This window comes from Peromyscus maniculatus, chromosome 6 (genome assembly GCF_049852395.1).
Source record: "Peromyscus maniculatus bairdii isolate BWxNUB_F1_BW_parent chromosome 6, HU_Pman_BW_mat_3.1, whole genome shotgun sequence".
NCBI classification, from domain to species: domain Eukaryota; kingdom Metazoa; phylum Chordata; class Mammalia; order Rodentia; family Cricetidae; genus Peromyscus; species Peromyscus maniculatus.
In genome coordinates this window covers 110,488,941-110,560,711 of record NC_134857.1, presented here as the reverse complement: position 1 = coordinate 110,560,711, position 71,771 = coordinate 110,488,941, and the positions used below count along the sequence as shown (strand labels likewise).

The 71,771-nt window shown below is 44.4% G+C and overlaps 1 protein-coding gene and 1 long non-coding RNA gene across 4 annotated transcripts; one reads left to right on the top strand and one right to left on the bottom strand.

The window, feature by feature from the left end:
- Window positions 1-40,757: 40,757 nt before the first annotated feature.
- On the bottom strand, window positions 40,758-65,987 carry LOC121830334 (uncharacterized). Of its 2 annotated transcripts, XR_013052364.1 has the most exons (4): window positions 59,560-65,987; window positions 52,263-52,395; window positions 50,962-51,169; window positions 40,758-41,690 (listed from the first exon to the last, which is right to left on the bottom strand). It is a non-coding gene; the product is annotated as an uncharacterized LOC121830334 (long non-coding RNA). The 2 variants fall into 2 exon arrangements; XR_013052365.1 differs by lacking the exon at window positions 50,962-51,169 and having other exon boundaries at window positions 59,560-65,986.
- Window positions 65,988-66,024: 37 nt separating this feature from the next.
- Window positions 66,025-69,878, top strand: Rpl34 (ribosomal protein L34). 2 transcript variants are annotated; one of them, XM_006970374.4, is made up of 5 exons: window positions 66,025-66,089; window positions 67,456-67,529; window positions 67,611-67,710; window positions 67,994-68,097; window positions 69,752-69,878. In XM_006970374.4, the coding sequence occupies exons 2-5, from the start codon at window positions 67,465-67,467 to the stop codon at window positions 69,834-69,836; spliced, it is 354 nt and encodes a 117-aa protein (XP_006970436.1). In that variant the 5' UTR covers window positions 66,025-66,089; window positions 67,456-67,464; the 3' UTR covers window positions 69,837-69,878. The 2 variants fall into 2 exon arrangements, with proteins under 2 accessions (XP_006970436.1, XP_042135869.1); XM_042279935.2 differs by lacking the exon at window positions 66,025-66,089 and adding an exon at window positions 66,260-66,350.
- The last annotated feature ends 1,893 nt before the right edge of the window (window positions 69,879-71,771 follow it).

Here is a 71,771-nt window from a genome sequence, read left to right as displayed (position 1 = left end):
TCCCGAGGCGCTTGAGACGTGGGTGGTTGGCTCTGAGGAGGAAGTGGGGCAAGCGCCGCGGTTCGCCTTGCTAACTCCTAAAGGGCAAAGGGATAAGACATCATTCCCTCACACAGGCCCCTGTGGCTTTCAAAGGAGGATCTTATATGTTTTCTGGCAGTTTTTGAAGGGCAATTAGTTGTGGGGGACCCGGGAGCGAGGTCTGCCCGTTGCCAATGTGTCTGTATACCCACCAGTGAAACGGTCGCCTGGATAGTGGAGACAGTGGTATCCATATGGAAAGGAGAAAGCTTTGAGATTTCGACTGCTTTAAAAATATTAAAGTGTGCAGTTTTCAGGCTGATAGCCAGGCTAATTTACACACACACACGCAAAAGCCCCAACTGAACAATCAGCTTTCCGTTGAAATGGGGGCGTCCTTACTAACTGCATGCGCTGGACTTGGAGCTGGGCACTGGGAGGCATACCCACCTGTGGAAGGCCAGAGTGGGGGTTAACCCCTCTAACTCCGGAAAGGAACCGTAAAGCCTCGAAGGGCACAGAGTGCGGAGCCTCAGTAGAACCGAGGCTATTTCCTCCCCCTCCCCAGCACAGGCGTCCGCCCACGCACAGGGTGAAGGGCCCAGGGACCCCACAAAGTTTAGTGGCTCTGAACACTGTTCTTATTTCTTTAGAAGTCAAAAGGGGAAATGGAGCTTTTGAATGGATAATGTGTGTTAATATGCAATATTAAATGGTCAGCATTCCAAGGTGGACGTGCAGTTTTCATTTTTTAAGGAAGAGGTGCTTAACCCTTGTGAAAGTGGTCACACAGTCCAGCCTGCAGCGCCGGATAAAATGAGATGATATTGCCAATAACCTGCCACTTATACCTACAAAGCAGTTTTAGCCTCGTGCTTATCCTAGGCCAATGATTCTCAACCTCCCTAATGCTACAACCTTTTAACACAGTTCTTCGTGTTGTGGTGACCCCCAACCATAAAATTACCTTGTTGCTACTTTGTTACTGATACACAGCACTTGTGTGGGTCGCAACCCATAAGTTGAGAACCACTGTTTTAGGGGCTGCTTTGCTAACTCACAGATCATCTCAACCCAAGCTAGGGAGAAGTAATACATCTATTTCTCTTCTTAGTTTTCCATCTCCTTCCCCTTACTCTCTCTAATGGACTTGCTGACCAGTGTTCCTCCCCCTCTTCTCCCCCCTTCCTCTTCCTCTCTCTCTCCTCTCCCTGCTCCCCGCTTCCCCTACACTTTCCTAATTCCCAGGACCGTTCTTAAGGAAGCAGAGGAAGGTGAGCCACGCTGCATCCTCCAGGCCTCCAAAGGATCTCAGACTGGCCCTGTGCGGACGAAGTGCCCTTCCCCCTCAGTGCCACCTCTCTTTCTCTGGGATGCAGATGGGTCCCAGAAGGGCTCTGCAAAAGCCAGGGGAACTGTCATCAGAGAGTTCAACCCTGAGAGTCAGGGCAGGAGGCCCCAAAACACCAGCTTCCCGAGCTTCCTGCATCTCCCCCCTTGCCTCAGTTCCTGGGATCTTTCTGTCGTAGTGAGGGTAAGGAAGAACGCAGAAAATGTTTCTATCTTTTTGCTTATGGTTTAATTTTTTCCTGTCTTATACTCAACACAAAAATGTTTATTAGCAAAAGCTAAAATTCTGCGTTTGTTATCCTTTGACACCCTGGAGGTATTCATCCTCTGCTCTGTTTGCCTCAACAGGAAAGTCACCGGCACACAGGTAAATAAGAATCACACGTAGGACACATCTATTGTAAGCACATCTGCTGCCCTTCCGCGATGGTAGCCCATTAGGACCACAACACAGTCAGCTACCATGTGAAGGAGGCTGGTGGGCAGCCCTCCCCTCAAAGTGGACTTTAGTGGAGGATCGTGTCCACAGATGAAAGGGAGGATCATGTTCGCAGATAAAAGGGAGGACCATGTCCACAGATGAAAGGGAGGACCGTGTACACAGATGAAAGGGAGGACCGTGTACACAGATGAAAGGGAGGACCATGTCCACAGATGAAAGGGAGGACCGTGTACACGGATGAAAGGGAGGACCGTGTACACAGATGAAAGGGAGGACCATGTCCACAGATGAAAGGGAGGACCGTGTACACGGATGAAAGGGAGGATCGTGTCCACAGATGAAAGGGAGGACCATGTTCGCAGATAAAAAGGGAGGACCATGTCCACAGATGAAAGGGAGGATCGTGTACACGGATGAAAGGGAGGACCATGTCTGCAGATGAGAGGGAGGACCATATCCACAGATGAAAGGGAGGATCATGAACATGGATGGAAGGGAGGACCATGTATACAGAGGAAAGGAGAAAATGAACAGGAACAAGTAGGAAGTGTTCAGTGAAGGACTGACTGATACAGAAATACCCAGTGTCCATGAAAGGAGGGCCAGGAATAGCGGGTTATCCAGTCAGGTCTGTGGCCAGGCGAGAGGCTGGATGACCTCCGTTAAAACCCAGTCTGGAGATACAAACATTCTGCTTAGAGAAAAGAAGGACAGGAAGGGATGGGATGATGGAACTTCCAGTCACAGGACTGGGGAGGAGGAAGCGGTCTGAGCCATGGATTTCCTTCAGGCCCCTCGTCTCTCTGAAGATGTCAAAGAACTTCTATTGTGTTACTGACTTTGAGAAGATGAGTGAGACAGCCAGTAGCTGCCTTCTACAGAGGGAGTAGCTAGAGCAAAGTGGTTAGCTTCAAAATGTATCACAAGTCACTGGTTGGATGAGACTGGCGGAGGACACAGAGACCTTCTGTGCCAAGGGTTTAGACTTAGCTGGTGAGGCTGGAGAATGAGGTGGAGCTGGGGAGTGGGAACGCATGAAATAAGCACCCATGACTAACTGCTGAGTTCAGCCTGAATGAATTCGCTCTGCAAACAGAGCTGTCATCCAGACGTAGCTGTTGCAAGCCTCCCAAACATGCTGCATGTCACAACAGAGGGCTGCAAATCCCCACTTTGTCTGCAAGGCCATAATCAACGGTGTCAGGGTGCAGCCTTTGGTATGGTTGGGTGGCACGGAATGGTAGCCTCAGGCGGCTTTAGTTTTGATGAAAGTCGAACGGGGTACACATTTTATTTGTTGTGTTGTGGAAGGTGAATTTATGTAGTTAAAAGGGCTTAAACACTGTTGTTGATTTTAGTTCAAAGAACACGCCACAGGTACCTGTTAGGATAGACCCAAATTCCTGTTCTAGTTCCATTATTACTTAAGACAAGGCCCTTTCTAGGTCTGTAATGATGACAGTACTATTTGGTGATCAGAAGAAGCCTGGTGAGCTCTTCCCTCGGAAAAGGCAGGAGAGCTGCCAGGAGAAAAACCTAAGAGATGATTTATGCCACACACCACTGCAGTGGGGAAAGAGAAATGATAAATTAAGTAGGGATTATATTAATTTTCTGTCTACTATTTTTTTTCTTTAATCACTAATCTGACCCTTCTAAAAACATGAAAGAATCAGCTGGGATGCAGCTCAGCTTGTAAAGTACTTGTCTACCATGTACAGAACCCTGAATTCAAACAGCAGATGAAACCCTACATGTAGGTACACACCTATAACCCCAGCAGTTTGGAGGTGTGGGCAGCAGATCAGAAATTCAAAGCCATCCTCTCCTACACTGTCGGTACTGGGATACAAGAGACCCTCTCTTTAAAAAAAATTAATTAAATAAAGGTAAGAATATAAGAGAATATATTAAATATTAAATAACTATAATAAAGAATGTTCCAACCTACTGCTTCTCAGAGGAGCCCAAATGCCCAAGTGGGTATACTATGAAAATTTGAACAAACACGTTATTTCAAAGATGGGTCATGTGTTTAAGAAAGTCCAAGTGTGTACATTAGTCATGTATTAGAGTAATGTTTGGTGCAGACCAGGGTTTCTCAACCTCGGCACCATTGTCAAATTTGCCTGGGGGACACTTGTTTTAGGGGGCTATGCTGTTCCCTGTAGGACATTCAGCAGCATTGTTGGACACTTGGCATTAATGTAGATAACAAACTGCCCCACCCTCTGGGTTTGGATCATCAGACATTGTCAAATGTCCTCATGGAGACAAAGACAAAAACTACATTCCAGACTAAGTAGTTACTTACATGTAAGTATGGACCATTTGTCATGGAACTGACAGTGTGAACAGAACACAGGGGAGGTAGATGATCTCTGAGTCGTAACGTCGAAGGTCTCCAATGACTTGAGCAGCTGGACTGCGGCTGAGCATTTCTCTGTATTTGCCCATCACCTTGCCACATGTATGTCTAGCTTTGGCTTCCTCACAGCCTGGTCAGTCAAACTTTTTATGTGGTTCCACCGCAGGTTACAAGCTGCTGGTCCTCTTGCAGGCTAGAATGAGCACAAGCCCGGTATCACTTCTGTTACTCTGTCAGATGCGGTGCTCACAGGCTAGTCCAAATCACAGGAGGAAAGACACTCTCCCCCTCAATGGAAATAAGTCATTTGTCATCTCACAGCCTGTTTGTGGGGAGCTCCCCAAAAATGCACTTCACTTTATAGTAGCCAACACAGAGGAAGACACAGGAGCCTAGCATAGATAGAAGCAAAGTGAACCCACAAAATGCATCATGAAGGGAGGTGCAGGGAGGCAACAGAGCACCTCTAAAGAGCAAACAACAAGCAATGGAGAGATGTCTACAATGAAAACATGGTATGAACTTGCTGGAATAACTAATGTCTCTGAACATATTGAGAAGAGATTAACACCGTGAGGGAAGGTGTGATAGTAAACCTTGGTTGAGAAATGTTGAGGGATATTTGATCGCACTGTGAAACTCTGAATCTGCGTTAACAAAATTAACCTTGGATCAGGGGCAGAGCCAGTGACCAGTTGACAGGAATTAGCCATAAAGAGGGTGGAGGGGCCTGGAATATGGATAGAGAGACTCACAGGAAGAGTAGAGAGGGACTTAGAGATTCACGGTCTTTTTTGGGATGGGTGAAGACATGCTCTCTTACTGGGTCTCTGGATGAAAGGGAAGGTCAGCTGGCTGCTTCTTGGCTTCTCTGATCTAGCAGGTTTTCACCCCAACATCTGACTCCCAAGTCTTCATTGGTAAATAGAACAACTTAGATACAAACAACAGATAAGCAATTTAAAATGGAAAATGGCAATGTTTTTTAATCAGTCTCTTAAAGAGAAATTACATACCTTGTATTTGCTAAAAAATGGCAGGGAGGATTGCAGTGGTGTACACCTTCAATCCCAGTACTAGAAAGGCAGAGGCAGATGGATTTGAGTTCAAAGCCAGCTTAGTCTACATAGAGAGCTCTAGGGCAGCCAGAATGGGTGAACAATTAAAAACATTTCTGAACATAACAGAGATGGGTTGGTACTGACAGCCCATGACTATAGTGATGGGTAAATAACTGGAAAATTACTAGGAGTTACCTGGTACTAATGGTTGGGGTCTAGGCTTGGTGTTTTTAGTTTCTTGGGATCTTATTCAAGAATGAACTAAAGGTGCCCACAGGTTGCAAAGTATCACAGATTCTTTATTCTAAGCAAAACAATAGATCAAAACTATGCTGCTGAAAGTAGCAACTGGCCACATGAGCGAGGGTGCTCTAGGGCCCCAATTATTGTTTGCGGCTTCCTTTTCTGGAGTTCAAAATGGGAATGAGTTTGGTTACTAGAAGTTGTGGTTTAAATAAGACTCCCCCCCATAGGCTCATGTATGTGAACATTTGGTCCCCAGTTAATGATGCTATTTGAGGAGATTTAGGATGTGTGGCATTGTTGGAGGAAATATGTCACTGGCAGGCTGCCTTAGTCAGTGTTCTATTGCTGTGAAGAGACACCATGACCATGGCAACTCTTTTCAAGGAAAACAATTTTTTTTTGTTTTGTTTTGTTTTGTTTTGTTTTTCGAGACAGGGTTTCTCTGTGTAGCTTTGCACCTTTCCTGGAACTCACTTGGTAGCCCAGGCTGGCCTCGAACTCACAGAGATCCACCTGACTCTGCCTCCTGAGTGCTGGGATTAAAGGCGTGTGCCACCACCGCCTGGCCAAGGAAAACATTTAATTGGGGCTGGCTTCCAGTTCAGAGGCTTAGTCCATCATCAGCATGGCGGGAAGCATGGTGGCACACAGGCAGACATGGTGCTACAGGAGCTGAGAGTTCTACTTCTGGATCCAAAGGCAGCAGGAAGAAAGAGGACTCTGGGCCTGGCTTGGACATCTGAAACCTCAGAGCCCACCCCCTGTGACACACTTCCTCCAACAAGGCCACACCTCCTAATCCCTGTCAAGTAGTGCCATTCCCAAATGACCAAGCATTCAAATAGATGAGCCTATGGGGGCCATTCCTATTCAAACCACCACACAGGCTTTGAGGGTTTAGAGAATCTCACCATTTCCAGTTCCCTCTCTGATTAGTGCTTGTGGTCCAAGACATGAGCTCTCAGCTTGCTGCCCAGCTCCCATGACTGCCGCTACTGCTGTGTTACCCACTCCATACTGGACTCATCCCTCTGGAACCCTAAGCCCAAATGAACTTCCTTCTATAAGTTGCCTTGGTCATGGTCTTTTGTTATAGCAACAAAATGTAACTAATATACCAGGTGCATAGTTTAGGTGGTTCTTTAGTTTGATTGACAAGCTTGGATAACACGGGTCTTTGCTCATTGTGCGTGTCTGTTCCCGTAATACTTCTGACTTTAATCACATGCATGCCTAATTATACATAGGCATAAGATGGTAAACAGGAGATTCTTCCAAAAGTTCACTTAGAGGACATTGCTTGCCTTATTTCACATGCACTCAAAACCAATTCAGGCCCACTGGCCCTCCTACTTCCTACTCGGATGTAATAGGAGAGTGTGTGTGTGTTTGAATGGAAACTATTTGCATCTGGCAATTGTTTAGGGGAAGAGGAACTTACTCCTTTGTTCAGAGAGGGGTGTGCATGTAGCTTATGCTGGTTGGGGTCCTAAGTGTCTAACAGGTTGCTAGATGCATTTTTTTGGATAGGTGTGTTGTGCATAGCACTTACAGGTAAGGGTCTCAGGCTGCCAAGTACACTTGAAAAAGGGTATATGCATGACCCAACCCAAGTGGAGTCCAGAGTTGTTAAACCATTCCCTAGCCTTGCCTGCCTCCACTAAGTATGAAGGGTTTGTGGGAAAGGAATTTGACCCTCCGTCAAGGTGAAGGGGAGAAGTTCAATGTGGTATAGAGGATGCAGAGCGCTTGTAAGAGGCCCAGCAGGGTTCTCTGCTGAAACTGGATTAGAGGCCAAGGATGGGCCAAGGCAAGGACTAGCAAGAATTCAGAGGAAACTGACAAAGTTTGGTCAAGGGAGAAGTCATTGTCAAATAAAATACATCATAATATGTATACCATTTCTTTTTTAAGGTGCTAAGTACTATATGGATTTTTATAAATTATTGCACATATACAAACTAAGATAATGAATTTTTGTGAAGAGAAAAGAACAAAAGAAGCAAACGAAAAAGCAAAACAACAAAAGAAAGCACTGTAAACTTAGCAGAACAAATTCAGGAGAGGCTCTGATCGGAGACCCGTGGTACCCCACAACCCACCCGCAGGACTGGCGCACGGAAGAGCGACTCCGTTTCCATCAGTCTGGCCGTGTCTCAGCCGTGAGGTGCAGGAAGGCTGACTCATGCAATTATCTCCTCCACTCATGGCCAGTGCTCTGTCGGCCCCATTCACTCAACCATGACCCGTTCCTAAAAACACTGAGAGGTATTTGATTGCCAGCCAGGTTGGGGTGCCGGTAAATCATAAAAAGCTAATGATGGCTGCTCTAAAGAATAAAGGGTCTCAGAGAGGGAAGAGGGATTCTGTGAACAAGGGGGGTGTGAGGATCACGACGGGGAAATCTACAGAGACAACTGAACCAAGCTCGTAGGAACTCACGAACTTGAGACAACAGCTGTGGAACCATGGTGGGGCAGGACTAGAACTTCTGCCTACGGGAGACAGTTGTGTAGCTGGGTCTGTTTGAGGGGCCCCTGGCAGTGGGGTCAGGATCTATCCCTGGTGCATGAGCCTGCTTTCTGGAGTCCCTTACCTATGGTGGGGCGCCTTGCTCAGGATAGATGCTGAGGGGCTTGGTCCTGCCTCAACCAGACTTTGCTGACCTCCCATGGGAGGCCTTACCCTTTTGGAGGAGGAGATGGGGGCTGGGTCAGGGGAGGGAGAAAGCTGGGGGTGGGGAGTGGGAGGAGGAATGAGAGCGGGATCTGTGGTTTCTTCATTTAAGAATCTGTGGATTGTTAAAGAAAACAAAGGTTTTAAAAAAGAATAAAAAGCTCTCTCCTTACACTCTATTATATATCTATATCCAGACCTAGACCTAGACCTAGACCGTCTATACCCATGTGCCAATTGATGCGTCTTACGCAGCCAGTGCAGATCAAGCACAGGAATGAATGTGGAGTTTGCAGAGCTGAACTGACAGTACTTTTTAACGATCATGGATTGTTATGCAGAGGGTGGGTTGGGAGAGGCAAATGTGGGAGCAGGGAGACCAGCTAACCAGCTGCTTCAGTTAGGGATCTGGACTAAAGAGTAAACGGGAAAGTTTAAGAAACAGGTTTGAGATGGATTTTGCAGGGTGAGCCTACTGGACACGCTGATGGATAGTGTCACCTGGTTTTCCTGGGGAGGTGTAAGGAAGCATCTATTCACCCCAAGTAGAGGACTGTTTGGAGCTCCTCAGAACATAGGTGACTCGTGGGGAGCGGCACCACTGGGAAGCATCACTCTTCATCAGTTTCCTACCGCTTAATATTTGTATCCTAAGATTACATATGGAAGGGAAGAGTGATATTTAAAATCTCAGAGGGGAGATGGAGGTGTTTTTTGGAGATCTTGTAAAAGTTTTATGACACCCTCTTGTCCCTTCTAGAGGGAATGCTGACAGCCCTGTAAACCATTGCCATGGACTTACGTGTCGCTGTACGGTTCTGTTTAGTTGCTGGGTCCCAGCCCTCCACTCCACTGTGTGGTCATGTCAAGCTTGAGGAAGCAACTACATTCCAGATGGACTTATGGGTAAGAAAGGAAGGCTCTGAGGGTGACTATCGGTTCTAGCTTGAAGAACTAGGCAAATGCTCATATCCTGTACGGAAGTGGAAAAGAGAAGAGAAATCAAGAATTCCGATGTGAATGTTTTTTAATCAGATTGCATGTTAGAAACAGGTTGGATATGTAAACCTTGAGTTTTGTGGCACTCATGAATTAACTGGAAATCATCATTCCAGCTTGCGAAGGGACCATTTGCTCAGAATGAGGGCAAGGACAGAGAACCTCAGAGCAAGCCTGTGGAGTGCTCAAAAATCCAGCAACTGACCACAAAACAACATCCAGAAGGGACACAAAGGCCTTCAATGGTATGGAAGAAAAATCAAAGGGACAGATTATCAGGAACCAAAAATATCTGAAGAATGGAAGAGTGGGTAACTCTCCACTGGTTGCTCCTTAAGACAAGGTCATAAAAAGGCTGGCCACTGCATTTAGCTAGTTGGGGAGAGCTTGAGAAAGTGAAAGCTACGATAGAGAGGTTCTAGAAAGAATGGAAAGTAGGGGATTAGAGAGAACAGGGTGTGAATATGCAAATCAACAGGTCGTGGTACTAGAAAGAACCAGGGATTCTTCAGGAAAACAGGTCTACAGCTCTCTTGGTCTTGAGATTCGTAGGCAGGAACAGCAAGCTACTCTGTGGCTCTGTGGCAATTGGAAAGAGTGAGTAGCCAGGCATGACCCAGAGACAGGTGGGTGTGATGTTGCCTCGAGACATGAGGAGAAAGTACTTAACCTGTCTAGGCCATGACTTAGCCTTCGCAGAGTCAGAGAGAACTACTTGTGTGTGGTGGATCGTTCATAACTGCTCAGGCGGCCAGGCTCCGGACGCCACCAGCCTGTGCGCCCTTAACAACCACAGCCCGTGAGCCTACATTGAGCTTGCCTCGCTCCCTGAGAGAGTTTTAACTCAGGGGCCCGACCACTGGCTTGGGGGCCTGCCTCACTGAACTGAGCTAGAAGAGAGTCTGCCTGTTCTTGGAAGGTCCTGCCACTGAGTGGGCCTTTGGGAGAGGAGAGAAAGCATGCCGGCTTCCGGTCTTCAGGGAGAGCCAACAGCGCTCTACTGTAGTGAGCTCTCCTGCAGCCAGCGGTCCTCCACCACTCACAAGAGCTAGAAATACCCGAGGGACAGTGGAGGGGCTTGTGCTGGCCTTTGAGACTTTGTGACCTCTGACACGTGAGTTGGTTACAGATGTTGAAAGATGGGGTGTGAACTGGCTTTGTTAATTTCTCTCTTTTCCTTACAGCAAAATGTTTCCTTTCGCTCAGATCTATTTTTAGTTCTAATTATGGAAGATGTTTAGTTTTTCAGCAACTCATAAAGGATATGTGTGTGTGTGTGTGTGTGTGTGTGTGTGTGTGTGTGTGTGTGTGTGTGTGTGTATGTGTGTATAATAATATATATATTAGCTGGGCAGTGGTGGCTTTTATCCCAGCACTCAGGAGGCAGAGGCAGGTGGATCTCTGGGACTTTGAGGCCAGCCTGGGCTACAGAGCGAGTTCCAGGACAGCCAAGACTGTTACACAGAGAAACCCTGTCTCGAAACCACCCCACCACCACTACCAAAAAAAATGTATTTGACTATGATTACTGGCACCTAGAGGGGTACAATAAATGTTAAGTTTTTGGTATTCAGTTAAATAGGTGAAATGCCTCATATCACACAAAACAAGAGCTAATGGAGTTAGGAGCCAGGGCCAGTTAATACCACACTGAATATCTTCTATTGGGCTTCCTTGGGACGATGCTCTTAAAGAGCGGTTCTGTGGAGGTATACAGCCTATTGGCCTAAAAGTCACCCATTTAACTGTACAGTTCAATTATTATTTTGAGAAAATTTGAGTTGTGTAACTATTATCATAATCCAGTATTAAAATATTTCTGCCAGGCTGTGGCGGCGCACGCCTTTAATCCCAGCACTCAGGAGGCAGAGCCAGGCGGATCTCTGTGAGTTCAAGACCAGCCTGGGCTACAGAGTGAGTTCCAGGACAGGCTTCAAAGCTACAGAGAAACCCTGTCTCGAAAAACCAAAAAAATAAAATAAAATATTTCCATCTGTATTGGTCAGTGTCCTCTCTCTCATATATATGTACATATATGTACACACATACGTGTGTGTGTGTGTGTGTGTGTATGTGTGTGTGTGTGTGTGTGTGTGTGTGTGTGTGTGTGTGTACAGATATAGTGTCCTGCCAGCAAGATGCACTGGGGCAATGGTGGCATGAAGCTTGTGGAGTCCCCAACCCATATCTGATCTGACTTGAGGCCCACTCCACGAGATGGAACACACACTGGACACTGCTTGGGTGGCCAAGAACACCAACCTATACAGCCCAGAGACCTAGGAAAACCAAATACTACTGTTCTACAAAAGGAACATAGCAATAACATGACTCCTAATGACATTCTTCTACACTCATGGATCCATGCCTTGCTCAGCCATCCTCAGAGAAGCTTCTTCCCACAAGAGAGAGGAACAAATGCGGAGACTCACAGCCAGACATTATGCGGAGAGTGAGAGACCTTGGAAAACTCAGCCCTAAATGGAACGTCTCCATCAAATCCCTTTCCTCAGGGTTCAGGGAGCTCTGAGGAAAAGGAGTCGGAAAGAAGGTAAAGCCAGAGGGGATGGAGGACACCAAGGAAAGAAGTCCTTCCAAACACAGCAGGACCTCCATGTATATGTACTCACAGAGCCTGAGGCAGCATGCTCAGGGCCTGCACAGGTCTGCACCAGATGGGGTCCTAGAGCTGGAAGGAGAAATGGACACACGAGATTATTCTTAACCTCGAGCTATCTCCACTTGCAAATAATTCAGTTTTCTCCAAGGGAGTCTCACTGGGAAAGAAACTACTCTTAAGGGTAGACTGCAGACCCAGCAGTAGACGGCCAACCAAAGATAAATTAATGGTGTCTTTGGAGATTCCATGTCTCATAATGTACCGGGGCTTTTAAAATAAAACAAAACAAACTTTAATTTGTTGCTATTATTATTAATTATTATTATTTTACCCTATAGATTTTGTGTATATATTATGGCTTCTGGTTTTGTGTTTTTATGGAATTCCTGAGTGTGTGAATAAGTGGGTCTCTTCATCTATATGGGTTTTTTTTTTTTTTTCCTGCTTTTTCTTGGGCTCTTTTCCTTCTGGGTTCTATTTTGTTTTGGCTTGTTTTGTTTGGTTGTTTTTTTTTTTATCCTATTCTGATGTTTGTTTTAGTTTTACCTTATTATAATTGTACTTTATTATTATTCCTTAGAAGCCTGTTTGTTTTCTAAGGAGAGACAGAAAGGGTGTAGACCCGGATGTGAGGGGTGGTGGGGAGGAATGGGGAAGCGTAGCAGGAGGGCAAACCGTAAACAGAATAATACATTGGGGGGAGGGGGGGGAGTCCATTTTCAACAAAGTCCAACGTCACATAATGATCTTTCAGGTACTGGTTTCTTCTTCATCTAAACGAGCATTTCTTCAGAGGACTGTCAGCGTTTTAGGAGCCATGCTCAGGACATAGCACTGTCGTTCAGGCTATGGAAAACAAGAGCGCTGCCTCTCTCCCTGTTCCTCCCCTCCCTCCTTCCCTGCTTCTCCCCCTTCCCCCAAAGGAGGTAAATAAGAAAACCAGACTCAGTATGAAAGTCTATGGTGGTTTTCCAGTGTACTAAAGACGTTCTCCCAAGGAAGGAAAACAGTAAAATTCAGGGTTAAAGTCTTAAACAACCAAGGAAGAGATGGTCTCCAGCTGGTGGGAGAGCAACACCGAGGAGAGCGCCACACCGTGGAAGCGTGGTGCTGAGACACCAGCCGCCTTTGTGAGGAGGAAGAAACCACTGTGGCACGATGCAGCCGGGCCTCCAGAACCAACCCACAGGGAAACTGTCCCAAGTTCCTTTCAAAGTAGAGCCAATCCAATTGAGACAGACTACCTCCTGGGGACTTAAAATGCCCTGGCCACTGAAGCAAAATGTCAGGTCAGACCATCCATGGTCTCCGGAGTGGTATTCACTCTGGTTAAGGGGCCGGGTCATCCAGCAGAGCAAGCCTCACTGAAAATAGCGATGCTGAGAGCAATGGCCTAGGCTGGTCCAGAAGGAAGGAGGCTGGTCCAGAAGGAAGGAGGCGGGTCCAGAAGGAAGGAGGCGGGTCGTGAGCATCCCTAGAAGCAGAGCCTCTCAGTGCAAGGCCTCTAGGCTCGGCCAGGTATGCGACAGTAGGACGGGGCCCAGCTGCAGAGGACCAGCAAGGCAGCTTGACAGTGTGGTGTTCTTTGATAAACTTCAGTGGGCTGTTACAGGACACACCGAGGCAATGCTATCCAACTTGTGAAGTACAGATGAGACACTTCAAACACGTCAAGTGCTCTCCTGCTGCTTTGTCCTAAGGCTATTTCAGCTGTCTAGAGTGTTCTTTTCAATGAGTGTGGGTGTTTTGTTTGCATGTATGTCTATGCACCATGTACATGCAGTGCCCGTGGAGACCAGAAGAAGGTGTCAGATCTTCTGGGACTGTATTTATAGATGGTTGTGAGCTGCCGTGTGGGTGCTGGGAATCAAACCCAGGTCCCCTGGAAGAGCAGCCTGTGCTTTTAACTGCTAAACCATCTCCCTAGCCCTGGCATGTTCTTTTTTGATCGTCACTAGGACCAACTCCATTCCTCCAGGATGAGATAAAATCTATCCCATCAGAAGCCATCCCTATTTAAAGGGCTCCCTTGGGTAGTCTAACACGGTGTTCTGTGTTCTACCTTGGACGTGCTACATTCCTTCAAGTCTAAGACACATCTCAACATCTCTAAAAAGGGATCTTACAATCAATAGCTTATCACAGTTTAGCCAACCACAGTCTCTCGTGTAACATAAAAATAATACTGGTGTATCTTGTAGTCAGTGGTGTTTTTAGTCAGTATGAGTATCCATCTCGAGGAGTGTTGTTTATCATTGATCTAATCTGTGGCACTACAGGCTTCTCTAGAGCCAGGACCTACGTGACTTACATTCCCACATGGAGTGGAATATTTGATGTGCCGTATGTGCTCACTAGCGATCGATAAAATGACTGAACCCATTAACTTTGGAGCAGGGCTGTCGGCTCACAGGACTTGTGGGCTGTCAGAGTCACGTGCACCTTATCTTGTTCTGGAGTGCTGATTTTAAGAGGGTGCTTGCACTTTTGTACACACAAGACACCACTATCTATCTATACAAGCAGAAATGCCTAAATCTGTTGCATTATATGTTTCTCAGAAAATCACATTTAACAGGGAAATATTAATAGAAAGTATTTTCAAAGCATCTTTGTGTGATGCCTGGGATTTCTGATAAACCTGCTATTTTTACACAAAAACCAAAAACAACAACAACAACAAAAATTCAGTCACACATTGTGACTAGTTTCTCTTGCTTAATACTATGGTCAACGCTGATCCCATATTCATACTCTCTTAATCTATTTTCATAGAGGAAGTAAATTTGGCCTTATGTATTCATTTTGTCTGACTCAAATGAATAGAAAAACTAAGGGATTCATTCTTGGATAAACTAATTTGACAATTAGTAAGTATTTCGGGACACACAGTTAGAGACATAACTGGATGGGATTCGGATGCATAGTTTTGAAGTTGCCTCTGAATCCAGGGTCTTCTTCACAGCTGATAGGAGGCTCTGAATACATCTCATTATTATAAAAGTCCTCAGTAGTGAGAATGCAAGTACAAAATTATGCAAACATGAGAAAAATGGGCCATCTTTCCTATGCTTTATTCCTAGGGTTTTTGAATAAAATGGAGACAAAAATAAACTCATCTCAAGTTCAGGAGACACCTGTCTCCTGGGTAACCTTAGAAAATGGGTCCGCGGAGTCGGGACTCAGGGGTAGGGGACGTGCCTAGCATGTACAAAGCCTTGTGCTCAGTCCCTGGTACCGCAAAATGGGTGGATTCTAAAGTGGTTTGGTACAAGGCACAGAGGAACGGCTTCTGGTCTTGGGCAAGGTGTCTCACATTGCCCTGGATCTCGGTTCTGCTCCTGCAGCTCTGACTTGTCAGTGTCTCCCCTGAAGGGGGCGTCTCCTGGATGAAGCCCGCCTCCCTCTCCTTCCTTTTCGGCACAGTTCCTTCCTGTTCCTGTGGGGGCAGCCACACAGTGTGTTTCTGTTTCTTTGTCTACCCTCAGGGCTGGGATCTCAGAGAGCCAGAACCGGTTTTGGGGTTCATTTTGGGGGCTAGCACACAGAAGGCGTCTCTGACATTTGCCATCTCAAGTTGAGGTGCTTTCCGAGACCTGTCGTGGCTTATTCTTCTGCGTATTTCCCCTAAAGTATGCTTTGGTTCGCTTGGTTTTATGTGTCTGTTTTGCCAGGCTGTGCCATGCTGAAGGTCAAACCCAGGACCTTGCACATGTTAGGCCAACACACCCCATCTCTGAGTTACACCCCTGACCCTTGTAAGGGTCTTTTTTTATTTTTTTATACTAAAATTGTGGATTAGAAAAAAAAAATGGCTCATCTTAAACCCTCTTGGGTGTTGGTGGTGTTGAGGTTTTTTGTTTGTTTGTTTTTCTGGTTTTGGCCGGGTCTCTTTATGTAGTCCTGGCTGTCCTGGAATTCTTCAGTGGTCTGAAAGGAAATGGCCCCCAAAGGGAGTGGCACTATTAGGAGGTGTGGCCTTGTTGGAGGAAGTGTGTCACTGTAGGATGGGGTTTGAAGTCTCTTTTGCTCAAGCTTCCCTCAGTGTGACAGTCAGTTGACTTCCTGTTACCTGCAAGATGTAGCACTCTCCGCTCTACCACCACATCTGCCTGCATACTGCCATGTTCCTAGCCATGATGATAACATACTAAACCTCTGAAACTATAAGTGAGGCACCCGAATTAAATGTTTTCTTTATAAGAATTGCTGTGGTCATGGTATCTCTTCACAGCAATAAAAACCCTAAGACAAACTCACCGTGCAGACCAAGTTGGCCTCAGACTCACAGAGCTCCACCTGCCTCTGCCTCCCACATGCTGGGCTGAAAGGTGAGCACTACCACTCCCGGCTCCTCCAGGGTCTTTGGTGTGACCTAGAACAAAGGGCTAGGCTGAACCCCGCCTCAGCTGAAAGAATGCCTCTAGCAATTCAGACCAAGTTCAGATCATAAGTGAAGGTTGGCTGCAGCTTCTCTGGACCCTTGGAAGAGAGAGATTCCTGCAGATCCTAAAGAGGAAAGTGAATTTTCTTTAGTTCTGAGAGCTGAGGCCATATTCTCTGCAGATTATACAGCCACTGGTCTCGGGTATATGGAACAGGCTGACCTTGAGTCTAATGCTCATTTTCTGGGTTATGCTGCATTATACACCCACACCCTTACTAGAGATGGAGCCCATGGCCTTCCGGTTGCTGGCTAAGCACTCTTCCACCAAGCTGTGTTCTCCCCTGTACCCTTTAAGCCTACTGATAATCAACTCACTGATCTTGAAAATGAGAACCCTGATATGAAAGTTTTACCCTATGCCATGCAGTGGTGTGAAAACTAGGAAATAAAAAAATTTCTCAAACAAGCTGAAGCATCTGGTATAGGGAAAATGGCAAGGCCTTGATGCCTGATGGGACCTGACCTTGGCCATTCTTTCAAATAGTGCCCCTAGCCGATGGAGGCTTGCCTGAAGATCCTGCCTGGTAACCATGCTTGCAGAAAGAAGCACAGGGCAGAGGGTGAGGTGTGCTAAGAACACCCCAGGGGAAAACGGGACCCACCCAGGAGAGTTGCTGATGTGATCACAGAAAACAAGCCCACGAATTTCACATGCTCTCAGCATCACAGTCTTTATCACAGCTTTCAAATGGCAGCTATTCATTGGTAATATGACACTCTTAAGAACGTTTGTATTTTAGCATATTTTTAGTCGCTAGGCAGGATTTCAGCCTTATATGTACACAATACCTGAATTGTTGTGTTGCCCAGTTAAGGTATTTCCTTGGGAAAGCAATCCAGTTGGGTTCTTTGACATTGCTCAGCCACACCAGTCGGACCTTTTGCTTTTTAGCCAGCTGCTTTGGTGTTGCTCAGTCAAAGACCAAATTAATTTTGGAGTCACTTTTCATAAAATCTGAAATCTGAAAGTTCAGCCCTGACCACCTCACAAAATGGGTTGCTTTGTTCTTGACCTCGTTAACAAAAGATTCTCCTTCCAGCTCACACCAACCTGGGGGAGGAAGTCAACCAGACGGCCTGAATGACGACAGAAGGGGACAGAATAACCCTTCCTCGGGACAATGCCTTTTCCTGTCTCTGGAAGCTCCTCCTATCCCCACACTGGTTTCTACATCCGTTTCTTGACCATGATCCCTGTTCACATCAAAGTGCCCTCCTCAGGCTTCTTGAAGATGGGTGGGCGCAATCCTGGTTTCTACAGGAAGGCCATTTCATCCCAAAGCAAAGAGGAAAACCATGGATTTGGTGTCTATAAAATTACAAGCCTCTGCCTTGTTTTTCATTGTATAATCACACTCCTAAGCAGTACAAGCTGACTTCTAGCTTCCATAAGACAAGCATTTAACTCCTACATGCTATAGTTTAAGCCAAAAGGGGGAAAAAAACCTCTAGCTGTTCTGTCTTCATTAATGATATTGAATGCCTGAATCAGGAAAACTTTGGATAGATTATATGAATCTTTTTTTAATTCAAAAACACATCAAAGCACATAGGCGGGACAGATACTTAAGGAAGAGAGGTCAAAATTCCAGGCATTCCTTCACAGACTTGGCCACTGGGACCCTTCTTGGGAGGTCTGGGTTCAATCCAGTTTTGAACATCTAAATGTAATCGGTGATGGTATAGCATGACAATGTTTCCAAAGCTGCCCTTTGTGTCACCATCAAAAGCACGCATCCAGTACCAGCATATGGTATGCATGGCAGACATTTAAACAGGTATACCCCTGCCATTCTGTGGCCTCTGATTTAAATAGTACCAACACCCCATAGGATGAATTTGGCCTTGGGTGGGAGAGATATCTGACACTGTTTTTTAAATGTACGATGGGTGGTAACCTAGACAAAATTTTAGCTGATGGGTTATGCATGAAATACAGAAATATGCAGAACAAGCAGAATAGAACACTTTGGAACAGTGGTTCTCAATCTTCCTAATGCTGTGGCCCTTTAATACATTTCCTCATGTTGTGGTGACTCCCAATCACAAAATTACTTTTGTTGTTACTTCATAACTGTAATTTTGCTGCTATTATGAATTATAATATAAATATCTGATATACAACCCACAGGTTGTGAATCACTGCTTTGGAAGAATGTCCCATCTTGGGGTGAGAGGTTGATCAAAAAAGAATAGGTGTTGAAAAGTTAAAAATTATATACTCTTTTAAAATTATTCATTCATAACTGGGCGGCAGTGGTGCACACCTTTGATCCCAGCACTCGGGAGGCAGAGGCAGGCGGATCTCTGTGAGTTCGAGGCCAGCCTGGTCTACAGAGCGAGATCCAGGAAAGGCACCAAAAACTACATAGAGAAACCTTGTCTCGAAAAACCAAAAAAATAAAAATAAAATAAGTATTCATTCATGAATTCACTTACTTGTTTATTCATAATTTACCCACTGCTTCTTGGATGCCTACGTATGTAGCCTGCATACTGAAAAGAAAGACGTTTATCCACTCCTCTCCAAGTTTAGACTCTCTGGAGTCTAGACCGGCACCAGGCAAAAGCAGCATGAGAGGAAGCAGCTATTCCAGCCCAGCATGCTCAACAGTCCTGTTAGAAGCAGCTCTAACCCTCAGATTTGGGAAGGATCAGTTAGCAGCTGAAAGGCAAACTATTCCTAATTTACTCCGAATAACTTCAATACACATCCTCATACTCTTTTCTTGTTCACACTGTGAGGGACGTGGAGAGATTCCTTCTAGCAATTAGGAAAAGAGTTCTTTGCTCAAAGTGAATCCTTTAAGCCATATCTTCATGGGGGAATAGAAATGGTCACAAGAAACCAACTCATCACAAGGCCTGTGTGAACATGTGTAGTGGAGGCAGAGAGAGAGAGAGAGAGAGAGAGAGAGAGAGAGAGAGAGAGAGAGAGAGAAGAAAGAGAGGGGGGAGGGAGGGAGGGAGGAGGGCAGGGAAAGAAGAAGAGGTAGAAAAGACCATTTCTCTCTGTTCCAGACACCACTGTCACAGAGAAACCTCCCTTCTCTGTATGCACAGGGAGCAGTATTTTAAAATCTATCGTGTGGATTCTAAGCTAGAGCGGAAAAAGCCTCAGCTGATAGGATATGCAGAACACACAGCTCACTGTGATAGCAGAGGACATGACGTCACGGGGGAGGCATTCGCTATGATGCCCACTAATACGGCTGCCTTACCAACTTCATCTCATCTGATCCTTCACGGCTTGTCGGGAAGGTGGTGACAACTGTCGTTCCAGAGATGAGGAAGCTGTAGCTCAGTGAGCTGAAGTCACCTGTCCAGAGTCAGAGAACGGGAAAGTAGGAACGTCGGGAACCAAGTCTAGGGTGTTCTGAGTCTAGAGCTGGGGTATTGCCTTCCTCCACACTGTGCTCAGACCTGCAGAGGAAAATGTTCTAGGTGGGACTCCTGAGTGGTGGCAGGACAGATCTTCCCTCTGTGGCGTGGATCAGTCTCCTCAGTGAGGCAGCCGAGGATCACGCCCTGACTCTTCACTGTTCCCGCCATTCGAGCTGCCACAGTGTATGATCCAAAACTGGCACTACCTGGAGCAATTCTACAGGAGACTGCTAGCTCTATAAGATCGACGCTGAGCTGAAACGAGGTATGTTTACATGTCTACATGTTTACATAAAGCTGCAGAATAAAAACAGGAGCACATTTGCTTTCATCGCTCTGGTCTAAAACTCTACTGCGCTTGACTACTTATAAAGCGGTTTCCTTACCTGTTTTCTATTTTTTCCATCCCATCATACTTATCCACTCCCCACAATCTCTATACACCCAAGAAAGAAGAAGCAAGAAGTCCTCCCACCTGTTTATGAATTATCATAGTAGCCCCTGGTAGTTTGTTACAATGCTTATCTTTTAAACAACTAACCTTGCCTTTTCCCTTAGAGCTAGTAACAATTTAAATTCAGATATCTTCATGAGGAATTTACTTTGTACGGCATGCCAGAGAAGTGAGTTGGTTTAGAGCCTTTGGGGGGAAAAATACTTACACTGCCTTACTATGTAGTTGAAGTTGGCCTCAAACTCACTATTTAAGCCAGAGTGGCCTGCAACACTGGATCTTCCTGCCTCAGCCTGCTGCATGGTGCATTTCCAGGTGTGCATTACTATGCTGGACCCTGAGAAATTTTTTTTTCTTTTTTCTTCCTATTTCTGGTAAAAGTTATGCTTCAGAAAAGTCTATTTATTTAGGCCATACCACTAGAAATTTTCTCAAGTTGCCCTACCCAAGAGACCCAAACTCGGACGAGAAGAAGGAGATTTGGGCTCTGCCTAGCTGCATTTCAGAATTCTCTTTTGAGTTAGCCAATAAGCTCCAGATGGGATAGGCTGACTTTCTGGTTGTGAGTCACCTGTCCACTGGGAACAGAAGGAGGCCACTAGCATAGGCCACCCACAACTGACAGATGGCAGTGACTCTGGTCATTGATGGTGTCGGCCGAATCCAACTCAGCTTGGAAGAGAAACCACAATGTCCCTGAACAATTCCCTTCATTCCACCCAGTTGTTCATTAAAGAGAAGAAAATGGGACAAGCCAAGACTGCAAGGCCACGTTAACATCTGGACAAGGACTTGAGGGAATATTCTGGAAAACAAAGAAGAAAGAGCCCCCCAGGTCATCGTCCCTTTCAGACTCTGCAGAGACCACAGTTGAGAAGGGCTGGGGTGGTTGGTTTTTTAATAACCATCAGGGGTTTCAATGGGTGGTTACTAGGTGCTTAATATAATCCACAGAAGTATTACTGAAAGACCGTGAATGTATAATAAAATTGAATATATATTATTTTTCATGACCAAAGGACAATTAGAAAGGATTCTGGATTCTGGATTTAGATTCATTGGAATCAAATAATTGAGGTCTCAGCACAGTCTTTGTTACTTCTGTTGCTGAGATAAAATGCCCTTTAACTTAGGGAAGGAAAGCTTGGTTTTGACTTTCAGTTTAGGGGTACCATCCATTATTGGGGGGCAGTCAAGGCAGCGAGAGTCTGAAGCAGCTGCTCGAATTTCATCCAGTCAGGAAGGAGAAAGCCAAGATTGCTTGTACTCAGCTCACGTTCTCCGTTTTCCTCAGTCGAGGGCCTATGGATTGGGAATGCTCTCCTCGAGGGTGACTCTTCCCACTGCGAGTAAACTAACCGATGTCAGCCGTGCCCAGGGCTTACCTCCAGCCACTGCCTCGTGGGGGTGCCTGGAGGCTTGTCTGCTGGATGACTCCAGACCCTTTCACGTAGACAGTATCAACCACCACAAACACCATGGCTGGTGTGAAGGCTGCCTCCGCCCCGTCACAGTGCAACTTCAACTTGGGTTTTCTTGAAGTTCACCCACACACACACACACAAAGGAAATGCTTTATTTTTAAGAATTTAAGAATTCCATTTGAAAAATATCTCTCAGGTTGGAGTTAATTCCACAGGTTCAACAATACTGACCTTTGGTAAACATCTTAACATCCCTCGGCCGCTTCCTTCTCTAGCCCCACGGCTCCCATTCTACGCCATTGTTCAGATGACTGACGTCTTAGCTGCAGATGTGGGGCCTATGGGCAGCAGAATAGGAGTGTGGACTCTGTAAGTTTCCCCCTCTACCTGGTCCTTTGATCTAGACAAGCCATTCCACCTCTCTGTGCCTCCGTCTCCTTACCTTTAAAACAAGAATGATAACAGTGTTTATTATTGATATTAATAATTTATAAATTATTATGAGCACCAGATAAGTTAGTACGTCAACGTGCTGAAAGAGATGCCCAGATATAGTAAGCTCTTGGTGACTATCAGCCCTGGGCATCATCCTCTGCCTCTCAATGTCATAGAATCCTCAGCACAATGACCCTGCGCTAGACTGTAGTGTCTTCTTTCCTCGGCATGGTACTTGTGAGTACCTAGTACAAATTCTGGCTCAGAACAGAATGCAACAATTTGTTTTGTTTTGTTTTTGTTTTTTGTTTTTATGGGACATGGGTTCTCTGTGTAGCTTTGTGCCTTTCCTGGAACTCACTCTGTAGCCCAGGCTGGCCTCAAACTCACAGAGATCCGCCTGCCTCTGTCTCCCAAGTGCTGGGATTAAAGGCTTGTGCCACCACCGCCTGGCTTAAAAAAATTTTTTTTTGAGAAAAGGTCTTTGTATGAACTTCAAAACTGGTTTGGAAAGCATGATCCTCCTGCATCAGCCTCCCAAATGCTGAGATCACAGCGATGTACCATCAGGACCAACATCTCAATAAATATTGACTTTAACCATCTCTAATGGACACATGTAATATCCTTCAGTCTGTGATGCCTCTCTTCATGTCCATGCCAACAGCAGCCAAGGTGTACCCCATCCTGTCCTGACTGCTCCTTCCTCTCGTCTCTCTTGGCTGTCCCACACATCATCACCCCTAACAACCACTGCCAAGCTCCTCCACCCAGCCAGAAATCACAGGGGAGCCAAGCCTCAGATCCCAGAATATGGATGGGGCGGGCGCAGGGAGGGAGGGTAACACGCCACGTGATTTACATAGACAGCCATGGCATGCCCATTCCTACTGCTGTTTGCTAATCCAGGTATGGACAGATAGTGACTGTCTAGGTGTAAGAGGAAGCAAGCCTTGGGCAGGGACAAGGAATGTCTGAAAAAGATAGGGCAGATAAGATTCAGAAGCCTCAAATCAACAAGATAGCTCAGCTCTTAAAGGTGCTTGCTGCTAAGCCTGAGGACCCGAGTTCAGTCCCCCAAAACCCACACTGTAAAGGAAGAAAACTGGCTCCTGGATGCTTCCCTCTGACCTCCACATGTGGGCCGTGGCATGCCTCTGCCTCAAATACACACAGAAAATGTAAAAAGACATATATGTAGATAGATAGATATATCTTTGTTATCTATATACATTCTTTTTTTTTAAGAAGAAATCTTTTTCTTCCCTCTGAATTTTATGGCATTTGTATGTGAAGGGCTGGATGCCTGCTGACGTCTTGCATCCCGAGGGGAGGAGCTGAACCAAGAGACTAAGAATGGCTGAGGAAGTGCTGATCTACTGAGTTAATCATGCCTGCCTCAACTGCTACAGAACTGCGGGGTTTCTCTGTGACAGCTGAAGTAGCCTCCCTGCTACACAGAAAGTCCCCCTCAAAGACTGATGCGTTAGACTTCGCGCACGCCTCATAAATACTCAGCTCACTGGACTTTCATAAGCCAACTTTGCCCATGTCATCAGCACTGAAATAAAAACCAAACTATATTTTAAGTTTAAAAAAAAAACTAAAACTTATTTTACTTAAATTGGCAATGTTGAAAGTTTGATGTTCTTTCTGTTGGCTTGAATGCAGAAAAATGTATTCTGGTGAAGTTTTGGTAAATGTATCAAAAATTTAAACACATTCATTTACCTTTTGACATTAAAAACTCAACCTGTGTGGCAATTGAGCCTAAGGAACTAACTGAATACACAGATGTGCAAAGAAACACAAGAGATCTTTATTGCTGGTATTACACACACACACACACACACACACACACACACACACACACACACACATACACATACACACACGTGCGCACACGCACACGCGCACGCGCACACACACAAATGTGTGGAAGTAACCTAAGTTAGCCATTAATACGGCTTAAGTAATAAAATTTTGTATATATTTTAAAAGGTGAACCATTGGTAAATAAGACGTAGGAAGCTTCTTGCGTATGCGTTTCTAAAATCGGCATGTTGCAGAACAGTCTCAGGCCATTTGTATACGGAAAGAAAGGTATGTGGTAGTTTGAATGAGAAGGATCCCATGTGGTGATGTTTGAGTACTTGCTCTCCAGTTCATAGCGCTGTCTGGGGAGGCTTAGGAGATGTGGCCTTGCTGGAGGAAGCGTGGTACTGGAGCTGGGCTTTGAGGTTTTGAAGCCATAGGCAGCTCCTTCACCCTCCCTGCTTTGTGCTTGCTGTTCAGAGTACGAGCCCTCAGCTTCCAGCTCCTCTGCCAGGGCTCTGCCACCATGGACTCTAACCCGCTGAAACCCTCAGCCCAAACAGATTCTTCTCCAAGTTGCTTATTTGTGGTGTTTTGTCACAATAGAAAAGTAACTCATAGAGATGCCGTTACCCTTGTAATGGTGGTTATCTCCAGACAATAAGAGCATAGGCAATGCTTACGTTGTCTGCCAAAGTCCTCTGTTACCTTTGTAAGACTATTTTCATCAGAAGTTACACTGGGAGGGCTGAGAACAAGTACTCTGCGCAGCTCTAGAAGGACAGTCTGCGTGAGCACAAGCCTCTTTAGGGTCCCTCCTGCCTCCCCCAAGGCAGTGGCCTCATCACTGCATTCAGCTGACTAGATGTAGGCATGGCTTAGGTAGGACATTGGGTCTTCATGACAATCACAAAGAAACTATAAAGATCATAGCCAAGGGGCTGGAGAGATGGCTCAGAGGATAAGAACAGTGACTGCTGGATGCTAGGTCCTGAGTTCAATTCCCTGCTCCTCCAGAGGTTCTGAGTTCAATTCCCAGCAACCACATGGTGGCTCACAACCAATCTGTAATGAGATCTGGTGCCCTCTTCTAGCAAGTAGGCATACGTGCAGACAGAACACTGTATACATAATAAATAAACAGATCTTTTTAAAAAAAATCATAGCCAAACCAGGCCGGGTGGTCCAGGCTTGTAATCCCAACTGCTCAGATGAAGCAAGATGATTCCAAGTTCAAGACCAGCCTGGGTAACTTGGCAAGACCCTCTCTCAAAATAAAAAATAAGGAAAGGTCTGGGGCTGTGATTTTGTAGTTGAGCACTTGCCTAGTATACGGGAAGCTCTGGTTCAACCCCCAGTACAGGAGAAAACAATCTAGCCATTTGCAGAAAAAGGGGCTCTGAGGGGTGGTCTTGTCTTTTATTTTTATTAGTATATACCAATTACACACAGTGGGTTTCAAAACAACATCTTGTACGTATATGTACGCATCTTATTCATCCCCATTGATCTCTCTTATTCCCCTACACTGATCACCTTCCTCCTCCCAACTAGTTTCTTCTCTTTTTACATTTGTTTTGTTCTGGTGATGCAATGAGTGTCATTATAGTTGCTGAGAGTAGCATGGCCAAGGTGCTGCTTACAGGGGCACAGCCAACACACCACGGGTTATGTCTCTCCGTCTCCCAGCAACCAGGACTTGCATATAAATACTCGGGAAATGGCGGGCCTCATGAGCTCCTCTCCCTTCCTGAAAGGATGCTGACAGGCACCATCTTGTGCTGACAGGCACCGTCTCAGCTGCTCTGAGTTCCAGGGTGCAATAGAACTCAGAACTTATCGTCCCCAGAAGTCAGCGTTCCATCCCGTGCCCCGCTTTCTCAGCTCTGACGTTCTTCCCACCCTTTCTTCTACAATGTTCCCTGAGCCTCTGAGGTGGAGACGCGGGCGTCCACTTACGGTGAACACTCAGCCATCACTCACTCTGGCCAAAGGAGACAGCAGCACTAACCTATGGGCATACACCTAGTTATTTAGAAGGCAATTTGATGGACTCGTCATGTTCATTTCTCAAACAGCAGCAGCTTCTCTAGTAAGGCCTGTGATTCCCACAGCCACAGGCTTTTGACCAAGCTTCCAGAACTACATGTGCATTCTCTATCGTGGAGCAGGCCTCAAATACAATTTGGGACTGGTTGGTTATGCCTGTAACAGAGGTGCCACTGTAACAGTGAGATGTCACCCGGCTGATTGGTAGTGCTGTACAGAGGGTCAACAGTGAGACTGCTGAGGACAAGTCTCGCCACCTCCCCTCCCCCAACCAAAACCTACAGCACCTTCTAGCACCATGAGGGCTGCCCAGCAAGAAGGCAGTCTCTAGCCTAGGTCCAGCTTGATTTCCTTATCTGTGCGTCCTCAGACCAGCACTTGCGGTGTCTTCAGCTGCCCACTCGTACCATCGGGTTCTGGTGGGCAACCAAAGGCAGTGTCAGTTAATCTGGGGGGCAGTGTGGGGGGGGTGACCGCAGGCTCTCCCTAACTAACAGCTCAGGGGGTGGCAGCCCACTTTTGGCGCTGGGGTTTTCATTTAATAACCTGTGGCCTCTGGGAATAGCTTTATCTACTGATGCAGGGTACCCCTGTTCAAACTCTTTTACCTTATGTTACCTTTTAAATTAGCTTATCAAGTATCAGGTTTCCTTGTGGCGCTGTCATGCGTGGTTAGTCTGAATTGACTGCCTGGCCTTTCCCTAATCCTTCTGTCCCCAAGCCCCACTAAGACCTGCCCATGACTAGGAGGAAGTGGAACTTTTGTGTTCTGATAGCTCACTGTGAGAGGACAACCTTGACTGTTTTCTCAGGATTCTAACTCTACGACACCAGGAAAAAGACAGAACTCCGAAGCCGTAAGAATCCAGTGAGTATGGAGTTAGGGTAAGTGGAGTAAAGAGGCTGTTTCAGAGCCAGGAGATGATTATGATCACACAGTGGCGAGTGCCTGCCATAAACGGATTTCAAAATCTACACTATACAGTGCAAGACAAAACCTGCTTATGCTGTAAACTATGGACTTGGGGGTGTGACAAGGACATCAGTTTTGACCCGGATGTTGTCAAATAGATCAATCTGTATGGGACGTCGGTAGTTAGGAAGGCTGTGTGTGTGTGTACATATATGCATGTATGTGTGTATACATGTGTGTGTACACGTGTGTGTATGCATGTGTGTATGTGTATGTGCATGAATGTGTGTATGTATATGCGTGTATGTGTGTATACACGTATGTGTATGTGTGTGTATGCATGTGTGTGTATGTGTGTGCACGAATGTGTGTATGTATATGCGTGTATGTGTGTATACATGTATGTGTATGTGTGTGTGTGTTGTGTGTATTGAGAATATAAAAGAACTTTGTAGTTTCTGTATTTCTTGTACTTTATTACAGACTTAAAGCTGCCTTAAAAATAGGCCTATTTTTAAAAATATCCCTTTAACATAAAAATTCTATTCTATAACAGGGTCTTTTAGTTTTTTTTTCCTGGTAAGACTGATGCGTAAGAGCTTAAATTGGACAGGTTCAAACTGGCTTTGTCATATCCCACTTATGACCACAACAACTTGAGCACCATCGTGTGCGTCTGTTCCTAGACTGTGTTTCTTCCGGACCGTATCCTACTTAGAGGTGAGTTTCCATGTGAAGCCTCACAGGTAAACATGAAATTAAACATGGGTAGTTTCAATCACTCACCGTACTTGACATATTTACAGACCTTTCTGTGTCCACGGGTGGCAGGCTAATTATTTACCAAGCAAGTGGAAATGATGCCCATGGGGTGGGGGTTATGACAGAATGGATCCATCAGTCCGGGAAAGGCTGGTCCTTAGCCAGACTCTCAGAAGCATCTCGGGGTGCCTCTTTTACTCTCAGAGAAGAAGTGGACCATCACGTTACAAATGACACATTTGCTACTGAAAAGATCAAAGGGTGGGTGAGGGCTTCTGCAGCTAGTCCCCTGGTTGATTTTCTGAGCATCTCTAATGAGCTGCAGAGAGAAATCTGTGTTCTCTGGGGCTAGAAGGTCCCCACGTAGAAAGGTTCTTGAAATTCCAGCCCAGACATTTAATGGAAGTGAGAGATTACTGGGGCTCTACAAAGGCCTGCAAATTTCCCAGCTGAAAAGTTTTTTTTTTATTGGAAATGTTGGTGATTTTATGAGTTTTGCTAATTAGAAGACCAATTAAGAGCTGCCTTAAACATTTTCAAATAACACAGTAACATCTGGAGTTCAGACTGGAGCCTCGTGCCATCTCATTCCTCAGACATGATGGTTAATGGCCTGGTTACATTCCAGAATCTTTCTATGCATTCATACATGTATGTAATGACACTGGCTACACATTTCTATATCACACTGCTATGGCCAGCTCTTCTTGGAACGCTCACTCAATGACAGAGAAGACTGGAGATGCCATTAAAAGCAAACATCCAGGACTACAGTCACCCAAGGGTCGGGTACTGTAAATGTTCCATGAGCCACAGCCATTCTTTACCTGGGTCTCTCCATGTCCATCAGTACTTAGCTCTAGAGCATCACAATTGCTCTAGCCCACCTAAGCTGCTACAGCAGCCTTCCTAGGATCTTCCTGCCCATTATCCACACAGCAGCTAGAGATTTCGTCTAAAGACATACATCTAATGCCATCATCCACTTATCAAGGACTTCCCATGCACATGAAAACAAGACCAAACTCCTTGCCATGACCTTGAGTCGGTGACAATGTCTCTCTGCTTCCTGCCCAGCCTCAGCCCTCTCTCACTTCCCAGGCTCCAGCACTCTGCCTTTATGGTGCCTGGAATCTTCTTCAGCCCTCTTTACCTCATCGGGTTAATGCCTGCGTGGTCTCCAGATCTCCGCTTCAACGCTGTTTCGTCAAGCTCACTTTTTCCTGTATAGCTGTATGAACGCTAACGTCTTCGCTGCCTGCCAGGCTTCGGGCTACACATCTGCTGGTCTCTTTTACCACCTAATTTTCCCAGAAACTGACAATGCACAGGCCCCACGGCAAGAGATCCAGCGTTTGTTCTGTCCATTTATTTCCCAACAAGGAGACTTAATTCGCTAATAACGAAAATACCAGTGGAAGTGAGGCTCCGTGGCAGAGTTCTGATGCTCCAACTGGGGAAAGAAACATGGCCGTGGCCCCTGGGAAAGGAGAAAAAGCAAAGGCTTCCCTGACTTCACAGACCTCCTGGGCACCACACCCTGGCTCCAGCTGGGGACTCACTCTTCAAGGCCTCGGCCTGGACAGACAGAAATCACACATGTGAAGAAGAAGTACTCATATCCTCTTTGCAACACAAAAAGGTGACTTTTCAATTTTTTTCCTCCTCCTTTAAAAAAAAAAAAAAAGTAATTTAAGCCAAAGAAATATAGCAAAGCCATCGTCTGTAGCTACTTTCCCATCCTCTGGCGCCCCCTATTGACAACTCCATCGTGTGATAGCACACTGACTCCTTTTACTGCTCAGAGAGAGGCAGGGTCCTTCCGCAGACCCACAATCATGGTGGCTTTAGTCTTTGGGGGAGTCTTGTAGCCTTCCATCCAACCTGGTGCAGGCGGTTTCCTGTAAATGGACTTTTATCCCCACATCATTAGGCATCTGCATTGAGCCAGTGTTAGAATGCAGACAAAAATCGTGCTAGACTTTCCAACTCTCAAAGAGTAGCAAGAAAGAACTACCTGGATGCTGCCTGCACAGTATGCCCTGCATGGAGCTGCTACGTTGACTTTTAAACCCCGGGCAAAATCTAGAAAGAAGGGCAAGTGTAGTATTAAAATGCAGTGTTTGTTTAAATGTATTAGTATTTTCCAAATATCTTTGTTACAAACTGATCGTTTCAATTCCAAACACATGACCTGCTTCTCAGAGAAAAATGATGAAACCAGCTTTTAATCGTAAATATAATTGTAATTAGAAATATAACTGTTGTACTAGAAACCTATTTTTTAAAAAGTATTGAAAAATCAAAGCAAATAAAAATACAAGAAATGCCCTAAAATGAATTAACTGTATGCATTCACTTTTCAGAATTTTTTTTTTAAATAAGAAACTCATAGAACAGAACACAAGAGACTCAAGACTGACCACTTTAAAGTTTTCCATGAGCTAGGGAATTCTCCCACTGCCTGTGATGAACAGCCCCATTAGAATCTGGAACTCAGGTTCTGAAATCTGAAATGCAGTCTATTTGGATGCTGAGATCTACCCAGGTAGTACAGAGAACCTCTGGAAACAAAAGCTGGGCTTCGAACTCACCCAGCCCTACTGCTAGCCTCGAATCTGCCGTTTCCTGGACGTCTGACTTTCTGCAAGAGTCCAGCCCCTCTCGGCCCAGTGTCCTCCGAAGTAAATTAGAGCAGGTAAAATTGAGATCAACTGCTGGGGAAGTAAAGGGATGCTGTGTCTCCGTGTCCAGTGTGGTGCGGCCCAATCCAAGTATAAGCAAGACACCTGCAGCATTTATACTTTTTCTCCCTCTCCTCCTTCCTCCCCTCCCTCTCCCATCCTCCCCTTCCTTCCTTCCTTCCTTCCTTCCTTCCTTCCTTCCTTCCTTCCTTCCTTCCTTCCTTCCTTCTTTCCTTCCTTCCTTGTGTTAATAGTTTATTTTTTTGAAAAAGTGTCTCATTCTGTAGCCAAGACTGTAGCAATCCTCTTGCCTTGGCCTCTCTTCCAAGTGTTCAGACTATAGATTACAGGCATGAGCCAGCACCCCAAGCTGAAGTGTACTAGTAACTATGTTAAAAAATAATAAACGCACGCCTTTAATCCCAGCGCTCAGGAGGCAGAGGCAGGCAGATCTCTGTGAGTTCGAGGCCAGCCTGGACTACCAAGTGAGTTCCAGGAAAGTGCAAAGCTACACAGAGAAACTGTCCCAAAATAATAATAATAATAATAATAATAATAATAATAGAAAAAAGTAGGTGAGTATAATCTTAACATTTCTACTTTTCTATATATACATATATAATCACATAATTTCAACATACAATCAATACAGAAATTACTAAGAAGACATTTTATATTCTTTTGTCAATCTGTCTTTGAAATCTAGTATGTCTCTTATACCAATGACAGGTCTCCATTTGGACACTAAAGTGTAGTGATTAAAGTGAAGGTGCTTCTACAGAAGCAATAAAGTTAGCTTTAATAGAAAAAACACTTTCCACTGCTTTGTTTTTTTTATATGAAAATCGAGTGAAATTTCAGATTCAGTTCTTCAGTCTCTGGCCACATTTCAAGTGTTCGCTAGCTCCATGAAGCTAGCAGCTGCCATGTTGGACCTGACAGGCCCAGCACGGTACCTGTGCCCACTTCCAGTGAGTCCTCTCTGTTCTGGCTCCATCCCCAAGTAGGTACAGGACCTTGACAAGCCATTGACCTCTTTGGGTCCCACTTTCCTCCTCTGAGATCCTTTCTCATCTTTCTGTTTGGATTTCTCAACCTACTTCACATACCCATTACTCCAGCCTCCTGCCCCAATTTCCAGAAAGAACAAAACAACAACAGCAACAAAAAGCCTCTGCTTGTCTTCATACCAACAAATCTGGGGAGCGTCGACATCGTGAAGACTTAAGGACACAGCCAGTGTTCCTAGCCCTGCCCCAAAGAAGCTCCAGATGAAGACTATACCGTATAATGGGCTATGTTGGAGCAAATGCTGTGAGGGTGTATTGGACTCATTACAGCGTTATTAAAACAGTTGTTTCCATTTAGCAAATTCAGTTAAAAGTCCCTTGAGCCACCTGCTTGGCATCAACCCAACAGTACATAACTGGAGAACCGAAATGGGTCTATGCAGTGGGTTCCTCTTGGGCATGGCCTAAATCTCTGAGGATGAGACTCACTCATCCATGCTTTGTGAATCAAAGTTTCATTTATCAGAAAAGTCAGCTAAGGACAACGTGCTCCCCTGGATGCTTTTGAGAACTGCAGGTACTCTGAGGTTTGCCAGGCAGATACCCACCTGCAAGTTCAAAGTCTATACAAACCCATTTCCAGAGGAGGCCAAGCTCCCAGAGACACTGCCAGCTTCCATGGCAGTATCTCTTTCAACTCGCCTGGTCTAAATGTTGCCCGTGGTCCTCAAAATAACCCATTTCCCCCTCAGTTACTAAGACCTAAAATTCACCTCTTGCCCTAAACTCCGAGAATCCAGCCTCACTCTGTCCTGTTTGCTGATGGTGGCCATAGACCTGTCTCTCTTAATGCCATCTAATAAATAAAGCACTAGAGGACAAAGATGTAGCTATAAATTTCACTAAGCCCTGAAACGATTTAGGGTTTCTCGAAACTCTAAAGCGTTTCTTTCTGCCCCACATAGAAGCTATTCTCCGCAGTGAAATGGGACGGCGTCTCAAAAGAAAGCATTTGATGAGCAAGCTGGTAAAAACACAGAAATGATTAAAACAGAGGCAAAGAATCCACATATTGCTATTACCTTAATGATTAAAACATGCAGCTCATTAATTTAATCTGACAGTGGACCCTTTTGTGGGCAGACAATTCATATGTAAAGTCTTACTGCAGCTGAAGAGGCTTGGATCCCCCGTTTCTTTTATTAGCGAGAAGCCACCGGTACAATCCAAAATGATTAAAGCAATAGAGATTGAATTGCAGACAAAGAACTTCAGACTGGATCAGGGAGGGAGAGAAAAACCCCAAACAAGTACAGAGCTCAAGGGACTCACGATCAAAACATCCAAGTCCCCGTTTTTTAAAGGCTGGAAAATTCAACATGCTAGTTTATAACATGGTAGGAAAAATGAACTGACATCATCTATTAACACACTGATGCTATTTCTCTGGGAAGAATTCCTCCAGGGTCCCTAAAAGAGAACCATTATCATCACTGATCCTCTGGGGTGTAAAGGAAGCCAACAGACAAAGATCCTGGATCCAGTTCTGCGCCATACTTACTCTTTTTCATAATATAAGAAAGAAAAATCTTAAGTATTGCATGATCACCAGGTAACAGTAGCAACTAAACATTTAATCATGGAACACAAGAGACAAGCAAAATTACCACAACATTAGCACAAAAGTTACAGAATAATTGTAAAAATCATCAGATTCATTTTCTCTTTATATATAGCCCACCACAGAGATTTTTTTCTCAGTATTACTATATTTTTACACAAAACAAAAAATAATCCAAGGCTCCTTTCCACTCAAGAAGCAAAGAAAGCATTTTCTGTGGCCAGTAATCTTTGTCAACTACTAAGCATCCACCTCAAACTGTCCCTCAGTCTTCAGTCGAGCCTTGTTTATTAAGTGAAAGCCAATAGTTTAATGGGCACCGGACATTAGGGGACATGACATGAGGCGATCTAGACACCCTGCATCAGGCAACTTCTTCCCATTCCACCCATCCACATGGGACTTCCTTGAGCTAACTCTTGACAGAGAAAATCCACTGAGTGAGGGCCACAAACCTGGCTTTTTTGTTGTTGGTGGTGGTACATCTTAAAACTGAGAGTAGGTCATATTGAAATAAAGCAACTTTGAACTGAACAAGACATTTCATTCTGATATTCCTCAGTTTCATGACCTGTTCTTTCAATGGAAAGGTAACCATAACAAATGCAATATTAATCAAAATCATCTCACTTCTGGTAAAGGGCCAGGGCTGTAGCTCAGAGGTACAGCACTTGCCCTGCATGCATGAGGCCCTAGGGTCCATCCCAATACTGCTACAAAGACAACCGATTTTATTTCCAGTAATAAAGTGATCAATGAGCTTTGTCTATAGCCACCTCATGTGTTCATATATGAGCTTTGTTTCATCCAAGAAGAAGAAATAACTAAATGCTGACTCCATAGCCATTAGTTTTTGTTTTTGTTTTTATGTTATAGGAGGAGCCTGTGTCTAATTGATGTACCTCTCTAGCTTAGGAGATTCTGTGATAGGATAATGATGCCTAAGAGTAATAGTTTTGTTTGATTGATATTTGCATTTATATTTTATGTGCATTGGTATTTTTCCTGCATGTATGTCTGTGTGAGTACATCGGATCCTCTGGAACTAGAATTATAGGCAGTTGTGAACTGCCATGTGGGTGCTGGGAATTGAACCTGGATCCTCTGGAAGAGCAGTCAGTGCTGTTTACCTCTGAGCCTTCTCTCTAGTCCCTAAGCGTGATGTTTAACACAAACACCTGTCCTCGTTAATGAGGTCTTCACTGGAAACCCTCCTCATGACCTGCTTTTCAAGGTGTTTTACAATGCATTTATCACGCCAGGCTTTAAAATTGGAACTTTTCATTGGTGGCTAACAGAAACAGTCCAGTTACTGAAAACAGTGACTTCTTCGTGCTGTACTGCCTGGGAATTTAAACAACCTCAATTAAACCAGCTGTCTCCCTTAGCCTCCTCGACAACAGTTCAGCGTGCTCTGAAATGGCCACAAGTCTCAAGAAGGCTCTCGGTGTGCTCTGTCTTGTGGACTTGCCTAAGTAGGTGGCCACACACCACACAATTTTAGAGTAATCAGATGAACTACCTTAAAAACATTTGGAGCTGCCTTGTGTTGTAGACCCAGAACAAATTACCCTTATTTAAGAAGTCGCTGTCAATGTGTGTTCTAAAAGCCTTTGAACTCTGTCACTGAAATTTACTACAAAAACAATGTTTTGTTTTGTTTTTTTCTTTCCCCCAGAGCAGCTTAGGACTATTTGAAAGCACATTCGCTCATACAATTTTCATCTTGTTACTATGTTGTTTTTTTACAGGGTAGTCATATAATAAATACTGTGATTTAAAGAATTACCATTAGCTGGATGCAGTGGTTCACATCTGCATGTAATTCCAGCACCGGGAAGGCAGAAACAGGTTGCTACAAGTTTGAGAGCAGCCTGGTCTACACAGTGAGCTCTAGGCCATCCAGGACTACACAGTGAGACTATCTCCCGAAACAAAGAAAACTCAGGTTAAAAAACTGAAATTTTGGTATTTTATGTGCTTATTTATGTCTGATTTTTTTGCCCAGAGGAGTTAGTGTGGGAAATTTCTTCATAAGTAATTAGCACACACATAAACTACATCAGGACCCAAGACATTTTGCACACACATAAACTAAATCGGGACACAAGACATAAACTACATCAGGACACAAGATATTTAGCACATGCATAAACTAAATCGGTGATAGTATTATCAAGATATTCTTAAGATAAAGTGAAGCTCACTATTTCTATTGAATATTTAAATGCCTTCAGATAAGCTAGAAGCTTAAAAAATACGGTCTTAGGGACTTTTATATATTATGACAATAACATATAAAATTGAGATAGGTTTTTAAACTTAAGGATGGAGAGACAACTCAGGGTTAAGAGCACCAGCTGCCTTCCAGAGGACCTGGGTTCCATTACCAAACCCACATGGCAGCTCACAATTATCCATAATTCCATGGAATCTGACCCCTTCTTCTGGACTCCAAGGGCACCAGGCACACATGTGATGTGCAGACATACATACTGGCAAGATACCGCATACATAAAATAAAAAATAAACAAATCAATTTCTTATGTTCCTATTATAAATGGAAATCTGAATATTTTTATTTTGTTAAAATAACTAGCTTTTTGAAATTAAATTCTTATTAATTTAAATATAGACAATCCAGTTGTTGCCATAACAAATAACACAATGATCAACTGACTGACTATCAGCTAGTTTATTGTGGTGGTTTTTGCTTGTGTCTTTTTTGCACAGACTCCCGATGTAGTCCAGGCTGGCTTTGAACTTGCATCTTTCCTGCCTAGGCCCCTGAGTCCTGTGACACCATTGCACACCTCCACACCCAGGCTCACAGCTGTGCTTAGAACAAGAGAGATAGCCGCTGGTCTTAGGTTGAATATCGATACAAAGTCTATTTAGCAACACAGAGCTTGCTTTACCAGTCTAAATAAGAGGTATAAGGTAATCAGTAACCATCTGCGTGACATGATGGGGGTCTAGATCTCACCCCCTCGAGCCCTGGAGGTTATTTTTCCATCCAGTTCTCTGAATCCCTCCATGGCGAAAGCACTGTTCTTCTCCACTCACTGAGCTGTCAAAAATGGCAGACGCTAACTTTAACTTAACTTCAATCCTGAAAGTTGGGGTGAATTAAATCAAGCATAACCCAGTTTTCTTTCATTTTTTTTTTCTTTTTTCTTTTTCTCCCTGGCCTGTGTGACCCGAACTAGTTTTCAAAAGAACACCTCAGGAACCAATTTGAAGCGGATGCTCCGGCTTTTATTTTTTAAAAAGCTATGTATTTTTGAACATTTGACCCCACACAAAGCCTCAACAGAACATCTAACTAGTCTCTGAACTGATCTCATTCACTTTAAGTTCAAGGCAGAAGTCTGGTTTCCCCCACACACCCTTGTTAATTATGAAACTTTGCTAACTTTTTTCCAGGGCCCAGGTACAGAAGGAAAGCCTACCCACTATATTACTGGTCTCTAAAATGAATTAGAAGCAAGCAAGGACCTAGAAAACTCAGCAGCCCCTTACAGAATGACATGTAGCTCTTAAATACCATAACCCTGAGAGCAAATGATTTTAAATACCCCAACCTGACAGCAATGGACAGGCAAGGTTGAAGTGGAGCAGCTGATAAGAGTCAAGCCTTGAGGTGTGGCTGAGAGGGAGCTGAAAGCTAGATGACGTGCTTGCTCCATCCCGACACAATCCTGGAAGCTGGAACTCATGCGTATGCCTTCTCTAATGCTGCCCTCTGACTTCCAGCCTGTTACTAACGTCTCTTTTCCTCCCAGTGGCCCTTACCCGTTCAGATGGGGCATAATAGTCAATGGGTTTACTTTTACCTCTGGGCTGAAGGTGGCATTCGCAAGGTGTCTAGCTGGCTCATTTCCTGTCCAGAGGGCATCCTCCACCTCGGCTTCTTAGGAAGATGTGTCGATTAACTTTGTGTGGTGAGAATATCCTCTTTGTCAGTTTAGTTAAGGGCTAAAACTAAGTTGAATACATAAAGTCACTTAATAGAGAGAAGATTGTACAAATAAAAAGAACTTGGGAACTATTGCTGTTTTTTAAAAGGGAAGTTTAACCCATCTGTCATGCCTTCTGCATTATCTACTGATGCTTCCAGTTTGTAAATATTATTGGAAGCTAAAAAGTCTTACATAATTTGATTTTAAACTGCATCCTCTCCCTTTCTTTACTTCCCTCCCTCCCTCCCTCCCTTTTCTTTCTTTCTCTCTTTCTCTCTTTCTCTCTCTCTCTCTCTCTCTCTCTCTCTCTTTCTTTTTTTTTTTTTTGTTGTTGCTTTGAGGCAGGGTTTCTCTATGTAGTTTTCGTGCCTGTCCTAGATCTCACTCTGTAGACCAGTTGGCCTCGAACTCACAGAGATCCGCCTGCCTCTGCCTCCCGAGTGCTGGGATTAAAGGTGTGCGCTGCCGCCGCCCAGCCAGTTCTTTCTTGTTGACAACTGTGAGTGTTTGGTGATGTTGGAACAGACAGTGCCACTAGTACTGTTCCACATAGATGTTAAATGGGTTAGGAAGGACTTGGCTCACTATAGCAGGGATGGGGTGATTTTGATGTCAGCTCATCTCCCAAATATAGATCTATGTCTATCAACAAGCATTTACATATGCTGAAAGAATTATCGCTAGATGCTTTCCATGAAGCATAGATGCTGTCTTAAACCATTATTTTAAAAACTAGGACTTTAAACAAGAGTTGCCAACCTAATAGCCACCAGGCTCTACTTCCACTACTCCAGGGCTGAAACACAGATGGAAGCCTTTTTTGAATGGAAAAGAAGCCTTGAAGACGAAAAAAGACTCATTTTATTCACTTTGATTGTCTCTGTCTAGAGACTGGGGGACAAAAGCACAATTAAAAGAGAGTCTTGATTATCTGTGATTAGCATAAGTGAATCAAATTCATAAATCTCAAATGTCTACGTCAGAAGCAAAGACTTCAAAGGGAATGATGTCTAAATACAACATTTCATAAGGATACAAAAAGCTCAAGTTTCATTTAAAAATAAAACAGAAAAAAGTCCACAGTAGGCAAGTGTGGGCAAACCTAAGCCTGCAGGTTTTCCTTTCACATCTCTGCTCCCCCCCCCCCCCCCCCCCCCCCCCCCCCCCCCCGGTAACCACACAGGTAGCCCCTGCACTTGTCTGAAATAAGTAAGAGGCAAGGAGGGACCCAAACAGCTGAACTGGAGAGAGAAAAACAAACAGAAAACCCAAAAACCAAAGCCCAGACACAACCAACTGTTTAACAACTGATGTCTGCTAATCATGAGCTTTTTGGTGATTCTCATGTGAAAACCGCCTCGGCACTAAGGGAAGGGAAGAGTGAAAACAGCAGCGTGTCAAGCTTACAGGAAATGCTAAAAATATCACAAAGGAAAAATCTATGAACTAGAAAAAAGTGTGCCTCCACACACACTTCGACTCTTGGGTAAAAGACAAGATCTATGTCTGCTCTTTGTCTTTGGCCACTAACATTTCAGAGAAGCATCAAAGCGCGTCCTCACCTCCAGAGGCAGATCAAGTCCGATGCCCGTTGCCAGCTTCCCAGCTTCGTGAGCCTGGGCGAGTTGCACAACTTCTCCGTGCCTGAGTCTTCTTCCCTGGTAAGTGTTGGTGAGGTACTGTCGTTGTGAGCCTACCTCCGGATGTCCTGGAAAGGTTGAGATGAGCCAATAAAGCCAACATCCAGAATAGTGCACAAGGCACAGGAAGAATTACACTTGAGAATCTGCTCCTCTTCCTATTTGGTACAACTTGTTAAAGGTCAAACTTAAGTAGCATATTTAAAAAAAAAAAAAAACACGAGTAGGATGTGTTATTAATTGTGTTATCAATGCGTTTGCATTTAAGACTTTTAAGAGTGTATTGATTTAATATTGCGGCTATGATATCTTTCCACAAATATAGTAGCAGAACCAACACAAATTCATTTGTTTATAGAAGAGGCGGTCCAAAGCCCTAACTGGGCCTCACAAGGGTTAAACTCAAGCCTTTGGCAAAACATTTCCTTTCCATGAACTATAAGATAGAATCCATTTTCCTACTTATCCCAGCTTTTAGAGCATTCTCAACCTTCTTTTTTTTTTTTTTTTTTTTTTTTTGGTTTTTCGAGACAGGGTGTAGCTTTGTGCCTTTTCCTGGAACTCACTTGGTAGCCTAGGCTGGCCTCGAACTCACAGAGATCCGCCTGCCTCTGCCTCCCAAGTGCTGGGATTAAAGGCGTGCGCCGCCGCCGCCGCCGCCGCCGCCGCCGCCGCCGCCACCGCCGCCGCCGCCGCCGCCACCCGGCCCGATTCTCAACCTTCTTAATGCTGTGACAACCCTCTAATACATTACTCATGTTATGGTGACTCCATAAAATTATTTCATAACTACTTTATAACTGTAATTTTGCTACTGTTATGAATCATAATGTAAATATCCGTGTTTTCCAATGGTCTTAGGGGACCCCTGTGAAAGGGTTGTTTGACATCAAGGGGGGGTGACCAACAGGATGAGAACCACTGTTCTAGAGGCTACCACATTCCTTGACTGGTGGACTCTTTCATTGTCAAGGCCAGCAAGAGCTCTCTCGTGCTGTGTAACTCCAACTCCAAGGAATCTGATGCCTCTGCAGGCAACTGCACTCACATGCTTATGCCCACACACAGACACACACAGACACACACACGCATACATATAATTAAAAATCCAAATAAATACTAAAAAAAAAAAAAAAAGTACCCATTCTTGAACTGAAGATCCTGAAGAAAGGTGTTTCTGCACTTTTAAAATTCATTTGTAGGGAGGAAAAAAAATACCAGTCTAACACCATATCTGTTGTCAGAAAGTCTGGTAATGGAAAAGAATCTTGAACTACTACAAAATAAGTGCTATAAGCTCAGGCTTGGTGACACCATCTGGCTGTGCAGTCAATGGCAAGTCACTGGATTTCTCTCGACTTCCTGTTCTTAGTGTCGGTTCCCTGGGGTTCAACAGGCAAATGAGGCCCAACCAAGAGGGGTGAGCGAGAGCAGCCAAGCCAGGAAGGAATCTGTAAAGTGTGCGAAAGTTACTATTTGGGTACTATGAATTCCTCAGAATCAGGTGGACCGATTATTTGATTTCTTTCAACCTGCCTAGGAATGCCAGCCGCCAAGAAGATACAACGGTCCACAGAAAAGGAAGTTGGTAAAACGGGAGACTAAGAGGAAACAAGTGAATGTCTATTGTATTTTTCAAAATGGCCTACTCAAATCTGTCTTCACTTTCAAGTCTGTATTAGCAAATGATGACAATGTTGAGCATCCAGCCGGTTCACCCCAGCTTGATGCTGCTGAGGGGCCACACACTGCTTTCCTTCCTTAGAAACCGTCTAGGGAGATGGCTCTGATGATAAATGACTTTGAGTCTGAGCCCCAGAACCCATGTTTTTAAAAAGGGGGGGGGGGAGGCATGGTGGTGCACTTCTGAACCCAACTCTGGGAAGTGGAGGCAGGAGGATGCCTGGGACTCCTTAGGCACCCAGCCTAGAACACTTGTCAAGCACTAGCATATGAGACCTTGTCTTAAAGTAAGATTGATGGGTGAAGCGTTTATCTAATGATTCTTTATCAATAAAAAATCAGGAGTCAGATATCGGGGTAAGAACCTGAATGATCACAGAAGCAGCAGAGACGCCCCAGCGATCTCCTATCTCCCATTCCTCCATCCCTCAGCCCCGCCTTACTATTTCCTGTCTCCTGTCTGCTCTTAGTCCTCCAAAACCTCTATGGTTAATTTTGGTCAGCTAGGGGCTAGCTCTGCCCTCTGACTCCAAGCCAGTTTTATTGTCAAAATATGATTAAAATATCACACAACAATGGTGTTTAGTAACAGCCACATTTGTCTTTTGCACACACACACAAACACACATATAGACACAGACACACACACACAGACACACACACACAGAGACACACACACACAGAGACACACACACACAGAGACACACACACACAGAGACACACACACACACACACACACACACACACACACACACACACACACACACACTGTGAGATGGCTCAGCAGTTAAGAGCACTGGCTGCTCTTCCAGAGGACCCAGGTTCAATTCCCAGCACCCACAGCAGCTCACAACCATCTGTAGCTCTAGTTCCAAGGGATGTGACACCCTCCCACAGACACACAGGCAGGTGAAACACCAATGCACATAAAGTAAAATTTAAAACAAACTTTAAGTGTATGACTATGATATTAAAGATTTTTAGGGTACCGGGATCCTGATTTGGACACGTCTGGGCTGACATGAGCGTGCACTGGCCTCAGATCTAGCTTTCCTGCTGTAGAGAGTGCTGGAGCCTCCATCTTTCTAAATGACTAACAGGCATCCTTGCTTTAAATGATTTTCTCTTTTTCCTGAAAGCCAAATATAGAAGCATACTCGGTTAGTTCATGGCTTCGTTTAATTGAATTCCACTTAAGCGAGCTTTACAAGGACTTCCAATGAACTGTGAGGCTCATTGGTGACAAAGTTAACCCGGAGGCCAGAAGAAACCCAGGCAGCTGCACTTCTTACAAGTTGTTTCCCACGTGCTCGCAGTCTGCCTATTTCCAGGGAACCCGATTCCAAGCATGTCCTTTTGTGTCTAAGAACTCCAGCTCTGATTGTCGTCTGTGCCTCAGAGAGACCCTGGTGGTTTCTTTTGGTTGTTCAGAATTTGTCAATAGAAGTTGCCATTCCCTGATGGGCTGGTTCAGTCTCTGCTGCCCACATCTGGGTGTGGCCTCCTTCTCTGGACAATCTTTCTGATGCTCCGGCCTCGGCCAGGGTTCCTGGGCTTGGCCTTACAGAAAGACTATGTTTTCTTTCACTGGGAATCAGGTACTCAGTTGCTTTCTTGTTCTTTTCTGAAAGGCAGCAAAGAATAGTTCATAAGGAAAAGCAAATTTAGGAAACTGTCCATGTGCTTTAATACTGGCTTCCTGTAGATGAGGTAGCCAATTCCTCACAATATGAAATGCTCCTTCAATAAAAGCAAGAGACAGAATAGGTCTCAGAACTGTCTTTGTCTGGCTCAGAAGCTCCCCCCCCCCCACTCCCTAGCTTTTGAGAAAGAGTATTTGTTCTCTTGCAATCTAAAATGCATGGGCCTAATTGGAATAAGATGTACTCCTTAAATGATGAAAATAAAAAGTGATCAAAATAGATTTCTGTTATCCTGTGGGCATTGGGGGCCTAAATGCAAACTGCGTGGCTGCAGCGTGGGGAATTAATGATTGGTAATTGAAGCTGTAAGCTTAATTCCCTGCTCACTCCTCTGAAGAAGAATCCTTCTGTTTAATATTGAAATAAGCACGGCTAACCCCATGATCCAGGACAGCACGTATATTCAGCTATTGAGCAACAAGGATTGTTAAAACAAAACAGAAAAACCTTTATCTTTTAAACACTGAATTGTAATTAGATAAAAACAAAAACATTAGCAAATATTATAATAGATGGTTCTGGCTACTCTTTAATAGATCCTGTTCCAAGTTGCCCGTCAGAAAACCCATTTTGTATTCTAATGGAGATTTAAACCATTAAGAATATATATGTACTTTTTGAAAACTTGTCATTAAAATGTGCTATCATATGACAGCAGAATGACCTGCTGGGCCAATAAATATCAACACCCCCCCCCCCATTTCAGCCGGGTGCTTTTCCTATAAGGCATTTTTTTTTTTCTTTCTGAGATATGAATTGCTTCTTGGGATCACACACCTTTAATCCCAGCACTAGGAAGGTTGAGACAGGAAGTGATATAGCTTGGCAGAGGCTTTATCACAAGGCTCTAGCCTCCAAAATGCCTCTGAATATTCACGTGTGTGGCAACTTGGGTCTGAGGTATTTCATTAATTAGCATCTTCTATACCAGCTCATAGAATGATCAGAGGCTCACTGGAGCTGAGATGGAGGCAAGTATCCCTGTTCCACATTCCTACCATTGGGAATCCTGTTTCATGGTGGCTCTGTCTGCCAGACCATATACACCCCAGGACAGCAGACGGGATATATCTGGTTCCTGGGTAGATTGGCAGGTTAGTTACTTGTCTTACTGCTGGGACCAAGTGCATGACCAAGCAGCTGAGGGAAGGAAGGGTCCATTCTAACTCATATTTTCAGGGTACAGTCCATCACAGCAGGCATGTTAGGACAAGGGGAGCTTGATGTGGCTCATCACACTGTGACTGCAGTCAGGAAGCAGAGAGCCATGAATGTGAGTACTTAGCTTGCTTTCTCTTCTGTACTGTGTGGGGCACCAGCCCAGAGGATGGTAACTGTAGAGTTAGGCTGGGTCTCCCCACCCCGGCTATCTAGGTAAACAGACATGCTTGTCATTTTAATGACTCTGTGTGGTGATTTGAATAGGAACGACCCCCACAGACTCATGTGTTTGAATACTTGGTGCTGCATGAATACTGAATGGTCTTATAATAAAAACCTGGAGCCAGATATCAGGGTGAAAGCTGAAAGATCAGAGAAGCAAAGCAAACCACAACTACCACCTCTTACCTCACCAACTCTTCAGCCTGAGAGAGCCTCTGCAAGAGAGGGAATTCCTGTCTCCTCTGCCTTATATTCCTTTCTCTGCCCAGCTATATCACTTCCTGTCTCCATCTTCCTAGTGCTGGGATTAAAGGTGTGTGATCCCAAGTGCTGGAATTAAAGGTGTGGCCCTCACTGCCTGGCTGTTTCTCTTTTAGACTGGATTAACCTCATGTAGCCCAGTGTGGCCTTCAATTCACAGAAATCCAGATGGATCTCTGCCTCTGCTTCATGAGTGCTAGGATTAAAGGTGTGTGCCACCACTGCCTGACCTCTGTGGCTAACTCTGTGGCTGGCTCTGTCCTCTGATCTTCAGGCAAGCTTTACTTCTTAGATTACAAATATATTACCACAACTTGGCCCACAGGGAGTGGCACTATTAGGAGGTATGGCCTTGTTGGAGTAGGTGTGACCTTGTTAGAGGAAGTGTGTCACAGTGGCCACTTGAGGTCTCAGATGCTTAAACCAGGCTCAGTGGCTCACAGTTCTTTTCCTGCTGCCTGTGGTTCAAGATGTAGAATTCTCAGTTCCTTCTCCAGCACCACGTCTGCCTGTGCACTGCCATGTCCCACCATGATGATAATGGACTAAACCTCTGAAACTGTAAGCCAGCCCCAATGAAATGTTTTCCTTTATAAGAGTTGCCATGGTCATAGTGTCTCTACAGCAGTCGAAACCCTAACTAAGACACTCTGGACCCTGCTAAGTGGACAGTCATTGTTAACCATCACACTTGGCATGCAAAAGCTATTGCTAGAGCCAGATGTTATGGTGGCTCCCACTTATAACTCTAGCACTCAGGAGTCTGAGGCAGGAGGATTTCCACGATTTCAAGGCCAGCCTGGACAGCGTGAGTTTCAGATCAGCTAGGGCTACAGAGCAAAACCTTTGTCTTAACCAAATAAACAAAAGATGAAGAAGCAATTTTCTTTCTTTCTGACCATTTATTTCCCAGGTATACAGAATGTGCTGTGGTCATATTCTCCCCCACGATCCTCTCCCCCTCCCACTCCTGAGAGCCCTTTTTTCCCAACTGGTCCTTGGCCTATTTTATAGCTTACTCTTGTTTCTATTTATTTATTATTATTGTGTGTGCGTGTGTGTATGTGTGTGAGAAAGAGAGAGATGTATGTCATGGAGGCACCTTCCCTGTAAGTAACACATGTAGCAGCCTCAATGGCAGATGGCTGCATCCCAGCACTTGGAGTGCTGAGGTGGATCTATCGCATATTTGAGTCTAGCCTGCGCTAGACTCCTCTTTTTCAAGGGATGAGGAGTGTGGAAGTGTAGCACGAATCTCAAAAGGTTTATTAATAAAAACAAGCCTGGGGGGCTGGAGAGATGGCTCAGAGGTTAAGAGCACTGACTGCTCTTCCAGAGGTCCTGAGTTCAATTCCCAGCAACCACATGGTGGCTCACAACCATCTGTAACGAGATCTGATGCCCTCTTCTGGCCTGCAGTCACATATGCTGTATACATAATAAATAAATAAATCTTTAAAAAAAAAAAAAAAAAAACAAGCCTGGACTCAGATATTGGGGTGAACGCTGAAAGATCAGAGAGACAGAACAGGCCACAGCTAACCTCTCCTCACCAACTTCTCAGCCAATCCTGTTTCCTCGGACTGGAAGCCTCTGAGTCCTCATGCGAATGGATCTCAGCTGAACTGCTGCTCAAAAGCCTAAAAGCTTAAAAAGCTTCTAGTTCCTTAATATACCTTTCTGCTTCCTGCCATCACTTCCTGGGATTAAAGGCGTGTGTCTTTCCCAAGCAAGACATGAGATTTCAAGTGCTGGGATTAAAGGTGTGAGTCACCACGCCTGCTTGTTTCCAGTGTGGCTTTAAACTCACAGAGATCAGGATGGATCTCTGCCTCCAGGAGGCTGGGATTAAAGGTGTGAGTGCCACCATTTTCTGGCCTCTATCTAGTGGCTGTTCTGCTCTCTGACCCAGATAAGTTTATTAGGGTACACGATATATTGGGGGAGACAATATCACCACAGGGAAGCAACACTAGGAAAATCTGTTGGAAAGTTAGCTCTCCTGTTATTTAACATATTTATTAAAGAATACCTAGACATCGAAGCTCCCCAGCTGAGGCAGTATGAATATGTCCTCAGAGTAACAATAACAAATGACCTTCTGCTCTCTAGGTAGCCAACCTCTGTGTCCACAGCCAGACACACGTGAGTGGTGGAAACCCACTATGGGTTGACTCTGTGGGCCAAGTATGAGCTCCCAAACTTCAAAACCCCCTAACAATCGTAAGCACAGACCTTCGATGAACGCTTGTTGTAATCACAACACTTTATTGTCACGAGTAGAGGTTAAAGGAGGCAGAAGAACCCGCCGCTTTTGACCTCAGTGTCCCAGAGCCTCTGCATTATTTTTCATCTTAAAAGAGGCAAACGTAAATGTAAATGGTTTTCTGGAAGAAAATGGTTGGCTAATCTAATTTTGCTTCTCTGTGAAATCTCCCTAAAATGTGAATAAGGAGATTTTCTTTGGAAGGCATGAAGCCACATGAAAGAGAATACAAGAGTGCCTGACCTCTGGAAACTGCAAAGCAGACTGGCGGCCGACGGAGCTGTACACTCAATAAGTGGTGCAAAGGGGAGCCTGATCAATGAGGAAGCTAAATACAGCGGATTAGGGGAGAGCTGTTTCGGCAGGCTGCATCTCCCTGTCTCCGCTCACACTGCACCGTTCTGGACAATCAGCCCTCCCGCTTCCTTGGTCTAATGGTTTGTTCTCCTGAGTAAGTTTATTCTCATGGGCCTCGGGCTGCAGGGCAGAAGACACTATTGAAGATGTGCACATTGTTTATCAACCCAGCACAGGAACAGTGATGGCTATTCGGCGCTAAAAGCTCTTATCCTTCCCTCATCTGGCTCCCAGAATGCCAGCGCCTGACCGACTTTGGAGAAGGGAAGAGTTTGTTGGAAATGTATCAGCCCAGGAAGAAGGACATTTAAACGCTGAGCTCAGAAGAGTGCCAAAGTGAACAACGAGCCCGTGTGTGCTCAGAGCAGTCAAGGCAATGGCAGTCCATGTGGTTTCTTTCAATCCCTTAGTCTTTGGTTTTTGGCTAGCCACTTCATCTATTTATTAATTTTTTATAATTTATTCTTCTCTCATACATTACACCCTGACTGAAGTTTCCTCTCCCTCCTCTCCTCCCTGCCGCTTCCCCTCTCCTCTCTCCCCCAGATCCACTCCCCCTCCATTTCTCTTCAGAAAAGGGCTGGTCTCCCAGTGATATTAACCAAGCACAGCGTATCAACTTGCAATAAGACCTCGCACCTCCTTCTTGTGGTGTCCTTGACCCCTCTGGCTCCTACAACCCTTCCTCCCCCTCTTCCGCAGATCAATCCCTTGTTTTGAATCATAAACACAGAAGAAAACACAGCAGATATTTGAGGAGGACTCAGCACGGAAAACAGAAACCAAATCAGTAACTACAACAAAGCATTTTTGAGGAAATAAAAACTATATAAAAAGCCAGGGTGGTGGTGGTGCACGCCTTTAATCTCAGCACTTGGGAGGCAGAGGCAGGCGGGTCTCTATGACTTCAAGGCCAGCCTGGTCTACATAGTTCTGGGACAGCCAGGGTTACACAAAGAAACCTTGTCTTGAAAAACAAATAAACAAACAAACTATATATATATATATATATATATATATATATATATATATATATATATCCAACAGGCTGTTGTTGTTGTCCTTGGACAAATCAGAAAGCAGATACTACACAAAAAGGAAAATTTAGATAATAAAAAGAATTCTTGAAAGTTTAAAGAAAAAAAAACTGGAGTTAAAAACTCAACAGAGGAATTGGAAGGTAAAGTTCAAAAAAGGTCTAAAAATACAGTCAAAAAAAAAGGATGAAGGAAAACGGAAGGGAAGATTTGAGGGAAATAAGTGGAGAAGACACACAGGCCCACCATTTGAGCGGGCACTCCAGCAGGAACACACAGGAAACTGTGGGAAAATCATCAGTGAGCAAGTCAACCAAAGCTCCGCAGGTGGGTGCTGCAGCAATAGCTCAGTGGTTAAGAGCACTCAGTTCAGTTCCCAGCAACCACATGGTGGCTCACAACCATCTGAAATGAGATCTGGTGCCCCCTTCTGGCCTGCAGGCATACATGCAGACAGGACACTGTATATGTAATAAATAAATCTTACCAAAAAAAAAAAAAAATACACGGAGATTTAAAAAGAGAGAGAGAGAGTTTCATTCACAGAAAATGGTCTACAAAGTGAGTTATAGGACAGTCAGGCTTACAAAATGAGACCCTGCCTCAAAAAATTAAGATCAAATGAAAAGAATTTAAAAAAAAAAAAAAAAAAAAAACTCTACAAGTGGAAAAGAGGAGTTACCAGATGGGAGGAAGCCACCAAGTGCCCCCAGAAAACAACTTCAAAGTCATCACTGAGGTGGTAAACCACAGAGGATCCATGGAAATTCCAAGGGGATAAAACAGTTACTTAGGAATCATAGCGCCTTCAGATTTCTCACCTGCAGAAAGACAAAGGAGACAGAAGTCCTTAAGAAAACTCTAGATTCAGTCAGACCATCAAATGTATGAGATGAGAGAATAAAGACATTGTGGTCGGTCCCAGCACTCACAAGGGTGTGTCTGAAGGATTGCGAGTTGAGGCCAGCTTGGCCTACACAGTGAGTTTAAGACAAGCCTAGACCACACTGTTGAGACCCCTCCCCCCCCCCCCCGACACACACACATACAGAGAGAGAGAGAGAGAGAGAGAGACATAATAAAGCAAAACAAACACGCAGCAGTAGTTGCCTATGAAGCTATCCTTCCGCCAAAATGAAAAATAAATAAATAAGAATGAGGAAACATGGTTTATTGAGCAGTTTGTTCTGCTTTCAACCCTGTGTGGGAAGAAGGCTGACTCTACAGGATACATGAATCACATGCCTAGTGACTGTTCAGCCACCAGCAAGAGATTCAAAACCAGTGGGTCAACGACAGCCTGGGCAGTGTGGGATTACAAGACTCAAGAGGTACTCGGTCCAGCGTTCATTTCTCCTACAGCGTGCTGGCCCACACCCTCCCTCCCATCCTCCCTTCTCCTGTCCCTCCCTCCCTCCTTCCCTCCCTCCCTCCCTCCCTCCCTCCCTCCCTCCCTCCCTCCCTCCCTCCTTCCTTTCCTATCTGCCCCTTTTCCTCCCTCCCTTGTTTCTCACTAGATCTCCTCCTCCTCCTCCTCCTCCTCCTCCTCCTCCTCCTCCTCCTCCTCCTTCTTCTTCTTCTTCTTCTTGCTATTCCTCTTCTTCCTATCTTTCAATGAACATCTTTTAAAGTTGCCTCCAGAACCACCTGCTTGTTCAGCAGGTAAAGGCACTTGCTAAGTCTGATGACCTGAATTCGATCCCTGAGACCCACATGGTAGAAAGAGGGAACACTCTCACAAGTTGTCCCGACTTTCACACACAAGCAACACATATGAAGAAATAGATTAGTCCACGTTATTTCTAGGGCTCGGGATGTACCTTAGTGGCAGAATGCTAGCCCAGCATGTGTGAGACCCTAGACCCAATCCCTAGCACTGAAAATGAAACAGAATAACAAAGACGTCTCCAACAACAAGCTTCCCCATAAAAAGGACAATTATGTCAAAAAAGCTAGACAATACGCCATGTATGGAAACCATGTGGGCTGTGGGGTTAAAAACAACGTGTTCAAATCCTAGCTTTGGCCCACAGTGGTACCCTCACTCTAGAACAAGGAATATAAAGAGCACTGCATCCACCTTGAGGATGGATATATAAATTGTGATAACAAACGTCAGAGCCTCAGGTTAGTGAGTCACGGATTGAACTTTCAATAATTGGTACATACACTGAGAATAAATAAAAACAACATCTACTTGAGGAGAGACAGCAATTAGATTACTTCCAGACTTCACAAACATAACCCAAAATATTGCTATGTGGCCTCTGGAGAAGACAGGACTGGCCCCTGTTCCTTAGCCCATCATAAGTCTGCACATTGTACCCTGGAAGAGACACTAATTTGAGCAAGGAAATGTAAGTTGTATTGACATATATTCCTTCTGTGTGAAAGCTTAAAGAGGCCATGTAAATTTTCATTTAGCTTTGGAAGTACTGGTGAGCCCATATCTTTGAATTAGCTGCTTCTGATCTTTTATTTGTTTGTTTGTTTATTTGTTTGTTTGTTTGTTTATGGACAAGGTCTCACAATGCATCCCTGGCCTGGAACTCATAGACCAGGCTGGCCTCAAGCACACAGAGATCTGCCTGCCTCTCCCTCCCAGGTGCCGTAATTAAAGGCACAGGTATCTCAATGCTGCACACACACACACACACACACACACACACACACACACACACACACCAATTGTGGTTGCTTTTGCTATACAGCAGCTCTACAAATGGGCTCACTTTGTGGCTATCGACAACTTGAAGTGTGGCTACCAAGATGAATACATCGAAATCTTAATTTAACTTAAAACTAAAGCAACATTTGGGTAAACATATAACTCATTCTGTTTTATCGTATAAGAACTACTATTTTGCTATGGTGCAAGTCTAATTTCTCATAATATTCATAAACATGTGATCAGTGTAGCCAGTGTCGACGGGCTGATTCAGTTTGATGTTTTTCTATGTACTTAGGTTGTACTATGATATATATATTTGACTATTGTGCTGCTTAGTTTTTGGTCAATTTGACAATGTCATCTGAGGAGAAGGAGCCTCACTTGAGAAGATGCCTCAGTCAGATTGGCCTGTAGACCAGCCTGTGGGAGCATATTTTTAGTTAATGATGGCTATGGGAGCCAATTGTAAGTGAAGCCAGCCCTGGGCAGCTGGTCCTGGCTTGTACAAAACAATCAAGCTGAGCAGTTCACAGGGAGCAAGCCGGTGAGCAGCCCTCCTCCATGGCCTCTGCTCCAGTTGCTGCATTCAGGGTCCCACCCTGAATTCCCTCACCAAAGGATAAGATGAAACAAGCTTTCCTTCCCAAGCTGCTTTTGGTCACGGTCTTCATCACAGCCATAGAAATCAAAGTAGGACAACTATTTTGGTCAAACAGCGTGAGTTGGAATGACACCTATTTAAACTTCAACTGAAGATTGGTTCCCTCTGCCCACCTCCGCTAAGCTTCGGTCTACTGCTAACTGTCCGCTCTGTTCCTATTCCCATGCCCCCTCCTTGCTGTCCTATGGCTGTCTTCTCTTTGGGGAGAGGGAGGCTCAAAAGGCTCATGAGACCCCTTAGGGACACCAAGACTCTGGAAGACGCCCCCCCTGCCCCGAGACTGGGGGAAGTGGCATGGCTGCCTGCAGAGCTGCGCAGGGGATGATGCAGCTTTTGTAAATCATCGTCCATGCTGAGGTGGACTTCCCAGGATTGCAGGTGCCCAGCTCATCCAGGTGCCTGTAACTGAGCATGCCCACGCTTCTCTATAGAACTCCAATAACAGCATTGTGAGATGTCTCAGGGGTAATAATTACTTGCTGCTCTTCTAGATGACCCAAGTTTAGTCCCAAGCGCCCAGGTCAGGAGTCCCACAACCACCTGTAATTCCACTTACCTTCCGTGGGCCTCCATGGGCACCCACAGACATGTGACACACACTCACATGGACACAAACAAAAAAATAAGGATAAATCTTTGTCAAAAGCATTTGAAAGGTAGAGAACTGCTAAAGAAATGGCACTTAGTGCTCTTGTATTCTTCCTCGGTGCTCACAATACAGTTGTGAAGGATTTGAGTACCATTAACTCCAACTCAGTCCTGTCCTGAAATGGAATAGATGTATGCTAAATACCTAGATTGGTATTTCTCACAGATACCACACTACATATTAACAGCCTCAATCGCCTAAATCTAAAACTCCAAAAGGAAGGACAACTAACCTTTGACTTAACCAGAAAGGTAACAATTTACATCAAAACGGAAATTATTCATAATGCAAGCTAATAATAACATCACACATTTAAACATGAGTTGAATTACAGAAGCCTTGAGTTATGATCAAATACGGTTATATAATCTGACTGAAAAGAATGTATACAAAACTGGAAGAACACTTTGTTAATATTGTTAGATATAATTGCTTTTGAAATAATGCCAAACATCCTCTGAAGTTCATGTTGGTAACAGTACGTTGGCTGCTAGTTAGTAAACTGACTTAACTTGGATTAATGTCATTTCTAAACTAATATGCTTTTGCTGCTTATTCATCCTTCTAAAAATGAATGACATTTGTCAACATGGATGCAAATGGTACTGGGATTTTTCTTTTTTTAATTTCACACAGCTAATTGGAAAGTTTTAAAGTGTGTGTGTGGGGGGGGGCTTGGGATAAAGCTTAGTTGGTAGAGCACATAAGGATTATAAGTACAAGGTCCTCCTCTGCCACATGGGAGTCAAAGTCAGCTTGTCCAGATAAATAAACAAATAAGTAAATAGCAGAATGAATGAGAGGGGAAGAACTTGGGCATTAAACCCACCTTTAATGAAATACATATCATGTATTTCCAATTAAAATCTGTTCGAAATGAGATGAGCTATAAGAGTGAGACTTCGAATGTTTATTATAAAAGTATAGAATATTTCAACAAAAATGTTATTTTACAGTTATGTGAAATTGTAACATTTTCGATATATGGGTAAAATGTGTTACTAATTTCACTTGTTTTTTATATTTCAATGTGACTGACAGAAAATGCTATTATGGGAATCATTTTGTTTCTGCTGGATGAAACCCTGACTTGAGTGTTACCCTTTGTTAGTTAGCAACTATCTTCTGCTCTGTTTAAGTTTCTAGTATCCTTTGATGAACAAGAACCTCAATACTAATGTAGATAAATTGTAAGGTTTTTCACTCACCATTTGTGATGTGTGGCTTAAACTTCACAAAGATATTATTTTCTTCAACTGGCTCTGAGTCTTTCCTTCTCTCATTCACATTTTTCATTCATTTGGATTCCATCTTCATGTAGGAGATGGCCAACAGCCTGTTCTTTGAGTAATGAGTTAGTTGTCTCAATATCATATATCAAACAAAGCATTTCTTACTACTTTGTTTATTTACCATATATCAAGCTCCATTACACAGATCTGGATTTTCCATTTTATTCCATTGCCTGTTTCTACATAATATTCCCTTATAACTAATAGTTCCAACTATTCCTCTATTTTATGCTGACATAAACATAACCACTAAAATATCCTACCCAAAGAGGTCTATACTTTCTTCATCTGCTACATGGGTCTAGCTTTTTAGGTAGCATAACACCTTTTCCTAAGAGTGTTCTTCTTACTGCTATGGATATCGCTCTGTATAAATAAAATGCTGATTGGCCAGTAGCCAGGAGGAAGTATAGGCGGGACAAGCAGAGAAGAGAATTCTGGGAACAGGAAGGCTGAGTCAGAAGACACTGCCAGACACTGCCATGAATACCAACATGTGAGATACTGGTAAGCCATGAGCCGTGTGGCAAAGTATAGATTAATAGAAATGGGTTAATTTAAGATAGAAGAACTAGATAACAAGAAGCCTGCCACGGCCATACAGTTTGTAAGCAATATAAGTCTCTGTGTGTTTACTCAGTTGGGTCTGAGTGGCTGCGGGACTGGCGGGTGAGAGAGATTTGTCCTGACCGTGGGCCAGGCAGGATTGGAGAAAACTTCAGCTACACCATGATAGAGTGACGTCTGCTTTGCTCACATCTGATGCATTCTGTGGGAGTGAGCAAACCTCTGCTGGGTACCTGCTGTCACATCTACCTCCCACGTCAGAGTGTTCTGCCTTCCGGTAGGAAGTGTCAACTGAAGACAAAAGGCACAGTTTAAGAACCATCCACTCTGGGAGACTGAGGCATTACAATTGCCTCCAGTTGTGGATGACATAGTTTGTTTCCGGCTAGCCTGAGCCGTAGCTTATGCTGTGAGATCCTCTCCTTCTCTCCTCACCAGCCCCCATCCAAAAAAAAAAGAACCACAACTAAGACAGCTCTGTGTATTAAGGGAACCAGGGTTAGGCTCTCCAAGGAGAAGGGCTCAACTCCATTTTCCTTCCTCTTTGCTTTACTCCACTCATGAGCCAGTCTCCTGTAGGTGACAGGTCTACTAGCACCTGCAGGGAAGGGCCTGTATCTCCTGGGGACCGTCCTTGGCTTCTTTCCCGAGTCTCCACTGAATTCTGTTACCTGTCCGCCAAGCAGCCCCACACTGTTCCCCTTCGTTCCTTATGCAACGTTGGCTTCTCCTGGCTGCTGCTAAGGAACCACAACACACTCCTCTTCCTCTGGGTAGGTCTGCTTATACCTCCTGTCATGTCACACGACACAGCCACTCTGTGTTTGTTTTGGTCTGGCTTTGATTGAGCACTTACGGTAAATCTAAAATTAGAAGTGTTTAAAAATGACGTTTCCCCTACGTGTGGTAGCGTATAATAGGTAAGGCTGAAAATTAGGACTGGAAAAAACATCTAGAAAAAACAACAACAAAACGCTGGCACTGGCTGTCAACTCTAGGAGGAATGGAAAGAACTTGGGGTAGGAAAATTGTAGTGAATGGTCAAGGCTTTAGGGATTCCTCACTTTTTTTTTTTTTGTTTGTTTGTTTGTTTTTTGTTTTTGTTTTTCAAGACAGGGTTTCTCTGTGTAGCTTTGCGCCTTTCCTGGAGCTCACTTGGTAGCCCAGGCTGGCCTCGAACTCACAGAGATTCGCCTGGCTCTGCCTCCCAAGTGCTGGGATTAAAGGCGTGGGCCACCAACGCCCGGCGGGATTCCTCACTTTTTTGGACAGGAGAATGATGGACTCAAAGCCAGACAGAGCAGAAAGTCCCTTGAGAGCCTGCAGCCAGGCTGAGGGAGTGGAGGTTGGGTCTGGAGCCGCACAAAGAATTAACAAGACTAGTTTGCTTTATTATTTTTGTTTGTTTGTTTGTTTACTTTACACAGGGTTTCTCTACACATCCCTGGCTGTCCTGGAACTCACTATGTAGACCAGGCTGGCCTCAAATTCACAGAGATCCACGTGCTAGGATCAAAGGCATGGTGCACCCAGCTCCGGTTTTCTTTTTTCTTTTTTTAAGTTAATAAACTGGGTGTGGTGGTGAATGTCTTTAATCACAATACCCAGGAGGCAGAGGCTTGAGGATCTCTGTAAGTTCAAGGCCAGCTTGGTCTACATAGTGAGTTCCTACTATATAGACCAGTTAGGGCTATATAGTGAAGCCCTGTTTTAAAAAGAGAAAAGTAAAAAACATGAATAAATTATTATTAGGTAATTTTTATTTGGAGTTGGAGTGTGGGAGCCTGCCGACAGTCAGCTGGGTAGCTGGGTAGAGGCATGCAGATTGTAGAGACAATGAAGAAGGCAGAAAAGAGTCGAGAGGTCTGCCGGTCAATGCCGGACAGCCCTGAGTTTATTTCACAGCCAGTTATATACAGTCTTGAAGGACAGAGCTAGAACAATGCACAGCACAGGCATTCAACCACTGTCTATGCCGTCCTTGCGTCAAAGAGCAGGCAGTTTCAATTTCTATCTCGATGTGCCTCCGGTTGGCATCAGTAGCCTGTGTCTAGCTAGATAGTATGTTCCTTCCTGTGGGCTAATCAGGACTTTCTCACAGCCCTGGAGCAAGCAAGCTTGAACTCTATTGACTCAGAATAGACTTCAGATTCAAACTGGGAAACTGAGTCAGTTATGGGCTCCCGCATTGGAGTTGGGAGACACTAAAGTAGTGGGTGGGGATGAAAGCACAGGGAATTGCCAGCTGGGAGAGCCAAGGTTGTCTTTGTCTTGTGTATTATCAGCCCCTGGCACCGCCCTGGTTAAAAATACACAGACAGCCGGGCGTTGGTGGCGCACGCCTTTAATCCCAGCACTCAGGAGGCAGAGCCAGGCGGATCTCTGTGAGTTCGAGGCCAGCCTGGGCTACCAAGTGAGCTCCAGGAAAGGCGCAAAGCTACACAGAGAAACCCTGTCTCGAAAAACCAAAAAAAAAAAAAAAAAAAAATACACAGACAAACAAAACCTCAAGTGCTTAAGAATAGGTGGCCAAATGAAGAACTGAATAGATTAAAGTTTGAAGAAGTTAGAGTCTGAGCTCACAAGGACTTCAGAAATGCTACAGATCTGCAAGCCCTATGAGAAAGACTCCTATACATTCAGTTAAACTCAGTTTTCCCTTAAACACAAACTCTGCTCTGCATTGCCCTTGGGAAAGATAAAATACATAGTAGTCTCTCTACTCTTCTACTCTTTCAGAGCACGCCCATTCTACCTGTAAATGGGGGACATTGGAGCATTAATAACGGTAACATAAGATCGAAGATACTATATGGCAAAAAAATAGGCAAAACAAGCTGGACTTGACAGCAGACACCTGCAGGACTTGGGAGGGTAAAGCAGGAGGAATGCCATGAATTCAAGGCTAGTCCAGGCTAAAAAGTGAGTGCCAGGTCTGCCTGGGTCTCAAAGTGAGGTTGTCTCAAAAAATAGAAAAGAAAACGAAAGTAGGCAAAACAAGTGTAAGAGAAATCTTAGAAAAGCCAAGTCTTATTGAGTGAAAAAATCACCAGCTCTGATGACAGAGCACTGAAAATAGGCCTTGAGGGGCTGGTGGACTTCCCAGACTCAGATACATCACTGGAAACAAACAGCATCAAGCACAGCAGGAAGGGGAAGGATGGAAGAACAGGACATGCTCAGGAAGACGGTGAGATCCTACTAATAGTGTCCGGTGCTGGTGGGATGGCTCGGGTCCAGGCACTTGCTGCCAAGCCTGATGACCCGAGTTCAATCCCCAGGACCCACATGCAAGGAAGTAACTGATTCCAAAAACATATACCCTGACCTCTACACTAAATAAATACATGTAATAAAAAATATTTTTGAAAAGAGACCTTGAATGCCAGGGATGATGGTCAATATAAACAGGTCTAGAATCACTGGAAAGACGATCCCTCTGGCCGTGTCTGTGAGGAAATATCTAGATTGAGTTCATTAAGATGGAGAGACCCACTGGAAATGTGAGCAGTACCATGTTATGGACTGGGATTTGAAAAAGAAAGAAAGACAGAGAGAGAGAGAGAGAGAGAGGGGAAGAAAGGAAGAAGGAGAGAAAGAAAGAAAGAAAGAAAGAAAGAAAGAAAGAAAGAAAGAAAGAAAGAAAGAAAGAAAGAGAGAAAGGAAGGAAGGAAGAAAGAAAGAAAGAAAGAAAGAAAGAAAGAAAGAAAGAAAGAAAGAAAGAAAGAGAGAAAGAAGAAAGAGAGAAAGAAAGAAAGAAAAAGAAAAAAAGAAAGAGAAAGAGAGAGAGAAAGAAAGAAAGACAGACAGACAGAAAGAAAGAGAAAGAAAGAAAGGAAGAAAGAAAGAAAAAGGCACCTGAGCATCAGCATTCATCTCCCTCTGCTTCCTTGTAGTCAGACATTTCTCTCCCACCTGCTTATTTCCAAATAATTACTCTGAAATTTATTTTAATTGTAAATGCTCGGCCAATAGCGCAGGCTTGTTACTAGCTAACTCTTACACTAAATTAATCCATAATTCTTATATATGTTTAGTCACGTGGCTTAGTACCCTTTCTCAGTACAACATTCTCATTATGCTTCTCTGCATTTGCCAGCAACTCTCTTGACTCCACCCTTCTCCTTCCCATCATCCTTAGTTTGGTCATCCCATTTATACTTCCTGCCTGGCCACTGGCCAATAAGTGTTTTATTAGTCCAATTCAAGTGGCAAATCTCTACAGTATACAAGGATTATTCCACAGCACTTCCTGGTTGAGGAGGCAAAGTGACCAGCTGCCTCAAGCTCCTGCCACTGTGACTTTACACCATGATGAACCACACCCTCTGTCTTAGGGTTTCTATTACTGCGATAAAACACCATGATCAAAAGCAACTTGGGACACAAATAGTTTCTTTCATTTTATAGTACATCATCCAGGGAAGTCAGGCCAGGAACTCAAGACAGGAACCTGAAGGCAGGAGCTGATGCAGAGACCATGGAGGAGTGCTGCTTACTGGCTTGCTCCTCATGGCTTGCTCAGCCTGCTTTTTTACATACCCTAGGGCCATCTGTCCAGGCGTGTCCCTACCCACAATGGGCTGGGACCTCTCATATCAATCACCAATTAATGAAAAAGATGCCTCATAGGCTTGCCGACTGACCTTTTATAAATTAGGAGGCATTTTCTAAATTAAGATGGACTCTTTCCAAATGTCTAGGCTTGTGTCAAGTTGACAAAATCAAGCAGGACACTGAACTGTGAGTCGGAACAAATCCTTCCTTCCTTAAACTGCCTGTCAAGTATTGTCCCCAAAACAAGGAAAGAAACTAATATTCCCAGCTAATAGGAGTCTGTGGTTAATTCTAAGTTTGGGAGGTCACCTAAGGTTTCTGAATGACAGTCACATAGTTAAAAACCGTTGGGGGAAATGAGTTTGCCAGTTTTGTATGACATTGCCACACAAAACAGCGAGGAGCAGCAGCCTGGGCTCCCGTAGGATCTGACAGGAGATTCAGAATCTCAGGCCCGCTCCACACCCACCGTCCCTGACCTAGGAGTGAGCATGAACTCCAGAAGACACTCTTGTGTAGGATGCTGTGGAGGAGAAACACCTGACCTGAGGAGATGCATGACAGGACTAAGAAAGGTACACGGAGATCATACTGTGGAGTCCTGGAGACTGTGAGAAAGGCCAGAAAGTGTGGTCACAAAAGACCCAGGACTCAGGCTTCTGTCACACTCCTTTTCCTGATCCCGCTCTCTTGTCCATAAGTCATTGTTTCTTCCTGTCTCTCCTCTTCATCAGCAAGCACTGATTGTCTCGGCTGCCCCGCCAGCAGGTAAGAAACGTTCTGAAGGAGGCGGGTCCCAGCCTGGGTGGCCTCCGTGGGCTGGAATAAAGAAGTCACTGCAGGGACAGGAGGGGGAAGAAAGGGGAAAGCACCTGATCTTGGGTATCAAGAGCTTCCCTCTGAGGTGAACGGGAATCGCACAGGTGTGTGTGTGTGTGTGTGTGTGTGTGTGTACAGCGTGTGCAAACGGCTCTTCATCAGCGTTTAATCTTCAGCTTCAAGAAAATCCAGAAGTCTCAGAAAGGGGGAAAGTAAACAGCTGAGTGCTGTGACTCATTTACACTTCAAATATACTTTGAATCGGTTATTCCTCAATTAATCAAATAGCTGGTGCATCCCTAAAGTAGTATAAAGTGACACACTGTGTGAAATCAATTTTTCTTTCCAAAATCATTAAATCCAGTAGCGTGTGACTCTATCCCCACTAATTCTGGTACCCATCCTTTCATCCTCCATTAACTTTGGCACGCCTAACAGGCTGTCAGGAATAATTTCCCAGGACGTAAATAATTCAGAAATTAAAAATTAATAAATAATAACAGAGAACTACTGGGAAATAGGCTGGGTCAATTAGTGCGCTCCACATTCTGTTTCTTCGCAGCAGGGGGGACAGCCACATTCGTTACTTGAATCTTTCCTTCGATTCTGAGCTCTGATTTACAGCTCTTCATTATTGGATCCAGTCAGACGCAATTACCTCCATCACTATCTCGGCTGCTAACTTCAAAGAAATGAGCGCTTGCTCGGCTGCTTTTTTTCTCCTTGCAGCAGGCTCAGCTTGACATCCCTGGAATTTCTTCCACACAGACTAATTAATAAGTCTTCCACTTATCATATTCACTTCTCTCCTTTGATGTGCTACCTTAGTCAATCATCCCATTTAATTAGAATTGCAATGATAACTTTACTTATCTTGTGGCTAGATGTAAATTAAAATAACAGGATTTTAATTCTCTCTTGGATGAGGTTATGACATTTCGGAAGAAAAAGTTTCAACACAAACATGACATTATGTACTTCTTAATGTGGGGGTGGAGGAGCATCCTGCAAAATTATTTGCCCTTTGTAACAAAATAGGATGACTGTTGGGCGAGCAACAGTGGAAATAAATGCATTAGCATCTTCTCCAGCATCGTCTCACAAGTCTTTCCCATGAAAACAACTACCCTGCTTTCCATAAAAAAAAAAAAAAAAATTAGGTAAAGACACAGGTCTTGTTTTTCTCAAAAGCAGTGTCTATGTTTCCAGGAGAAACGTAACCTCAGAAAACCAAGGCTCTGACCCACCAACACCTTTCTCCCTTGCTTACCATTTCTGTGACTCCACTGTTTTCCAACTTGATACATCCCATGGTGCTTCCTTTAGATGCTTCAAAAATGCCACAAGGAAATAAAACAGAAATATCTGTAACAAGACATGATCATGAAGTGTGAAGCTGGGCAGTCAGAGAGACCAGAAAGGAATAATCCCTTTCTAGAAAACAAGGCTAAGGCCAGAATTCATAGAGCACCTACTATGTGCCAGCCTCAGTCTGTGCCGCACCTCTCGTTCTCACAGGATGTCCACAATATAATAGTTCCCACATGACAGATACGGAGACAATCTGTGAGGTTAATTGCTTTCCCAAGGACACAGAGGCAGTCCATGAAGAGGTCGAAATCAAAGAAACAGCATGAGAAAAACACAGTCAAAGCCACTGAGCACATACGTTGGAGCCTTCCATGGTCTGCTTCCAACTCTTGGCTAAGTTCCCGCGCTCTCTAGTAGGTTAAGCCAGCTGAAAGAAATCCCCTGGCGTTAACTCACTGCCAGGGTTTAGTGCACACCTCTTACGCCTTTTTAATAATACACATTTGCTTAATATATTTCCAATGGTTTAGAGACCTGGGCAAAAATTTGGCATTGTGACATGGTTTTGAAATAGTCACGTGATTTCAACTAGCACACTTCCATTTCCTTTACATAACAAGTAGAGGGAAAAAAATATAAACAGTAGTCTGTGTGTATACACACATACACGCTTTGGAACATGAACATACAGTTTTCTCAAACTGTTTTCCTCCAGGAATGAAAATTTTAGTCGCATCGTTTGTTTTTTGGTTTTTGGGTTTTTTTTTTGTTGTTGTTGTTTTTTGTTTTTTGTTTTTTTAGTTACTAACAATAGGAACATGATGGTGAGCTTCCCGTAACTCTTCTATCCTTGTTCTTCCAGCCACCCCCACCCCCACCCCCACCCCCACTCTCCGAGACCATATCCAGCCAGACAACAAACAGAGGTTAGAGCGACCAACAGAAACCTTATTTCATTAGCAAGAGATGAAACCACTGTACCGACGCTGTTTTGAAGCTAACCTTTGGGGGATTTAATACAGTTGTTCTCTGACAATAGAACTTGGTTCATTTGCTACTTAAGACATGATTATTTAAATTAAAGCTAATTGGTTTCCTTACTCCCCTTTAGGGCTTTAGGCTCAGAAACATTTCTATTAGGAAAATCTAATTTGTTCTCAAATTCCTATTTCTAAAACTTAGGATGTTAAATGCTGTGGTATTTTAACCCTTTGGAGGGAAAATGATCCCTAAATTCTGGTACACACTAACCAAGCTGATTGCGTTGAAGACATAGTAACATTTTCAGAGAAGGGCCTGAGAGGGGTCAAGAGTGAAGCCTGCAGTGGAAGTACAATGACCAATGGTCTCTATGAGTGTTCAAAGATCGGGCCTCTTCTTGATAATTCAATTTTTGTTTTTTCGAGACAGATATTCTCTTTGTAAAGGCCCTGGCTGCCCTGGAACTCGCTCTGTAGACCAGGCTGGCCTGGAAATGACAGAGATCAGCCTGGCTTTGCTGGGATTAAAGGTGTGTGCCACCACCACCCGGCTATTTAAGTTCTTTTAATGAGAACCAGATAGAAAATGTGACAAGAGCTGATTGACAGGTTAGGCTCAATAATGCGGAGCGGTTGGAATGCTGCAAATTCAGACCCGAATTATTTTAGGGCATCTTCAGCTCCCTTAATGGCCATTTATTGTCCTTCTCTGTAACTGACCTATCATCTTTGTGACCACTGGGTAAACCTTCTGGAAAGTACAAATAGACCCCCAGGATCCACCACCCAAAGGCCTAAGAATACTGTCAGGTAGCATCGGAGGCCTACAAGTCTTTCCGACATGCTGTAACCTGCCTGCCCAATGTGCCAACCAATGTATTAAAAAGAGTGTCTTATGGGTTTCTGTGTTCTGTTACTATCAAAAGCTCTTGTGACTGCTAGTTCAATGGAATGTGAACATTTGTAGAAACCTAAGTCCACGTTCTTGGGCCATGGGCACTCATATTCGGCTCCACACCAAACCATCTCTTCATCCTTTGAGGTGAGAGCTGTTTCTTTCATTGACATGCTCAATATAAGTCTTTAAATGAAGACATGTCAAAGCAAGTTCATCAAACTAATGACCTGTTTTAAATGTTTATACCCAATATATTCATGTTTCCAATGCATAAAATGTAATGCGGTCTTAGAATTGGTTACCCACAAACAACCACAGTTAATAAAATGCACAGCTCTGTGGTATGCTACATATGCTAGGCCTGTAACAGTGCAAAAGAAAAAAGGTTCTCTAGGTTCTCAGACCTTCCAATCTCCCTATCTCAATGAAGATAAACACAGTCCTACTTAGAAATGACATAAAAAAAAAATTGTATCTGAGGCTCGTTTCAAATAAAAGGCTCAGTTTCAAATGTTCCCTCCCACCTTGCCTTAATTGACTCCATCGCAACCCAGACATTCATTTAAAAATGAGTGTAGGCCAGATGGATATCCTATGCTTTTTACTCCACCAGGGACAGGTATTGTTGTGAGTTAGAGGTCAGCTTGGTCTATATACATCTGTTCAGAGGAAGTCTATGTAGCAATGAGAATAAAACATAAGCTGGGTAGTGGTGACACAGGATTTTAATCCCAGCACTTGGAAGGCAGAGGCAGGCGGATCTCTGAGTTCAAGGCCAGCCTGGTCTATGGAGGGAGTTCCAGGATAGCCAGGACTACACAGAGAAATTCTGTCTGGAAAAACCAAGTGATGATGATGATGATGATGAATCTTACAAGCATTAGGTTGAGCAAAAGAATTTAGGTGTCATCTATATAAAGTACAGAAATAAGAGAAAGCACACAGGAGTTAGAGTCAGTATTGTGTTGTCTTTGGAGGAAGAGGGAGAGAATACATTTGGAGTGTTGATCATATTGTCTTGATATGTGTGTTAAATTTAAGAATTTTTATGAAGTCACATACTTATTACTCATATAAACATTTAAAATTACTGCTTCTAAAGACTCTTAGAAGACAAGGCTGGAGAGATGGCTTAGCAGTTTCGAGCATTTGCTGCTCTTCCAGAGGACTGGGTTCAATTCCCAGCATCCACAAGGTGGCTCGCAACATCCCTGACTCCCATTCTAGGGGATTTGATGCCACCTTCTGGCCTTTGTGGGAACCAAATCTGCAGACAGTACAGACATACATGCAGACCAAACACCCATACCCTTAAAAGAAAATGGACCTAAAAAGGTTTTTAAATCTTTGTATAAATTATTAGAAGTTATAGAGGAATTTACTAAGATGACTGAAAGTAAATATACAACCAATTACATTTCTAAATATAAACAAAAAACTAGAATTAATAATTTAAAGGGTACCATTTGAAATAAAGTTATTAATTACAGAGAGTTAATAAAATGTGGAATGGATAAAACAAAGACATCATGACCAGTGGAACAGAATAAAAGCCAGATCACAGACCAGCAGATGTAGGTGGCCTTGGTTGAAGACAGAGATTACATATTATATTGGCTGCAGTAAAAATACAGTAATTGAAGCTGAAGACAGTTATACATGTTATCTTAGTTAAGGTTTCTATTGTTGTGAAGAGACACCATGACCATGGAAACTCTTATAAAGGAAAAACATTTGATTGTGGTGGCTTACATTTTCAGAGGTTTAGTCCACCATCATCATGGTGTGACATGGTAGCATGCAGGCAGACATAGTATTGGAGAAGTAGCCAAGTGTTCTACATCTTTGCTTGCAGGCAATAGGAAGTGGTGTGTCTCATTGGGTGTGCCTTGAGCATCCACGAGACCCCCCAAAGCCCGCCTCCACAGTGACGCACTTCCTCCAACAAAACCACACCTCCTAATAGTGCTAATCCCTTTGGGGGCCATTTTTCTTCAAACTACCTCAGGTGGAAAAAATGATATCCCTAGTCACTCTATATAGAAAGAAAGAACTCTAAATGAATCCATGAATAGGCTTTATTGTATTTTAAAAGGAGATCTCAGGATGGCCTCAAATTCATGCTCCTCCTACCTCAGGCTGCCAAATGCTATAATTGTAAGCATGTGGCTCCATACTTGGCTTCCATGAGGTATTACATTATTCACACACGCACGCACGCACGCACGCACATTTTATTCAACTGTAATGAAGAAAAAAGCTATAGTATTTGCAGGGACATAGGTGGAACTGGAGATTATATTAAGCAACATAAGCCAGACTCAGAAAGACAAATATAAGTTTTCTCTCATATGGTGTTAAAGGGAGGGGGCAGGAAAAGGTTATAAGGGGAAAAGAAAGTATTTCATGTTTCCTTTCATATGCAGAATCTAGATGTAGGGGGGTGTGTGTGTGCCTGTCATGAAAGCTTAAGTGAGTAGGAAGGGGGCCAACAAGAGGTAGGAGAGGAGGCAGGATGGTGGTGACACACAAATTTTATCCCAGCACTTGGGAGGCAAAGAGAGGGAGATCTCTGCGTTCAAAGCCAGCCTCATCTACAGTGTGAGTTCCAGGATAGCCAGAAAGAAGGAGTGTAGTTAGAACAAAAATTAGCAAAGTACAGTGACATACATATGAAATAGCAGAACGGACCTATTATTTTGTATGCTAACAAAAATTAATTTAAAAAGAAGGTATAAACGAAATTATCCAGAGATACAACAGTCAATCTGTATTTCTAAATCATGTGAAATGGACTTTTTAGTTTAAAGTAACTTGTCATACACAAATTAAACTGATGTCAAACCAAAAATGAAGAGATGGTGATGAAGATGTAGGTGAGGTTTTTGTTTGTTTGTTTGTTTGTTTGTTTTGTTTTCTTCCAGATGGTTTCTCTGTGTAGCCCTGGATTTCCTGGAACTCTGCTCTATAGACCAGGCTGCCTCTTGCTTCCTGAGTACTGGGATCAAAGGTGCGTGACACCACTGCCCAGCATAGGTGACTATTTTAAAGAGGTTATGAAATTTTTTTTTAAAAAATAAGACACAAACTGCACAAATTCCAAGAGTGTTGAATTTGATCCCATTAAAATAAACTTTTATCAAAAGCCCTTAAAAATTACATTTAAAAAAATGTTAAACCTCCAATGTCCACAGTCCAATTCAGGATAGTATTTTAGATTCACCTTTTAGTTTTATGAAAATTATAAAAATAATATTCAGAGAAATTAATGCCGAGACGAACAGAGAACTAAGCAAAGGAGATTAATAAAAGCAAATGAGGGTCTCTTGAGGATCTTACTAAGATTCCTGGATTTTCAAGCAAGACTGATCAATAAAAATGCAAATGCAGATTGAAAGAGAAGAAAACTCACACAGTAGGGTGAAGTATAACCTGGGGAAATCACAACAGCGAGACCATTTTCTACTGGGGCGGAGGGGCGTGCATAGAAATGTATTAACGTGCACTGTATAATGTTGTAAGAGCGCCCATCTCCCAGGGAACTCTGCCCAGCAAAGTCTCTCCAGAAATAAAGAGATAGGCTCTGAGGAAATGTATTCATTCAATCATTCATTCAAAAACTGTGCTTGTCTTTCTACACCAGCCCTTTATCTGATGCCTACCACAGAGAAAGAAGGGACTCCAGAGTTGGAAGAACAGAGACCACAGGCTAGAGAGCTATTTGAGAGCCAGGGAAGGATATAATCAGAACGGTTTACTAGTGTCTTGACAAAGATGGCAGTGATGTGGGGCTCTTCTTTAATGCCCAAGGAAAGCGTTCATTGCCTTTGACAATATGATGAAAACTAAGGACGCATAACGTAAGTGTTCACATAGACAACTGGAGGTTGCTGGCCCCCTGTGGTCCGCATCTTCATCTCGCAGACTAAACTTTACCACCCAAGTAAAGCCTCAAGTAGCTGTGTGCGCACAGTAATAAATTAACCACCGCTTACAGCGCACTTGCTCTCTGTGAGCCTTCTGTGTTAAGTGCTGCAACTTCAGGATGCCTTTGATCACAGCACTGCAAGGGTGCTTAGTAACGTTTTCCTTTGAGAGACTTCGGGACTCGCCCAAAACGAGATAGCTAGTAATTAGCAAATGCTCGTTTCAAAGTCTGTAAGGTGTGTGCTCGGCCTGAATGACCTCGGGGTTGAAACCACGAGGGGCCAGATCACCTTATGGTATGGGCCGTCAGTAGAAATTTAAACCCAGGTCTAACCACCCTAGCGTCCGTGTTTCCTTTTAGTGGCGTGGAGAGGGCTCCTCTGTCATTGCCTTTTGCGTCCAGAGCTGCGCTCCACCGAGATTTTCGCGTGACCTTCCTGCGCGCGGCTAGAGAACGAACAGGTCGCCTACCGAAGCCTCACCGCAAACCCGAAGCTCCGCGCGTTCCCGTCTACACCGCTCCCGGCGGCCGCTTCCGTACAACATGGCGGCGCACAGCCGGACACGCCTCTGCCCACCCACCCACCTCCGCCTCTGACATACTTCCTGTCCTGCGCAGTCCTACGTGACCCCTTGAACTCGCCCAGCCCCTTCCTTTTCCTCTTCCGGGGACGGTGCTGAGAGGTATGGTGCCTGGTGTCCGCTCCGCGTTGGCTCTGTGTACAATCCGCAGCCATCCGGGGCGCGGGGCGGGCGGGACGCCTTAGGGGGACGGTGCTGCCGCCGGCGTGAGGGTGAGGGGCGAGCAGGGGAGTGTGGCGGCCGAGTCGGGGAGCCCCCCGGTCTCTGCGGCGCTGCCGAAGCGGAGGGTAGCCGGGACCCCGCGCGCCTCGGCTCCGGTCGTGGCCGTAAAGCGCTCGGCGGCCGCGACGGTGGAGCCCTCGGGTAGGGACCGCAGCCTCCGGTGGCCCCACACACACCCCACCCCGTGGACGCCGGTCCTGAGGGCGGGTGGCGAGCGAGACGTGATTAGCAGGGGTGGTGGCGGGGTGCGCCCCGGCGATGGAGCCACAGACCGGATCGTGGCGCCTTAGGTTGCGCCGGTCGTCGGTGTGGGTTCAGGTGCCCGCCAGCCGGGGTCCCCTTACATCAAGTGGGGGTGCGTAAGGTTCGGAAGGCAGGCTAGCTTGGCTGCGCGTGCCTGGCCTGCGCTTCTGGGGCTTGGGGCAGCTCACTTGAAAGCCAGGTTGCCGGGGCGAGTGTGTGTGTAGGTGTGTAGATCGCTTGCTTGTCCAGGTAAATTAAAAAAGACATATAAACACCCCACACACACATGCACATAAGCATATATACATATACACATGTATACATATGCACATATACACACACACACACAAACTAGTGGAGAATACGTAAGGGATAGCGTGTGTGTGTAGGTGTAGGTGTGTGTGTGTGTGTAGATCGCTTGCTTGTCCAGCGTGTTCGGGGTCCGGGTTCCAAACGCATTGCCGCTGCAGCTTGGAGCGTTGTTTACATGCTGTGAACGGCACGAAAACGGGCCCCGTTCATAGGTGGACAACATCTAGGTCCTAAACGGATACCTTACCAGGTGCCAGCGCCACGGAGGATGAGACAGGGAATGTCTTCATCCTGTTGGCAGCTGTATAAACTAGGGGGAAATACTGTCCTAGAAGAGGCCGGCGGCTGGCTCTGTATTGTCAGCTATGGGCATTGCTGAGGATTCAGCTCGAGGGCCTCACCTGTTCTCACTTTTTAAATGGGTGTTTGTCCAGCTTTCCTGGTTAGTGTTTTGTCTAGACGCCAAACAAAACAGGCTCCTTGAGGAATGAGCCCATGGTCAGGATTTTAACCAGTTCCATACTTGACTACAAGTAGTCTACCACCAATTATCTCTAAATGCAAATCGTTTTTAAATGTGGAATTCTTTAGACTGCATAAATGTGTGGAAGTATGTAAGATGCACTATGTGATGGTGCTGTGAAATGTGATTTATGTTTACAGTGAAAAGATGATTGTTTTTAAATTTTAGGCACTCAGGATGGTCCAGCGTTTGACATACCGTCGTAGGCTTTCCTACAACACAGCCTCTAACAAAACTAGGCTGTAAGTATTTTCTTTCAAATTTAAAATATTTTAAGATATTGTCACCTCCTGACACTGAGCTGCTCACACCCTTCTTCCTAGGTCTCGGACCCCTGGCAACAGGATTGTTTACCTTTATACCAAGAAGGTTGGAAAAGCACCTAAATCGGCATGCGGTGTGTGCCCAGGCAGGCTTCGAGGGGTGAGTACCCTTTGAGAGTTGAGTGCGCCGGTGGGGAATTGACTGAAGGCAGCTGACTACTAAGATAGGTGATTGGGAATTGTTAGATACCCGGGATCCACATCTGCCAAGAACATAGATCATTTTCTTCAATACCCAGTGTGAGAAATGGCTCTGAAATGCTTTTCAGGGGGAAGCAGAAGCCTTTTCCCTCTGTAGCCTGGTTTCCGTTTGTAGTTACTACTAGGAAATGCCTGTTTTTACTTAAGCACCGCAAGGTGATTGCAGTCTGTTCATTATACAGGTTCGGGCTGTGAGACCGAAAGTCCTTATGAGGTTGTCTAAGACCAAGAAGCACGTCAGCAGGGCCTACGGTGGGTCCATGTGTGCCAAGTGTGTCCGCGACAGGTGAGTGAGGTGCCAGGCACTGTTTCTCTTGTGCTGCGTGCCAGCGTTACTGAGTCTTCCCTTGACAGCTAATGTTGTACAGAACACCGATACTCGTATCATGTCAGGATTTGCAGGCATCTTTCACATAGCTTTGGTTTTGAGAGAAAAGACGGGAAAGAAACGGTGAATTAGTATTTGGTAGTGGGCAGCTGGGGAGGAGATGGCCTATAAGGTATAGGAACCTCAGTCCTGGTATATAGGAGCAGGTAAATTTGAAGCAAAGCTGAGAATCATTTAGTAAACCAGAAACGGACTCCAGCGGGGTAAATGGTGAAGTCGTTCGTGTAACAAGATGAGGGTTTGCAGGGAAGAGGAAATGTGCTTGCCCTGCCCCCTAAGGCCGACGTGGACAGGGTTTGGCAGGGAGGGGTGAATCTTTGGGATGTTACAAAGAATCGTGGGTAAGGGTGGTGTAGAGTTATAACTGTGGAGTGCCGGCTAACACTCAGTGCACCTGGATGAGTCTTCTGGGGGGTTTAAGTTCAGATGACTAGAAAGGGTCAGCACCTAGAGTATCCGTGGAAAGGACACAGAGTTGGTGAGCAGGGGATTCGGAGGTGGGTGGGGTTTGGACTCTGGTTTATTTGGGTAGTTTTATAAAACGCTCTAGCCAAGTGTTTAGATAAATTTTTTTTGACAATCTGCCTGCCCTGTTTTTGGAAGTAGTTCATTAGGGAGTAAGGCCTAGTACATTAATACAAACACGGGGCAAAAATTCTGTGAAACAGGCGAACTGAACTTTAAGGTTTAAAAGATAAATTTCATGTAGTTGAAGAAACGGGAGACATTTGAGGCTGAGCCTGAAGGATACAAACAAAGGATAGTCCAGACTCTGGTGTTTGACCTGGGACAGTAAGGATAAGAAGTGAAGGGGAGGGGGGGTGAAGGGCTGAGGTCATGTATTTTTGAGCTAGAGGGATTTGATGTTGGGCATATTTGGTTCCTGGCCTACTGAATCTAGGTTTGGGCCCATCTGTTAAGACGGTATACTTGGCTCCTTTCTTTGCCCCTGAGCTAGTTTTTAGCAGCTAGCTGTTTTTTTAAGGAAAACATGTCCTGGATCCTGGTGTAGGGAATATATTTCCAGGAAATTGTCTTAACTGATAGTCCTGTCATCTTTGGGTATTGTCTTTGTGAGGTTTCCATTGCTTGATAATACCATGACCAAAGGCAACTTGGAGAGGGGTTATTTCATCTTCCACTTCAGGGAGCAGTCCCATCACAGAGGGAAATCAGGGCAGGGCCTGAAGCAGAAGCCATGGAAGAGTGCTGTTGACTGGCTTGTCTATGACTTCTCAGCCTGCCACTTTAGAGCACCCAGGACCGCCAGTCTGGGTTCACTGCCCCAAACATTTTCTTGATTGAGGTTCCCTCTTCCCATGGGAGTAGCTTGTGTTCGAGTTGATAAAAAACTAGCCAGCATAACCTGTTTTATTTATAGTTATGAAGCAGGCAAGACTGCTTGGAATTGGAGAATTGCCATCCGTAAATGTTTGTTCATGTAATCTCACAAGCTGTGGATGTTGGTACATTTTTCTAGGGTCTTGTTTTGCTCCATCTTATAATAACTTTCCTGTGTTAAATGATAATTGAAGTTTGTTTTTCTTCCTAGGATCAAGCGGGCTTTCCTTATTGAGGAGCAGAAAATTGTTGTGAAGGTGTTGAAGGCACAAGCACAGAGTCAGAAAGCGAAATAAAGATGCAGCTTTTTAAATAATAAAGGTCAAGGCTTGTCTGTGGTTCTGTTACCTGTGATTTGTTTAGTAGTTAAGGACTAATAGATAATTGGTTGCTTTCTCATAGGGAAGCAATAGCAGGACGTCATGGTTACTAGAATCTTGAGTAGTTACTCTGATTGGGAGTGGTTTGAGAATGGTCCCTGTCTTAATACCACTAAGCCATTTCATAATATCTCCTTTATACCACCAAACCAGAGACTCGAGCTTCAGGCTATGGAATGACATCTTTTAAGACTTTGGGTCTTGGAACACCTACTTCTAAGATAACTCAGATTTTGGTTTTTGTTGGATTTATAGTTCAGGTTGGGACATTAAAATATGGGCTTTATTTTGGGTGGTTAATGCTGGTTTGAACAAGTTTTCTGAGGCTCTTTAATGCTGAGAGCTAGCATGGGTCCAAGAGCCATATAAATCCCATTTATATTTCCTGATGTATTTCCTTTGTGTTGCCCAGATTTAGCCATTACCTCATTAGCTAGTGCTGAAACATGTCTGCAGAGGAGGTTTTTCCTGATAACTTACAGTAAAAGGCAGAAATCTAGGGTCGTTTATGCGCAGTTGCTGTTGAAGAGTTACTTAGTTCCCAGCACCCACCCTGTAACTCCTAACTGCAACTGGGGTTCCAGTGACGTCACCCTCTTCTGCCTTCCATTGGCACTGCATGCATGTGCTGCAATTAGAAACAACACTCTTGCAAATGCCTTTAATCCTAGCACCCAGGAGGCAGAGGCAGGTGATCTGGGTTTGAGGACTACCAGGGCCGTGCAGAGAAACCCTATCTGAACCAGCCTCCTCCCTCCAAAAAAACTCATACAAATTTTTATTGATTTTTTTTTTTTTTTCAGTTTAAATATGTAGCTTCCCTCCAGCTCCTTCTCAAATTGATAGCCTGTAAATAAAAGATACTTTCCGTTGTTAAAGGCAGGGCTGGAAAGATAGCTCAGCAATTAAGAGCACTTGTTCTTAGGGAGGACCTGGGTTCTGTCCCAGTTACCTACATGGTGTCCATATATATAGGTAAACACTCCTACACAAAAATCTTACAAGACATGGTCTAGCTGTATAGCTCAGGCTAACTTGAACTTGGGGTTTCTGCATGAACAGGACCCCTTATAACCTTTGTGCTTGGCTAGGTAAAGTTAATTGGCAGTTTGCAAAACGCTAATGGGATTCTAGAAAGTAGCCAAGCTGGCGTTTGAACACTGAGTTTAAGGTGCAAACACTTTTAGACCTACTGTTGCTGGAGTATTTGAAGGTGGTACCTAAGTGTGCCAGGCGGCCATGGCGCACACCTTTAATCCCAGCACTCGGGAGGCAGAGCCAGGCGGATCTCTCTGAGTTTGAGGCCAGCCTGGTCTACAGAGCAAGATTCAGGACAGGCACCAAAACTATGGAGAATCTCTTGTCTCAAAAAAAAAAAAAAAAAAATGTGATGGGCTGAGTACACATTGCCCTTGTCCCAGCACTCAGGAGAGAATTGTGAGTTAGAGGACAGCCTGAGTTACATTGCAAAAACCTGTCTCAAACTAGATTTGGGGGAGGGCTGGATCTGGGTTCCTTGAATGATAGCAGAGGGTTTATTACTCCCAATGTCCTAGACAACTGAGATCCATCAGATGCTCCAAGTACCACTTCTGAGAGTTAAGTAGCTAGGACAGCACAGTTATCTTATGTCATAATTTTCCATGGTTTGAGAATTGGCTCAGAAAATAATCTGAGAAGCCTTGGCACCTGTAAAAGCCAGACAAGATGATGTCTGTGGTCCCAGGTGTGGAAGTGGGAAGGTGTATATAACTAGTAGAGATGCTTGAGGCTTGTGGCCAGCCAGTGTAGCCAAAACAGGCTCCACATTTAGTAAGTGACCAGTCTCCTATGGTGGACAGCCCTGGAGGA

Bases quoted from the DNA above. Each gene is read 5' to 3' on its own strand.
- Rpl34 (XM_006970374.4), top strand. From the start codon at position 67,465: ATGGTCCAGCGTTTGACATACCGTCGTAGGCTTTCCTACAACACAGCC. The intron at 67,711-67,993 runs GTGAGTACCCTT...TTCATTATACAG, and splicing joins GCCCAGGCAGGCTTCGAGGG to GTTCGGGCTGTGAGACCGAA. The intron at 68,098-69,751 runs GTGAGTGAGGTG...TTTTCTTCCTAG, and splicing joins GCCAAGTGTGTCCGCGACAG to GATCAAGCGGGCTTTCCTTA.